The sequence below is a fragment of the Halichoerus grypus genome, chromosome 2 (genome assembly GCF_964656455.1).
Source record: "Halichoerus grypus chromosome 2, mHalGry1.hap1.1, whole genome shotgun sequence".
Taxonomy (NCBI): Eukaryota; Metazoa; Chordata; class Mammalia; order Carnivora; family Phocidae; genus Halichoerus; species Halichoerus grypus.
The window spans coordinates 123896004-123967891 of NC_135713.1; the positions used below are offsets into that span (position 1 = coordinate 123896004).

The window sequence follows — 71888 nt, forward strand, 5'->3', positions numbered from 1 at the left end:
CGCCACAGGACACCTGATCCCATTTTTACAGTAAGTCAATGACATAGGGAAAGTGCGGGGGGGGGGGGGGGCGCGGGAGGGGAGCTTGCTCACTCTAGATTAAAAGAATAAAGAGACCAGATGTGATGGGTGGACTTCATGTGGATCCTGATTAAAACAAAATTACTGTCCAAGGGCATGCCTGACCTTCAGGGAAATCTGATTTTGCCTGGGTGTTAGGTGATACCAAGGAATCACGGTTTATTTTGTTAGGTGAAATAATAGCATTATGGTTTATACAAGAAAACGACCATATTTTCTAGAGATATTTACTGAAGGATGTAGGGGTAAAGGGACATGCTGTCTGGGATTTTAAATTTTAAAGCTTTTAAATGCTTTAGCAAAGAAAAGAGAAATGGAGAATTATATGAAGTAACTGATGTAAAATCTTGATAATTGTTAAATCTGAGTGCATAAGGGTTCAATGTACTATTCACTTTATTTTTAGATATGCTTAAATTTGTTCATGTTCAAAAATTCATGTGAGGGGCGCCTGGGTGGCTCAGCTGGTTAAGCGGCTGCCTTCGGCTCAGGTCATGATCTCAGGGTCCTAGGATCGAGTCCCACATCGGGCTCCCTCCTCAGCGGGGAGCCTGCTTCTCCCTCTTCCTCTGGCCCTCCTCATAGCTCATGCTCGTGCTCTCTCTCTCTAATAAGTAAATAAAATCTTTAAAAAATTAAATCAAAAAATAAAAAAATAAAAATTCATGTGAAAAAATTGAAGCACTGAGCTAAAAATCTCTGGTAATAAAATGTCTAAAAGTTCCCAAATCTATAATATAGGAAAGAGTTATAAAAACACAATGCAGGGGCACCTGGGTGGCTCAGATGGCTAAGCGTCTGCCTTCAAATCAGGTCATGATCCCAGGGTCCTGGGATCGAGCCCTGCATCGGGCTCCCTGCTCAGCGGGGAGTCTGCTTCTCCCCCTCCCTGTGCTTCTCCCCCTGCTCATTCTCTCTCTCTCTCTCTCTCTGTCTCTATCTCTGTGTCTCGAATGAATAAATAAAAAAATCTTAAAAAAAAACACAATGCAGGGTGCCTGGCTGGCTCAGTTGGAAGAACATGCAACTCTTGATCTCAGGGTTTTGAGTTTGAGCCCCAGGTTCGGTGTGGAGATTACTTAAAAAATAAAATCTTTAAAAAAAAAGGGGGGGGGGCGGTTTGCCTTTTCCTCCAAAAAAATTTCTAAGAAGTACCAATTCTGCATCTCCCAGCAGCCACAGAATCTGGGCGGCTCTTGTCTCTCTTCATACGGAGGGTGTACTTCATATCCACAGGGCAAACTGGCAGTACCGGTCTCTCCCCAGCCGACAGATCCAGCCAAGAACTGGCTTCAGAGAGCTCAGCCTCCTTGTCCTGTTTCCATATGGTTTTTCTGATTGGGGCCAGGGTTGGGTGGGGAGGGAAAGTTTGCTTGTTGTAACATACAGATTTTTCTGGTCTCTGAAACGAGGTGGGTTACAAAGATGAGCCCTGTTAAATCCTGCCACCATAATGCTTCAAGGGATTAACACACCTTCCTTGGACAGATATATATTTATATATATTCTTTAAATCTATATTCTAATCTTATTAATAAGTACATTCCATGGGGCGCCTGGGTGGCTCAGTTAGTTAAGCATCTGCCTCCGGCTCAGGTCATGATCTCAGGGTCCTGGGATCCAGCCCCGCTTCAGGCTCCCTGCTGGGCAGGGATCTGCCTCTCCCTCTCCCTCTGCCCCTCCCCCTGCTCATGCCCTCCCTCTCTCTCTCTCTGTCTCAAATAAATAAATAAAATCTTTAAAAAATTAAATTAAGCTCTCAAATAAATAAATCTTTTTAAAAGTAAAATAAGTTAAAAAAAAATACATTCCTGGGGCGCCTGGGTGGCTCAGTCATTGGGCGTCTGCCTTTGGCTCGGGTCATGATCCCAGGGTCCTGGGATCGAGCCCTACATCGGGCTCTCTGCTTGGTGGGAAGCCTGCTTCTCCCTCTCCCACTCCCCCTGCTTGTGTTCCCTCTCTCGCTGTGTCTCTCTCTGTCAAATAAATAAATAAAATCTTAAAAAAAAAAATACATTCCTGAGGCGCCTGGGGGACTCAGTGGGCTGAGTGTCTGACTCTTGGTTCCGGCTCAGATCATGATCTCATGGTCGTGCGATCGAGCCCCACATCAGGCTCTGCACTCAGTGCAGAGTCTGCTTCAGATTCTGTCTCCCTCTCCCTCTCTAAAATAAATAAATAAAATCTTTAAAAAATAATAATAAGTACATTCCTGAGTTCCTTCAAAGAACACTGGTATTGTAATTTTTAAGTAATAGATTACTTTATATTCCATTTTACCCCTATCGGTGACACACAGAATAAATAGAGCTCATTATGGGATAAAAACTCAGTAGCTTCTAACTTAGTGGCTACAGACCCTCAGTTCAGGAGTCACAAACTGCAAATGATTTTAAAGAATGACCCTTAATTCCTCCTTAACGCAGAAAGTCAAATAATTATCTGGCAAGTTGGTCACTGTGACAGTGAAACCTTATATTGCCCTAAGGTGCCAGAGGCCATTGTTAAGACACTTGTCCTCTCCTTCAATCCCTCTCTGAAGAGGATAAAACAAGACAGCTTACCCATTTTCGGTGACTTTTGTCATCTAACTACTTAGCTAAAATAGCAGCTACAATCCAAATCAACTTCAGCATCGTAAGAATTATTATAGATGGTTAAAACCATTTACCTACAGAGTTCACCATTCTTCTTCTACCTTCTAATTATTCTCCAACACAATGCATTGATTGGTAAAGTCACCATCATCACTTGAATTTCTGGGTTATAAAATGTGTGCATACTCCCCCATCCCAATTTCTGGGCTTTAAGAATGCTATTTCTCTCTTTGAATATCATTAATATAATTCCCTGAGTTGGTTTACTTTATGTAAAAAAAAAAATACAGGAAGAATTTTTTTCATTAGAAATAATGAAAAATCCTCAGGCTCAAGTTTAAATCATTTTGTAATTAAGCACTAATTGTACAAAAGACTGTTCAAAAGGGGAGCTTAAATTGACAACTGAATTTGTTCATGTGAACTGCCTTCCACATACATGATGGCAAGATGTGCATCGGGTTTGACGTGCATCGGGTTTGACATCCATTTTGGAAGCAATCACACAGAAGCAGCTGCTTTTTCAATAAACTTGGCCAGTTTCACATCTCTCTTGGTCAGTCCACCACAGTCGTGTGACGTTAGGGTTATCTGCACCTAAGAAACACAGAAGCGGTTTTTCAAACCTGGAGCTGCAATTCATGGTTCTCATCTTGGGTGGTTTGGAAATCAATCTATTATTCAACATTCACATTTCAGAATTGGGGAGATTAAATGATTTACAAAATACTACATTATGAATAAGCACAGCATTTCCAAAACTGAATAAACTCCGGGGGCACAGTCTGCTTCGGGCTGGGCCCAGCAGCCGCCCAGGGATAAAAAGGTCCTCTCATGTGAAGGGCAATTCAGCTGCCAGAATCTGAAATCTTTTCTCTCAAAAAAAAAAAAAAAAAAGAGAGCCCAAGAGAGACTAAGGTTCCATTTTAACTCCCATTACTTTAATTACACGACTATTTTCAGGCCACTGAGAAAGACCAAGCTATCAAATGTAGTATCTTAGCAACTACGTTCAGAAAAGCCCATTTCCAAATTAGAGAAGTGGGACAGGGGTGGGGTGGGGTGGAGGAACAGACTGTGGCTTCTTGAAAAATCAATTAAAAAGTACAAGCAAAATTATGAACAAAGAGAGGCAAGTAGGAAGGAAAAGTTTATCATGGTACCTGCATATTCTGAATTATTCCAATAAATCACAAGTACATCAAGAAATGTTCTCCTTTTTGAAAGAGAATTTTTAAAAAGAAAACAGAACCACATAGAAATCTAGATGATATTTCAAATGGCATGACCATAAAGGCAAGGACATTTGGGATGGAGCGGGGAGACCATGATTCTTCTTACTGAGCCCCCTTAAAAACTACTTAAAATCTTTTTAGCCTGCTCTTTGTCTTAAGAAGGCCAGTTCCCACTTAGAATGTAGAATTTAATAAACAGTTATTTTTAAAGCACAGTTCTTGAGCATAATTATTTCAGTAAGTTAAATAAGGCCATCTCTCTCTTATTTGCTACCATTACTTTCAAAAATTTATCTTAGGAGGGTATAAAATTTATCTGCATGGCTCATTTTCAAGTTTAATTCAGGAGCTTAATTTGGCCCAACTAGCTCATATTAGTTTCAGTAGAAGACAAGCATGAAAATAAAGAATTTGGTCACTGCTGTCTTGAGCGGATTGGAAAATTTGTTACTAATTTGCAGTAATACCCAGGGATCCTCAGTGAAAGAATAAGAGAATGCTTTCCTAAGCACAATGACACTTGACACATCCCTGCATAGGATAACAAGGAAGAATGGAGTTTCTTAAACTCCATAGCTAAGGTGATCCCCAAATAAGGCAATTTAGTTACCTTGTTGTACACATTGAACCATTCCGGGTGATGATTCATCTTCTCTGCTTGCAGGGCGACTCGGGACATAAAGCCAAATGCCTGCATAAGATGAAGCTGAAACTGATTAGTGGCATTGCCATCTACTCTGGACCTGGGGGGCGGCGGGGGGGGGAGGGGAGAGAGAGACCAGAACAATCCAGCCAGATAAAGACAAGGCTAGGATCCTTAGGGAAACCTGGAGAAATCAAATATGAAAAGGATTGCTCTCCACAGAGCTGGGGTAACAGTGTAGCAGGACCGTGACCTGCTGCTCAATGGTGAAAAACAATCAGGCTCAAATAAACAAACCAGGAAATTGGTCTCACCCAGTGACCTGTCTGGACTGTTTAATTGTCCTCAGGACAAGACTCGCCAAAATAGCACAGGAGTAATTTCCCTCCAACCAAGTGCCCTGGATCTCACTACCTGGCCCCAAATCTTAGGGGCTACTTTTCTTGCATCACCACCCCTTTTGTGTTTGGTCGCTGGGTTGCTAACTAAGTCATCAATCCCAAGACTATGGAAAAATATCTTACTGAACAACTTCCCCATCCTAGCTCCCAGACAGGACAGGAAGGGATAAAAGACTTTTTTGACATCTAGAGTGAAACAGGGATGTCTGGGTTGCCTGCTCTGGGTCTCCTTGCTATTGCCCAGCAATGCCACGTGGAACAGAAAGCGCTCCTCCCCCGGGCAGGGGGTGGCGGACTCAGGCACACGCGTAAGTGCGGACCTGTAGGGCTCAGTCTTCATTCCATAGGGAAAGTGCAAACCTAATTTTGCTAAGCAGAGGCAAACTTGTCCTGAGAGGATGAAAAGCTTTTTTTCTTTTGCTTGCTTTCCAATTTTTATGAAGGTAATTGCAAACAATAGGAGGGTCTGTCTCTAATGTGTCCAGAAGACAGAAATACTTGGTAAGACTCTAAGGTAATGGTACATTAACTACAAATTTACAGTGGAATTCACAGGCCAGTACCCACTGTAGCCATATAAATAAATATTTAACTTCATTACCCCCATCCAGAAAAACCGATGTGATGGTAGTTGAGCTATGTTTTTTGGATCACCAAATTAGAGCACATTTCCAAGTTAAGAGTGAGAAGTAGGGAAGATGCCATTTTAAACCATTCTATGTTATTCATAATGGTTTTTATGTCAGAATGATTTTATTCAGGATAAAAACTCCCATTTTGGTCTTTAATTAAAGGCCTGAAGGTTTTTCCCTATCAGGAAAAGGAGGAACATTCAAGCAAAATCCATTTAACCATGTATGGAATTATCAGTGGAAAACAATATTCACTCTCCCCTTCCTCTTCTCATCTCATAATCTGATTCTCTAGATTGTGTCAAATGTGAAATTCAGAGTTAAACTGCATTAAATGATGTATAATGAGAATTTTTTAGTCTATTTTGCCTATAATGCCTTATTCTTGTTTAGCTTCAAAACTACCAAAAAAGTTAATCACAATCCCTGAGAAATAGTAATACAGTCATTAAGGGCATAGGCTTTTGAGCCAGGGAGGCCTGAATTCAAATTCCCAATGTACAACCTGTCATGCGAGCCTGTTCTCTGATCAGTAAACTGAGGATAATAATAAAAAGTTCATGTAGTCATCCTAATAAAAAATGAGATAAGGATATAAAAGCACTTAGCACAGCACTTGGCACTGGGTAAGAGATCAGTAATGGCCGATACGACGACCACATACCGCTCTGGCGAGACTGCATATGATAACCCTCACAGAATGTAAGATAGGTGAAAAGCCCTCCCACAGCCTTAAGAATCTAAGATCCCAGTAGCTGTCTCCCAGAAGAATGGTGCTTTCCTATTCCGCATGCCATAAACAGAGACTCAAACCCACACACCAGACAAACAGATCACATACTGCAGGGTAACACCCTGATGCATACTGCCTAGGGAAAACACAATAATGACAAGATATTAGGTGGGCAAAGTCAGTCCCTACCCAAGTTCTTAAGCCCTGTGGCCACAATTTCTTTGAACTATGCTATCCTAAAGGTCCAAAGTGATGCTTAGCATCCCTTACTATTTCCCAAGAACCGAGTGGATCAAGGGGATGATTTGAACACAGTCAGAAGTACTCCTCAAATCTTTGATTACCAGCATGCTATCAGCATGGTAGGAAAATCTACTCTATCACAGATACGGCTTAAAAGAAAACACCCCTTGGGGTGCCTGGGTGGCTCAGTCGATTAAGCATCCAACTCTTGATCTCAGCTCAGGTCTCAATCTCTCGGTCCTGAGTTCAAGCCCTGCAATGGGCTCCACACTGGGCATGGAGCCTACATAGAGAGAGAGAGAACACCCACATTCTAAGAGTTACATTGATCAAAGAAAAACCTTGGGGCGCCTGGATGACTCAGTCAGTTAAACATCTGCCTTCTGCTCAGGTCATGATCCCAGGGTCCTGGGATGAAGCCCCACATGGGCTCTCTGCTCTCTGCTCTTGAGCCTGCCTCTCCTCTCCCTCTGCCTCCCACTCTGCCTACTTGGGTACTCACTCTCTCTCTCTCAAATAAATAAAATCTTAAAAAAAAAAAAAAAAACCTGCTAAGATATCTATATACAGTGTAAAAAGAAAAACAAAGGACACTTCCAAAGATCCTCCAAATTTATGTATTCCTTAGCTTTACATATTTCCCTTCAACTGTCACCTAATATTTGCATTTAATAAAATATCATAAGCTTGATAAACCATTTACACAGGATCTACTCCTAATTCTTCCCAAGGGAAGGAACACTTGCTCCTGCTCTGGGAGCAAGGAGACAATTTCATAATCCTTCTTCCATATAACAGAACCAAATAATCCCCAAAATATTTATTTTTAAATCTGCAAATTAAAAACATTCACAACAGTACACATTCAAATTAAAGTAAAAGGATTTCTGCAAGAAAGTGAAATGAGTGGATAGGAGAGGAAAAAAAGCAAAACCTCAAAAGGGAAGTTTGATTATCTGTCATTCATAAAGAAGGAATATGACTGAACAGCAAAACGGGCAGATGGTGAAAAGCATCTGTCCCTTCTTTCTAAGATTTCTTTTTTACAGCCCTAGCTAGTTTTTCCCAGGATGCCAGTTGGAACCTACAGGCTTTGAGCTAGGTAAGAGTCCAGGCTTTCTAAAACTATTCCATCAATGAAAACTGCAAAGAGTGTGAGGCAGAATGCACACCACTAACAATACAGTGAGAAGCTGAGAGGACAGGACTAAAAAAATGGACAAAATGAAGTAGAAGTCAGCAAGAATTTGTAACAATTAGAAAATAAGTACATATCACTTCTCGGCCTTTTGGCTAAGATCAAGTGTAGAAAATAAGTACAGAACACAAAGGAGATCTAACAGATAACTTTTGTGAATAAGACAACAACAAACAAACAAACACAGAAAGAAATGAGAGATGTAATTCAAAAAATTTTTCCAGAAATAAAATATTTAAATTTATAGATTCGAAGAATTCAACCATTTCTAGACATCCTAATGAAGTTAATGAATTTGAAGATTAAAAAATCCTTTGGCATCTAGCCAAAAAGATCAATTCACCTATAAGGATGAAAATAATCTGGCTGACTTCAAACTTCCACATACCAGCCCTGAACAAAAGAAGTCAGAGGAGCAATGCCTATAAAGACTTTAGGAAATCAAAATGCAAAGAATTTTATACCCAGCTAAACTGTTGTTCAAAATTAATACAAGAGACCTAATTTTTTTTTTTTTTTTAAAGATTTTATTTATTTATTTGACACAGAGAGAGAGAGAGGAATCACAAGCAGGCAGAGTGGCAGGGAGCGGCAGAGGGAGAAGCAGGCTTCCCGCGGAGCAGGGAGCCCGATGTGGGACTCGATCCCAGGACTCTGGGATCGTGACCTGAGCCGAAGGCAGACGCTTAACGACTGAGCCACCCAGGCGCCCCAAGAGACCTAATTTTTAAAAGACATTAACTCAGGGAATAACTCCCCTTCACCCTTTCTGAGGAAACTTTTATTAAAGGATGAAATACAAGTAACTAGAGACGGATGGAGAAACAATATAAAATTTATCAGCAGTGAGCAACTAATTCACTCACGTCTAGGAATAAATTTAAAACAATTGTGGGGATTGTAGTCACAGAATGGAATGTCAATGTTATAAACTATTAAAAGATGTGGAAGAAATGGGGAAGGTAGATTAAAGTTTAAAAATTCTAAAAGCTGCAAGATCAGAAGCATATTTCAAAGTATAAAACTAAGCACTAGAAACAAAAAATAAAATGTAACAAAACTGCCTGGTGTAGGGAAAGTAAGAGAAAGTAGAAGTTTAATTTTGATATTGCTTAGTGGGGAGACCACTATCTAAAGAAATGCTATCTAAAGAAACAGAGGATTAAGTTTGCTATGTAAAATTATAGGTATAACAGTATCCACAAGAAGAACAAAAATAATAACAGAAACACTCACAATTAGATTCAAGGAAAGCACAAGTAAAATAAAGCAAACAAAACACAATCCAGGGCACCTGGGTGGTTCAGTCAGTTAAGCATCTGCCTTCAGCTCAGGTCATGAACCCAGCGTCCTGGGATGGAGTCCCGCATCAGGGTCCCTGCTCAGCGGGGAGTCTGCCTCTCCCTCTGCCCCTACACCTCCCCCTGCTCGTGTCCTCTCTCTCTCTCTCTCTCTAAGTGAATAAATTTTAAAAATCTTAAAAAAAAAAAAAAAACACAATCCATATCATAATTTAAATTAAGGGAGGAAAAAAAGTATATTGGTTCTGTCATGTTTTACAAGACCAAACATCTTTCCAATCAATAAATGTAAAGAGCCATAACCCAACTGATTAAAAGAAGAGAAAACTTGGGGTGCCTGGCTGGCCCAGTTGGTAGAGCATGCAACTCTTGATCTCAGGGTTGTGAGTTTGAGCCCCGTGTTGGGTGTGGAGATTACTTAAATAAATAAAACTTTAAAGAAAAAAAAAAAAAGAAGAGGAAGCTTTACATGGATCACAAAGCAAAACTCAACTCAAGTTGGAAATAAAAGGACACAGGCAAATGTAAAAAAAAAAATTTTTTTTTAACTTATAAAAGTACATCCATAATGAAGATTGAATAATTTTGAGTACCTATACTACAAGTAACACAGCATCAAAATCAATGAGGCAGAAATGACAGGAAATACAAGACAAATAGAAACATCCATAGTGGAAACTTTAATTTCCATTTCTTAACCCATGGCACAGTAACCAAACAAAATCAAGGATATGGACTACTTAAATATATCATTTAAAAGGTAGATCCAATTAATATACTTTAAACTCTAAACAATGAGAATATATCTTTTAAAGTGTCTACTCAACATTCACAGAAACTGAACACATATTGGCCCACAAAGAAAATCTCAATCAATTCCAAAAAGTAGAAATAGTGCTGACAACATTCTTGGTTAAAATTAAAAACAAAACGAGAAGGCAAAAGTAGCCAAAATAAAGTACTACCTGGAAATGTTTTTAAATCCTTCTTTTAAAGTCTTGATTCACAGAAGAAATCAAAACCGAAACTGAATAGAAATTAATCATGTATGTACTACATACAGGACACATGTAAAGCAATAATCAGAGTAAACACTCTTAAATACTTAAATTAAGAAAGTGAAAGAAGGGGCACCTGGGTGGCTCAGTCGTTAAGCATCTGCCTTCGGCTCAGGTCATGGTCCCAGGGTCCTGGGATCGAGCCCCGCATCGGGCTCCCTGCTCCGCAGGAAGCCTGCTTCTCCCTCTCCCACTCCCCCTGCTTGTGTTCCCTCTCTCGCTGTGTCTCCCTCTGTCAAATAAATAAATAAAATCTTAAAAAAAAAAAAAAAGAACGTGAAAGAAAATAAGTAAATAAAATAAACTTAGGGAGGAGAACAAGAATGAATATAAAGAGAACAGCAGATATAAATGAACAGGAAAGAAAAAAATGGCAGAACTGATAAATCCAAAAGCTGAAACAATTATGTAATAGAAAATTGGTTACTTCATTTAAAGACAAACAAAAGACAGGGAGAAAAGGTACAGATAAACAAAACAGGAAATGAGAATAGTGAAGTAACTACAGATAAAGGAAATTTCAAAACATAAAAACAAATTTTAAATAAATGCAAGTATTTATATAAATAAATTTCAAAACATAGGTAAAATAGTTCTCTAATAAAAATTATCCAAAAAATTTATCAAAACTGACCCCAGAAGAGAAAAACATATAAACAGGACTGACACCAAAAAGTAACAGTTCCTAGTCATTTCACAGAGAAATTCTACAAAACCTTGAAGGCAGAGTTAACTCTAATACTAATTAAACTGCTCCAGAGCACAGAAAAAGAGGGACATTTCCAAATTATTTAAACTACTAACACTCCCCAAGTTCCCACAAAGATAGCATGTAACAATGAAAGTATAGGTTGATTTCATATTAAGTGAAATCTTAATAAACAAAACCTACCAATACACTAAAAGAGCAAAGCACCATGAGCAAATGGGATTCATTTTAAGAATGCAAGGAACGTTCAATATAAGGAATATATTGATATAACTCACCATATCAATAAATCAAGAGAAAAATCATATAATGACTTCCATAAATTCTGAAAAGATATTTGATAAATTCAGTATCTCTTATGTATTAAAACTCTTAATAAAATAAGAATATATGGGCCTCTCTTTTTTGTGGTTATCAACTGTTTTCTTTATTTATAACAAGTAATGAGTACAAAAAATGCTTTATATTTGGAGGGTAAAATAGGAGCATGTAACCACAGCGTCAAAATATACATACCCAAATTGGCCACATGGATAATCATCACTGTTTGTTCATAAAAGCAGCAGTTAGGAAGAACCCAAGTTGGACCCCTCTTTAAATAGAATATATTCTCAGTCCAAAAGGTAATATTATTCTTAAAAGGGAAACACTAGACGATTCCCATTAAAGTCAAGAATAACCCTCCCCCCAAAAAAAAGCCTTTTATACAAACAATAACTAATTAGAAAATATATTGGAAGAAAAGATTCCCTCTAAAGTGGCACCAAAAATTAACTAGTAAACTTGGCAAGAAATATATGAATTCTATAGGCAGAAGACTTGAAACCACTATGAAATAATGGGTAGATCTTACTACATTAAAATTTTTCTCTCTATGGCAATAAAAACCAACAAATAAAACTAAAAGACAAACAACAAGCTGGATTTGCAGTACATATTTCCTTGGCATATAAAGAACTCCTACAAATTAATAAGAAAAAGATCAACCACCCAATTTTTTTAAATGGGCAAAGGACATAATAGGTAACAAATGGAAGCAAATGGTTCTTAAACACTAAAACTGCTAAGACTCATACACGGTAAGAGAAGCACAAATTAATACTAACTTTTATATCAACTATATCTCAGTAAAGCTGCAGGGAGTGGGAAACTAAGTTAAACCTATCAGTTTGGTAAAGATCAAAAAGTCTGATAATACTCTGTTGATGAGGATGCAGGAGAAAAGGCACTCACACACTGCTGGTGAACATTACCTGATACATCATCACTCTGGAAGAGAATTTGACAATATCCATCAAAATTAAAAATGCCTGTGCCAGGGGCACCTGGGTGGCTCAGTTGGATAAGCGTCTGCCTTCGGCTCAGGTCATGATCTCAGGGTCCTGGGATGGAGCACTGTGTTGGGCTCCCTGCTCGGTGGGGAGTCTGCTTCTCCCTCTGCCCCTCCCTGGCTCGTGCTCTCTCTCTCTCTCTCTCTCTCTGAAATAAAGAAATAAACTCTTTAAAAAAAAATGTCTGTGCCTTTCAGCTAAATAATCTCACTTCTAGGAATTAGTCCTGCAAGCACATTTATGCATGAATTACAAGACTGGTCATTGCAGGGGCACCAGGGTGGCACAGTCGGTTGAGCCTCCGACTCTTGGTTTTGGCTCTGGTAGTGATCTCGAAGTCATGAGGTCGAGCCCCATCTGGGGTTCCACACTCAGCACAGAGTCTACCTGGGATTCTCTGCCTCTCCCTCTCCCTCTGCTCCTCCCCCTGGCTCTCTCTCATGGTCTCCCTCTAAAATTAAAAAATCGTTAGAAAAATGGTCAATGCAGCACAACCTGTAAGAGCCACAGATCTGAAAAAGCCAAAGGTCCATCAGTAGGGAATTGATCAAATACAGGATGGTCCATTTACACACAGGAATACTATGTAGCCATTAAGAAGAATGAAGAAACTATCTGCTGACATGGAAAAACCTCCAAGATACATTACTAAATGAAAAACAAATGCATAACAATAGTCTGTGAATTGTACAAAAGGAGAGGAAACTACATGCGTTAATATCTCTGCAACCACGCATAAGAGATTGGTAACCGTGAATGACAGTGGGTGGAGAGGGGAAACTGGGTGGTTGGGAATCAGGGACCACAAAAGACTTACTATACTCTTTGGTGCCTCTGAATCTGTGCCACAAAAATACCTGTTCTACTTTTAAAAATTAGTTTGGGGAAAAAAATGAAGATGCCATGCAAATGAAGATTTCACTCTAAAGGGAGCTGAGATACTACAATGTATATAACCTGGTTCATATTAAAATATTTTGGCTCATGTTAACTTCTTAACATATGCCTACCTGTTTAGGTGGGTTTTTAGTGCCAATTTACAGCATAGTTTGTCTATGAGCCATGTTCTGTTGAGCCACGGCCATTTCAAACAAACATATGGCCAACAGATAACATATAATGGCTGATAATAGTTTCAGCCTTTCCTCTATTGCAAATTACAAACATTTTATGAACAAGTCAATGAATGCATGATGAAGTATGACTTTTTAAGTCACTCTGCCATGTTAAGGAATGTAAGCATTACAATCATGGTAAATGGGGTCAATGAAGTTTGTCATTTGGAAATCTCCAAACCATCAGCAATTAAAAGATTTTTCCATGAACCCCAAATCAAGTATTCCTAGGGAACTTTAATTTTTCTTAAAGTTCCTTTTGTTTCATTTTATTCCATGAAAATATGAAAGACTATCAGATGCACGAAACCAAAACAAAACCCTGTATCAATCTGTGAAATGTTTAACAGCACCCTGAATTTAAAATGCAGCTTCAGTCCAAATACCGTGTATGATTTATTAAAGTTCTAAGACTTAACTTCTAGCACATATTTACAATACGAATCTTTCATTACTCAGAGCAATTCTCTTTGATATAAGTTCTTTAAATCTGCTGCCTTTTATATTTTGATTATAGACTATTTTAATTATGCACTAAAAAAGAACATATCTCCCACTAAGAAAATGAGCACCAGCGACTCCAAAGTAATTTCCCCAGTACAATCTCCATTAAGCCTCTAAATACTTCCTTTACTAATTCAATGAATTAGAACTCTATTGTTTATGAATCACCTTTATGTTTGTAGGCCTATAACTCTTCTTTTATAAAACACAATTGCTATGGAAGGAAATGATATTTACGTCTGATTAGAAATGAAAACACTATTACATAAATCAGTTTGGGCATTTCTTCACGTCTTGAAACATGATCGGCAATTTAGTCTAATTGGTGATCAAGGAAACTATCTTGTGATCAATTAAAGTAATTACCAGATTCCGGCAATACAACCTACCTTAATTTCAGCTAGAGCCTGCACTTCTTCAACTTCAATTAAAAATAATGAAAATTATTAAGCAAAATGCACGGCAAGATCATTGCCAAGCACGCACATGTCATAGGACAGGACCTTCCCGTGGTGTTGGTGACTGATCAATCACACAAACACCGCTTGGTGCACCAAGGAAAGGCATTCTTTGCCCCAGAATATTACATGACTCACCATGACTCTCCCGTGGAAAACATGGTTAACTGTTCTAGCCACCACACAGGGAACACTGGATACTAATTTGCCGGCAACAGAGGAATACTCTCGACTAGCAACATGAGAACTGTGAGGAACAGACCCAACCAAAGATGTATTTGATCAGTGCTTTTTTTCTCCAAAGTGTCACACGTGTTTTGAGCACACTGGTCAACTGCAGAAACGTTAGGGTCAGAGACAGAGATTGAAATATCCTAGCGCTGCTATTCACTAGCTATCTGATCTCAGAGAGATCACAACATTTGAAATGATCCTGAGTTTCCTATTATGTAAAAATGTAAAAATGGGGTATGTGCCAGGCATTCCGTCGGGAGCTCAGTTAATGCTAGTGGTTATTATCATCACCAACACTTTAATTCTATTTAATGCCTGAGGCCTGGAGAGGAAGAATTCCTCTCCAAACCTAGCAGAAGAACCATTCAAGACCAAAGAAATTCACCCTAGCAAGGACAAGAAAATCAGAAACATACTTAAAACTGTTTCTCTACGTGGGTATCCTCACAGAAAGATTTCCAGTGGAAATGGCAACTGGACGGTGAGCATCTAAGCCAAGCAGGTGACTCACGTGTCCCTGAAGAGCCAGACTAAAGACCTTACCTGAGGATCACCCCCTAGGCAGTCCAGTATGTGTGTCTGGGGACAGGCCACTCATCTACCTGCCTTCTACTTGATCCACTGCAGAGTGCAACATCCCCAATAACTCAGGCCAAGAATATCCGGCTCTGATCTTAAAACTGGCTTCCCCAAGGCACTTGAGACAATGCCCACAAGGAACTAAGCAAGCAGCTGGTCCTACTGTGCCCTAGGCTAAATTAGCGCCCCTTCAGCTGGACGTAGTAAGTACACTACCTGTGAGGTAGCATGCTCACTTCGACACATTGCCTTCAAAAGCTGTGCTCACAGGACCATAACATTCCAGAGCCTTACAAAAAAGAAGTTCTTAAGTCACCATTTTTAGCAATTACCGTAATATCCCAAACAGCCATATGGAAAAATAAGATAGCTTTTAGCTAATTACATGGTACTACCTTCAACATATACTGTTAAATGAAGCAAGGGGCAAAACGGATTCCTTTTGCAGAACGAGGATTTATAACTACATTAGTAAATTCCTCCTGAATTCCCAGGAAGACTACTCTTTGACAGAGGTCTACTAGTATCCACTCTCATCCAGGCAGCAGAGTTGAACCAACATCAACACCTCTGCCCACAATTTTACCTAAGAGCCCATCATTTCTGTTCCATGGTTAGGAAAAGTCCTATAACGAGACAGATATCACATATCTGATGTGTGCCCAAGAAGCACTGTGGATGGTCACAAGCTGAGAATAACTTCTCCCTGAAAAGACATGACTCATTTCCGAATTCCTCTGCACGTGAGTTTAAATTACATTTCCCCCTATCATCAGCAGCTACTATGGGGCATACCAACAGCTCCGTCTGATGAGCTCCTTCTAACATTTCTCACGATCCTTCAGTTTTGCTCTCTTGGATTCAGCACGTTTCACCAGTTTCCTCCCCGTCGTTTCCCTCTAAAGCTGAGTGAAACACGGGTTTCAGCATCATCCCAACAGGAATCCACCAGGGAAGCCATTTACTCGGAGTTCCCTAACGTCAAGTAGCTTCTGATGCCTCCCTGTTCCCTGCGGCTGTTCATGACCGCCAGTCAGCTGCTTGGGAAACATCCCGTTGGAGGTTGTCTTTCCCAATCAGCTGATAATCCCCGTTTGTTAGCTTTCAGGAGTCTCCGGAGGTGAGAGGTATGGCAAAGACTCCCAAAGTTTTTTGTTTTGCTTTAGCAAGTTAGAACTTATGAATTAAATTCTTAAAGAATGAGAATTTATGAAAGGCAAAGGAATTAGAATAGCTAAAACAGTTTTTGAAAAGAACAAAGTTGGAGGATTCATGGTACCTGATTTAAATCTTACTGTACGGGCATAGTAATCAAAACAGTGTGGTATTATCAAAAGAAGAGATACATAGATCAGTGGAACAGAATGGTCTAGAAACAGTCCCACACATATATGACCAACTAATATTTGACAACAGTACAAAGACAATTAAATGGAGAAAGGACATCTTTTAACAAATGATGCTGGAGCAACTGGGCATCCATATGCAAAATATATACATACACACATATACCTTTAACTACACATCTTACTATGTATAAAAATTAACTCAAAATGGTCATAGACCTAACTGTAAAACCTTAAATTGTAAAATTCCTAGGAGAAAATATATGCTCTAAAAAAATAAAGTCTGTTAAAAGAACACAGAAAAAAAAAGGAATGAGAATTTATGCTCCTTGGCATTGTCATCATTATAGAATTTATAAAAATTCACATTTATATAGAAAAATACCCTTAGGCTTCAACTTTATGCATCCAAACCACTAAAATATATGGAATATCTGGCCAAATACATTTTTAGAAATCAAATAATAGGCAAAATGGCAGTCTAACTCCCGACCTTTTCTTCTTTATAATCAGCTGGCTCCTTTTAAGAGATGCAACTACTAGTATTTACACTGTGATTCCAGTATATATCTGACATGAAATTATTCTGCCCTATTATCGTACCTAAGTTTAAAAAGACAGAGAGAAGGCAGAAAAGCTTCTGCTCCAATTGGAGTATTTTAAATTAAACTGCAAGGCAAGATGCTCCAACAATAACCAAAAGGGTTGAAGGAAGAGAACAAGGGCTCAGAGCAGAAAGAACACCCACTCCCCAAGCATGGGGTGGGGAGAGAGGGGACTCAAAAAAAATATTCTAAAGAAACAAAGCAATACGTAATTTGGCCTAACTGTACAAAAAATACATTTTCTATTTTCTACAAGCAGTACACATTTTGTAAAACAGAGTCTCATCTCACTTCGCATCACAAAATATCTGAATGTAAAAAAGGTCTGTCACAACAGCAACAAATTCATAGTCTTTACTTATTTCTAAATGGGATCAATCCTCCTTTTAAGAGATTTTCAGTAGAGTTTTGGCAACATTTGCCAATATCTTCTGTGAGAAAAATACATCACCCAAAAATATTCCAGCCCGATCAGACATCCTGATAATTCAGCAGAGGACCTCCAGTGATAGACGGCTGCAATGCATCACTGCAAGCCAACAGCCTGCCAGACCCCCTTCTCAGAAAACAGTGCCAATGCAGAAGCAGCCCGCTGAGGAAAGAGACCATCTCTTAAGTCATCTGTATTTATTTGTTTCAAAGTGCACCCATAGGTTGTGAACTTAGAAAGGTCCCTGATCCTGTCAGAGTCTTCAGACACTGAGCTAAAGCAAACCACAAATATATTCAGAATTTATCCTCAACCTGTTATGAAGAGGCTTAAGGAGAGACCTTTCTACGTTTAACAGATTGAAACTAGGGATTTTTTCCTTTCTGTGTTTTAAACCCTATTACTAAAGAATTAAAGAAAAATCTCCGGGCTGGAGACACACAGAGAGTAAAACAGACTTAGCACTTACCCTGCTTTTGGTATCAAAAGACTCAGAAGGTCTGGTGGATGGTGTCATCTCATCCTGAAAGGTTCTAATCCCAGCTCTATCTCATTCTATGGCCTTGAGCAAATCCTAAACCTCGCTCACCTCGCCTAGTCCCTGGAAATCAGAGGCTCTACTACTTAACTTCACTGTGCGAGGAGATCTCACGAAAACACGCAGAGCGCTTTGCACAGAAAACACGCTACTGTAGAACACTGATAAAGGCCCCAATCTGCTAGAATCCTACACAAAGTAATTTTATGCCATTTTTTTAATCTAGAAAATTTGCTCCATATCGCCAAAGAAACTTAGTTACATCCTGGACACAAATGAAAAAATTTAAGTGTCTGTGATAAAAACTCACGAGTAAGGCAAATAATTCAGGAAACAGTGATGAACAGAAGAAACATTTCAAAGAACAAATGCTTACTTAGGTCAATTCTTTCTGCCATACTCCTATATAAATTACCTTAGCTTCAGCTGTTGATCAAGTTGGGTTTTTTGGGTTTGGGGTTTCTTTGTTGTTGTTTTTTTTTAATCATTCATAATATCCTGAGAGGGGGAAAAAAAAAAACGGTTTGTTTTCCTGGATGCATCTAAAGGGGCAAGTTTATTTTCCCTCTTGAGAGCAGGCTCCCACTCGGTTCCAGCACAGAGCTGCGACCTTCTCTGTGCACGGGAGGGCTAAGGGCTTACAGGGAGCACACAGCGAAGCTCCATCTCTGTACCGAGCCCTGCGCAGCTCGCCTGCAATCCCCACCAGAGGAAAAGAACGCAACTGGCTCTAAAACACCCCGGGACAAAGAAAACAGATAGATACTGATGGAGTGGGAGTGCTCTGCCATCAGATGCAATTCCTAAAGAGAAATTCTTCCCTTTTGTTTTTAAAAGTTTATGATTTCATACCTTATGCAAATCATACTTTATATATTAGGCAATAATATTTTAGAAATACTCAAGTCAAATTAAAGGCTTCGATAGTCTTGCCAAAAGCACTGTGATTTTCCTATAAAAAAATTATTCCAATTTGTTGATCTTACATAGGATGAAACATACTGTAACAATCTTCATAATTTATGTCCTGTTGGGACACAATGATTTAAAGTAACATAATACAGAGCCGCATCATGGCTAATCTAAACCACCTGACCAGATAAACACCAGCTTCCCTTCTCTCTTCAGCAAGGGCATTTCTGTTTATTGTCATATCATTTCCTCATTCTAGGACCATGCAGAATAAATGCAGCCAACCTGCATTTCAGTGGGAGGCTGAGCTGGCCTTTCCCACGTCGGGAGGTTTGTGCGTACACAGGTACCAGTACAATGTCAAGGGCTTACAAGACAGAACACAACCCAGGAATTCCACCCTCAAAATCATTTACAGCGAAGCAAGTATGGATTCATCCAGTACAATCTGGACCAGGTGTGGTGTTATAAACCACAATCTTTGGGTTTTTATGTGTTTTTTTTTAATGTCACTGAAGAGGTAATTCTTTCAAACAAATTATGGGGCTTACTATGAGCCAAATTTTTAAAAATGCTTCAATCATGCCTCTCGCTATGTTCACAGGCACTCATGATCTGATTAACTAAACTGAAACTGCCCAAATGAACCAATGTCTTTTTGGGGTGAGGAATCTTGGTGGAAGAGAAAGACAAAGAACCCCCACGGCACTGACCGTGTCCATTTCTGGTGCAAATTTCAGATTGTGAGGTTTCTCCAGGGTCCAAATCTCTTCAACCCTTCTCACATATGCAAACCTTACTGGGCAGAGTGAGGTTTTCAGGGGGACTTAAGGGAAGGGTTTAGAGTTTCAGTCGTCAAAGAAAAAGTGCAGGAACACATGTGCATTCGGCAGATAACAATTCACTGAAAATATTTTAAAACAAAACAAAACGCCTGTCTGACCAAATTTTTATAAACTTGGTTGGGGAAGAGGAAAACAAACAATTGTTTAAGGATGGTTTCAAATACTGCTCTCTGCTATTACTGAAAATTTTCAAAGCTTCTCATGCTCCACTGGAAACAGCTCTGCTTCACAAGCTGTTCTTGTCAGTCCTGCCAAAGAAATGGTCTGATACACTTTATTGCAAGTTTATCAATTTGCTTACCCAGGCAAATATATATAATTATCTCTGCCTATCAAGACCGAGGTACAATAGGATTCCTCCACTGAAAGCAGGGAGATGATTAAAATACAACGGGATGAGATGGGTTAGCAGACATGAGGCACGTGCATTCCCTACCCCAGCTCCACTGCAACATCCTAACCCAGTCCCACCAGTCCCAGAATGCTCAGAGCCTGAGCCAACCTGACCAGCAACGTTTTTCACGGAGATGAATCCCCACATGGGGATCGGGAATGGGGGATTGGACACAGCAAGGAGATACATTTGTGTCACAACCTGGAGCCCTCTGATTTGTGAAATTAAATGGAAAATATACTTTGTGAAATCAAACAGAAAGTATCCTTTTTCAGACAACAGACATTCAGTAACTTGGGTTTGAATTTAACACTGCATATTTGTAAAAATTTAAGATGACAGATGATAAACCTGCAATATCACTAGTGACATTATAAGTTAGCGCTATCAACAGTGGGTTCTGGTAAAAAGTGGGTCTTTTGCCCAAAAGCACTCACACCTCGGACTAAAAGCCCACTTGCTTATTCTTGTTTTCATTATGTTTGCACTGTATGTACATCTCCCCACACTTCCCAAACCACTTCAAAATCAGCTCATGTTGCTCTGAAGTCATGAGGATTTAGGTCACTATGGGTTTCCCCAGCCTCATGCACAGATAGGGTTCTCTGATGACGCAGAGCCTTGTCGATGAACTATAATGTGACTGTCCCCAAGCCCTGACTTCTCACAATCCTGTACCTTCATTTTTTTATTAATCTGTATACCACAGAGTTATCCAAGCAATGACATTTTTAGATCTCTACCCTAAGGAAACTCTCACATCTGTATGCAAGGAGACACAAGGATGCTTGCTATAGAACTGACAGTAATAATGAGCAATGCCAAGAATCTAAATGTCCATCAATAGGGGAATGGATAAACTTGGTTAATTTATTCACAATTTTATTTGATTTTCAGAGGAATAGAAGATTTAAAAACAATCTACTAGGGATGCCTGGGTGGCTCCGTCGTTTAAGCATCTGCCCTCGGCTCAGGTCGTGATCCCGGGGTCCTGGGATCAAGTCCTGAATCTGGCTCCCTGCTCAGCGGGGAGCCTCCTTCTCCCTCTGCCCGCCGCTTCCCCTGCTTGTGCACTCTCGCTCTCTGACAAATAAATAAATAAAATCTTTTTTAAAAATTAAAATAAATAAAATAAAATAAAAACAATCTACTATATGAGAAGCAGTGCAATGGATGGAAAGAATATTTGTCTAGGAATCTAAAACCCGGGCTCTGTCCCCAAACCTTGAGCAAGCTACATGAGCTGGCTGGGTTAAGACTCATTTGGGCGCCGGAGGTGATGTGAATCAGCCACATAGCACAGGGCCTTCACACAAACAGCAATGCTGGATTCAAAAGAATAGCAGCTAATAATTACAGCAGGTTGATCGTTCCTATTCTACAGAGGAGAGTACTGAGGCTCCAAGAGGGTGAGTCACATGCCCAGAGTCACACATCTCACAAAAGGTGAGGCTGGCATTCAAATCCAAGTACATCCAACTCCAAAGCCTTCATGTGTATGTTTAGGACAAATCCCTGAGGTCAGGTTATACTTTTCCCATTTCTCTCCTCTACCTAAAAGCTAATTATAGCAAAAATAAGCTTCCTGCACTTTTTATTTTCAAAGTTTAACTACAAGAGAAAAATTAAACATAACAAAAACTTTAGAAAAAGGAAAAACTATTATAAATTTTTTTCCTGTGCCCCTTCCCCCTCAACTGTCATGATACTGTGTACCCTGAACCTCCTCATAACATTCAAACAACCTACTCATTTTTCAGTTACTTCCATTGTCTTCTTTACTTGTTTTTAGAAGCCAAACAATCTCAGAAAGAATGGGTAACCTCTTTGAGAAACTATTTCAGGCACATGGTTCAAGCATGTAGGAGAGAGACATAGATACCAAATAGGTTTTTTTAAGCCAGGCCTTCTGAACATTAAGACTCTTTGAATTCTCTACCAATATATTATGGAGTTTTAGGGGCAAAACTAGAAGAGCAACTGTATAATTTGAGGTCTATGGAATGAATGAGAAGTCTTTCTTTAAATCCTTTTTTCAACACCCAGTGACAACATTAGATAACATGATAAAGTCCTCTTTAGCTGAGCACCTATTAAAGTAACCAATTAGCTCAGGTACTGTGCCGACACCATGACAACTGAACCTGTAAAAACAAACACTCCACCCACCAAACCTGAAACGACAGGGACGATGTCACCAAGTCCTCCAACATGCAAGGAGTGTGCACTGTGGAAAGATCCCCAGAACTTCTCTGGGACCCAAGTTCTTATCCTCAAATACTTCTTCCAGCCACACACGTGCCTGGGGCGTGCCACCCAGCCTCCCGCCTCAGCTCCCCTATTAGTTCAGGAGAGGACCACTCAGTGATGGGCTGTGGGAGGAGGCATCAGCATGCGTAACTGCTGTCACGTATTTCTGTCTTTAGTGCTTAGAGAAAAGAGTACAGATCTCAAATGATCTGCGTCTTAGGCTTTCAAAATTATGATAGACCATCATAATGACGTCAAAGTCTCCATTACTCTCTGGGTCAGCCTAATCTTGCTCACACACCAAGGGTAAACTTGGGGCACATGCCTGCCCTGGTGTTCGGAGATGTATTCTTCATTGAAACCTTGAGAATTATAAGCAGTTACAAATCCAAATACAAAAAAATATGCTGAGCTGTGAATATGGAGAGTGGGCAAGAGGTGAGAAGTAAATTCGGGGTGGTTCTGAAAGACATGTACCATCCAGAGAGCCATGTTTCACAAGACCAACAGGGTTACCTGGCCCAGATCCCCAAGGCTCAGAAAAGCGTGCCTTGCAATTTTTAGTTTGATTTCATTTTCTTTACAAAAGAGATGTTCTGCTTTAACTTTAAATCCTTCTGAGCCCATGCAGAATGTTATGGAAAAGTGCCTGAATCGTCCTGTGATACAGAAAGTCCAGAAACTGAGAAGGGAAACGTGTGCTTGAGGTACAAGCCTAGCACTCCCACCTTGGATACTTACTCCTCCTTCCCATCCTTGGCTTCCCCACCAAGGATGGCAGGGTTCCTCCCACTGGGTGATGTGACAACCAGAATACAAAGGTAAGTGCTATGTTCCCTGATGATTAAAAAAAAAAAAAAAGATTCTTCTCAGAGCAAAGAACTGGAGTCTCCTAAGCCAGCAATCATACTATTTAAGAAGTGAGGGTTTGTTTTTTCATGTTACTTAGGGAAGAATCTAGAGTTCTTTGTCTGGCATAAATGACCTACGTGGGACCTCAGAAGTGTTTTTACAATATCTAGTAAAGCTTTAAGGTAGTTAAGTATCCAATTTATCTTTCAGTTTCATATATTGGGAGAGTAGACCCCAAGTCACAATTATCTGCCCCATCCTTTCCAGAAAGAGCACCTGTGAACGTTCTTATGTGTTTCATCTATTGCCTTCCTTAGATGCAGTGAAGGTTTTGGACCTGGAGATCTACACGTGGTGGATGCGGCACAGGATTTTAGCAGTCTCTGCTTTTTGGCACAGACTGAGGTGAGACACTCCGCATTACTCTTTCTCCTGACTGCCTCACATTTCAGCGAAAACTCCCCTCAAAGATGATGAAGATTCCTATGACTCAGCGGATGACCCACACACATTACATGGGCATAATGGGTTATGGATATAAAGTTCTAAAAATTCCACAATCTCAGAAAAAAAAATTGAAGAGAAGAAAATCAATGACTGTATTAACATAAGCTTATAATAGAGTTAGAAATCCTGTCTGGCCACTGTCTGTATGTACACCACTTTCTAAGAAGGCAGAGCAACAGTGACCAATGACAGAGAAGGTTCTAGGTTGGTGTTTTCTCTTGAAATTCAATACTATTCAGCACTTTCTTTAAATATATGTCCTTTAAACAGTAAATATGGTCAGGTATATTTCAAATATGGTGGTTTTTTAAAGACTAAAAACACTTTAAGAATGGATTTAACTTGAGACACCTGGGAGGCTCAGTCAGTTGCGCGTCCGACTCTTTTTTTTTTTAAGATTTTTTTATTTATTCATTAGACAGAAAGAGAGAGAGAGAGAGCACAAGCAGGGGGAGCAGCAGACAGAGGTAGAGGGAGAAGCATACTCCCCCCAGAGCAGGGAGCCTGACGCGGGGCTCGATCCCAGAACCCCGGGATCACGACGCGAACTGAAGACAGACGCCCAACCGACCAAGCCACCCAGGTGCCCCTGCGTGGCCGACTCTTGATTTCGGCTCAGGTCATGATCTCAGGGCTGTGAGATCGAGCCCCGCATTGGGCTCTGCACTGGGCATCGAGCCTCCTTAAGATTCTCCCTCTCTCTCCCTCTTCCCTCCCCACTCCCTCTATTAAAAAAAAAAAAAAAAAAAAAGGATTTAACTTAAGAAAAATCTGCTCACAACTGACAATAGAGATAAAGGTTACATTAATATAACTAGTATTTACATTCCCTTTAAGTAAAGCCATTGTCTTTTACAAGTATAGATAGGCCCTACTTCATTGGAAAGCTTAAAAAATTAGAGGTAAACAGATTTTTTTCTGATGCAGCACCTTTCTGTTGCCACTTGTAAGTTTATGAGTAATGAGTAAGTTTGGTTCCATCAAAGCAAATGGGAAATGGTTTGGGTTTTAATGCGATAATTTAAAACCTGTTAATAAATTCCTTTAATAGCATTCTAAATATACATATTAAAAGTAATTAAACTTTCTAAACCTAATGCTTGAATTTCAGACAGCATTCAAGCATTCCTAACTTCACAACCTGCTAACTAACTCTATGCCCTCCCCTTGCCCAGCACCACCTCAGCACCAGCCCCCCAGCCTCTACTAGCACAAAATTAAGTCAGAGGTTCATTTCCATTAGCCAAACGCCAATCCAAACTCCAGCGCCATGCTCCCCAACTGCCCCACCCAACACACAAAACCACCACGTGACCGTCTCTGCTCCAAAGGGCGGGGGCTTTGCAAAAGGGTGATGCCACTCAACCGGGAAAATCAGCGGTAAAACTTACGGCGCCACTGAGAGCCACATCATATTACAGAGGCAAAGCGGTTAGTCAGTGAAAAAGCTACCTCAGGGTATCTCTGCTGCCACTTCTCAGTGAGAAAATCTCTTCTAAGAGCTACTCAAAGCATCATGAGAGGGGAGGCTCACAGAGCCACAGCTGGGTTCCCGTCTGGTACCCAAGGTCGGTGGCGATCGGGCCAGAGCCTGAGATATGCGTGACGATAAATACTGCAAGGCAGCAACATGGTAGGCGCGGAGGCTACAGAACTGCAGACCAAGGAGCAGAAGCTCGAGCCCCCACGCTCAACAAAGCTAAAACGTTTCCTCGTGTGAGAAACAGAACCACCACTAACAATTTTCGGAAATAATGTTCGAGTCTTGGCTCAATTGGATAATTTTGTTCTGCACCAAAGACAATTCCATTCAAATTCCCAAAGTCTACGGGCAGATCTGTACTAATTTCAAGACATAGTTTCCTTCCAAGCCCAAAGAAATGAAAGGCAGAAACCAGCAAAAGAAAAAAAAATAATAATAACAACATATATAAGATGGTTTGCCATTTTATGAAAAACAAATGAAGAATTACAGTCACATCACACTGATAAACTGAGAGGCTGCCAGTGGTTTTCAGGGCAGATGTAACATTTTAACAAATGTGATTGTTTGTGAACAAAATAATTCTGATCAAAAACTTAATTGCAGCCAAAGTGAGCCCTGGGCTGTGTCACCATAATCCATTCTGACAGGAAGCAGTGAGTGGAGATTCCTACTGTGAACGGAGCATATGTGAAAGGTCAGCTCTGGCCTGGAACTTCAAAACCGTTAACGTGTAAAACAGTGTGCATTAGAGCCCGGAACGGCTAACCACTGGATTAGCGGATGTCCGCTGTGTGGGTCTGATGTGCTTTTGGCAGGTAATGGTTAATTTGTAAATAGGCAATGTATTGTAACTTTCTTCTGTGCCTCTTCCCAACACTGGTCAGCAGAGCCCATTCTTAATTACAGACCCAGGGTATTAAATATTAGATATATGACATGGGCTCGTTGTAACGAAGTTTTGTATTTTGAAAGTTAAACTTAGTTTTTTAATAATTTGGTGAAGGAAAAGTAGCATGTAGCTAAAAAAAATAAATGTCTGCTGATATAATGAACAAAAAAATGTTTCATGTAAAATCTATTTGTTCATCCAATAGCAACTACATTGTAACAGCCAAAATTTGCCAAGTGAGGATTTCATTACTAGAAATCTAAACTTTACTCATATACTATCATCTGAAAAAACAATTATACAATGCTGTTTTGCATGGCCTAAAACAAAATTCTAAATAGAAATGCAGTTCGTACCACAGTTTTCATTTCTCAACATGAGATGTTACTTATGAAAGAACCAAGCTAAACATGCCTTATAAGCCAATGCATACCAAAGTAATTTATACATATTCTGAGCTATAAAGTTGGCCCATTTGACTTTAAATTAGCCATTTCTCCCATATCTAAACCACTTACAGTAACACAGCATTAATGAGTGATAAAAGCTGCACTGTGCGCTTCAATTCAGTGATTATTTTAGGATTTAACTCATTTCTGAGTTGAGGAAAAATACTTATCTTTGAAAATAAAGTCTTCTAAAATAAGCTTTATTTCTGTTCAAAATCAGCCTTCTAAGTTGTGTCTTTGGTGGCTGGACAGATGCAGCTGCTGGGCCCTCTGTAAGCTAAATCCAGGGATCTTAAAAGAGGCTCCATGGCAAGGTGGCCGCATGGCCAGCACTCTCATGATTCCTATCTCCTTCAGAACATCAACTGACACATTTAAAAAAAAACACACACATGCTTCTAAAGGCAATGGAAGATGGCGGGGGGTGGGGGGGGACTAATTGTGGCCAGCAGAATTTCTCCTGCTTCTACTTTCCATACAGGATCTGAAGCCTTTAACGTATCAGGAAGATTCGGCATCTCCTAAACATTCTGCCCCTGAAAGTCCTGGATATTCGCATACACCAATCTGCTGCTCTGTCCCCAGCACCCCCTGGATTCTAGGCCTGCGACGCTGTCCCTGCCCACCCACCCCCAGGAGCTTACGGTGTGGCGGGGGAGGACAGAAAGGCCAAGCGTGAAGACCTGATAAGGAAAGGAGGTAGAGCAGTAAGCAACGAGAAAGGCTGTGTGAGAGACTGGTGCTGGGCACACCCCTCTTCTGTCTTCACCCCTCTTTTCCACGGACATCTGAGTAGACACTGCACTGGCAATCCAGATTCACAAGGGGGGCGCCCAAGTCACCCCAGGAGCTGAATTTATCATAGGTATACACATAGGAAAGAGACGTCATGATTCACCAAAAAAATATTTTACAAGGCTCCAAACTCTTCATTACGGTATTTTTTTTATACTGTTAAGTGACTAATTACACCAGGTAACACACTCAATGTATAATTTTACCCTCACTCAGAATCATTTCTTCTACTCACCACAACCTTTTCAGCCCAATTATTCTTGGCTCCCCTTCCTCTTCGTCGGTGAGGCTTAGGCTCAAAGAAGCTTACAAAGGTCCCCCCAGAAAGATGATCAACAAAGCAGAAATGCCTCCACACTGAGTTCCAACCTAACATGGGCAGGCCCACCCAGGGTTATGAACCCCATGCTGAGGTCCTGCATGCTGCTCTACCCACAGGGTCAACACTTAGGATTCTCTCTCTCTCCCAGGACCAAGATGACTGCTCAGAAATGTTGCTTATTTCTTAATTGGCTTGTATTTGTTTACATATTAAAATACTAAATGTCCGGGGGCGCCTGGGTGGCTCAGTCGTTAAGCGTCTGCCTTCGGCTCAGGTCATGATCCCAGGGTCCTGGGATCGAGCCCCACATCGGGCTCCCTGCTCCGCGGGAAGCCTGCTTCTCCCTCTCCCACTCCCCCTGCTTGTGTTCCCTCTCTCTCTGTCAAATAAATAAATAAAATTTAAAAAAAAAAAAAATACTAAATGTCCAGAAAACTGAACTTCTACTTTAATTCAGTTCTGGAGGGATGCCTGGGTGGTTCAGTCGGTTAAGCGTCTGCCTTCGGCTCAGGTCATGATCCCAGGGTCCTGGGATCGAGTCCCGCGTCGGGTTCCCTGCTCAGTGGGGAGCCTGCTTCTCCCTCTGCCTGCCGCTCCCCCTGCTTGTGCTCTCTCTCTCTCTCTGACAAATAAATAAATCTTTAAAAATAATAATAATAATAATAATAATAATTCAGCCCCGGACTGTGAGTTAGTTTTCACAAATACAAAGAAATATGTTACCAGTTTCTTTTTAAGGACCCACATTCAAATGGGAGGACACCGAAGAAATTAATCATTCAATTCGTATTTATAGGAGCAGATTCTCTGTAACTTGTAAATTATTTTGATTTACAGTGAATCATTATTGTATCCATAAATGCTGGAAAGTTGGTGAACAACATGATATAATGACACCCCCAAATAATTTTAGAACTGCAGGTGCACAAATCATAACATGTGGGAGATGACTCAAAGGATAATGGGGACTAAAACAGTTTAGGAAGGGTCACAGGAAGGAGGGAAAGGGGTGAGGGCACACACCCCAATTTTCCAAGACGTCTGTAAAACCAAACTACTCATTTATAGGCAGACACAGTGGAGCAGTCAGGCATGGGCAGCAGAGTCAACAGCTACGCTCAAACAAGCGAAGGCAAAATGCTCCATAATTTACAACAACCCAATCACAATGCTCATTCTTTTGAGGTTAAATGCTACTGACATAAGCTACACCTGAATCCAATCAATGCAGAGACGTTGAGAAGATTCACACGAAAGGACTAAATTTGTCACAAATGGGTTGGTTTCCGATCTTAATGTAGCCAAGTTGCTTTACTCTGACCTCCATTGAACAAATCAACTTAATGGGCACTAGGAGTGCTATAAAACTTAACAATGGAGTGATTTTTAACTTTTAAAATATAGTTATGAAGCAAAATGTTGGATAGCTTCTACAATACTGGAAATCAAATTAAATCTAGATGTTTTTTAACAGTCTTGACAGATATAATCCTAGTTACCATGTAAATTTATGGTAAGCTGCTGTGATATTAGCCACAGGTGCTACTTTTAATATATGAGCCGCATCTGGCTGGGAATAGAATTTCTCAGAGGACTGAAAATGACCTCACTATCAGACAATGGAAGGGAAAAAAACAAGACCACTGTGGCATATAAAAAGCTGAAGATGTGGTCCACAACTAAATATTTCACATAAAATTCATTTTAACTCTGCAGTTATAGGTTAAAGGATATTATGCTTTCAATATTTAAGAGGCGTAGATATATTTCAGCCAAATAACCAAAAGATTAAGAATGTAAGACAGTTATGAATGCCCTGGCTACATACATAATGCTGGTTTTCCAACCTTTGATCAGTGTCAGAAAAATGATGCACCAAGACTTGAAAAGAAAATTTTTTCATAGTTCCCGAGAACACAACATGATTAGACACCACCAAGCATACTAAACCAAGATGTAACAATTACTGATCTCTATGCAGCAGCAACTCTCCGGCGCCTGGCCAACATCACTGGGTGTGTTTTTAAACTTCTTTGGAGTCATTCATCATGCCCAAGAAAACACTCTCATCAAGTGAAATTTTTGAAAAATCCATTCTGAGTTTAAAACCTGCCAATATCACCTATAGACAAATACAGGGAGAAAACACAAGTTTCTCTTATCTATCCAACTCAAAAATTAAAAGACGAATATGTATAAAACATGGAATTGTTTCCTTTTAAGAAACCCTTCCTGAACCATTTGAAAGCCACCATTTGCCAGAGAACTGGCAAGTGTGGAAATGTGATAAAGGATTTACAAAGATTTAATTTCCTATGAAATAACTCTTCCTGAATTAAACAAGCCTTCTTTATCTGAAAATAATCGCTAAAAGAGGAATATTTCTATGAAAATATTCCCTACATCATTGCACTAAGCTGTGAGAATGGTAGCTACAAAGCCCTATAACATAACATTTTCCTTCTGACCTTCTCAAGTAACTTGAAAGGGCTTGATTTTTTAGCTTCAGGAGATCAATTCAATCTACGTGATGATTTCTATTTTCTTTTTTTTTTTAACAAGTAACTGGATCTAAGCCTGATCTGCAAGGGCATCGAGACCCTGAGTATCTTTAACAAGAACCCGGTATGACTCCCTGATGTTTTTGTGACCGACTGGCAGCAGGAATATGGATCATTTAGGAAAGGTAGGCTCACAAAGCCTCATCTGTGAGATGGTTAGTTACTGCAGAAAGGTACTGGTTGAACTAAATATGGCCTTTCTGTGCAATGGAATATTATATAAATATCCCACCATTAAAACTCATGAAATAAAATATTTTACTGACAAAGAAAAATGTTCACTATACATGAAGGGAAAAAAGCAAGTGAGCAAAATACATCCATGACATGACCCCAAATATATATGCATACACACATATCTATATACTCACAAAATACAGAATAACGCATACTGCTTTTTAAGCAGGCAGAAGGATTACAGGTACACTTTGCTTCTTTGTACTTTTTTTGCTTTCCAAATTATAAAACACACTATGCCATCAGAAAAAAATGTTGTATTTTACTAACAAGCTAAACATACCACACGAATGTAACAGGGAGCCATCGTTCCCAGAAGAGTGAGAGAGGCCTGGCTGATGTCTGTGGGGTACACAAGTCATGCATACATGTTAAACCCTTCAAGTGAAACCTTGCAGTTTTAAATAAATAGGAAGATGGAAGCAACTTGTTCTCCAGCTTACATAGCAGAAACCCACTTTAAGACATTCAGAATTACAATGGCCCGCTCTTCTACACATCTGTATCCACAGCTATACGGTCAGGGGCTCAGAAAGCTGGCGTCTCTCAGTGCAGGACAAGTTTATGCTCTCTACACAGAGTTCTAATTTGCCAGCAAAGTTTGCTAATTAGCTGCTCTCTGCAGACCTTCTATCTGGAAGTGACTTCCCTCTCCAGGTACAAGCTGACTTCCAATCTGTAGTCGACTTAGGGCCAGTAAGTGAATGATCAAGTACTATAAATGAATGCTATCAGGCAAAGGCATGGGGAACCATAGAGCAATTTATAGGCCAAAATCCAAACCGTACCTGGCTTCTCTTTTCTTCAAAATATACAAAGAACATGTAGCCTCCTTTAGGCCCTCCAAAATAGACATTTTATCTTAAACAAAGAAACAGATTCAACTTTGAACTCAACAGCAGAGTTGGTCATTCAAAGGTCTAAGACATTCCGAAACAGAAAGGCAATCCACATCCTGAATTATTCCACAAACCTTCAAAATACAGATTCGGGTTAGACAAGAACTTTGGCCTTAGGGCAGGAAGCCTGGCCTGGGAGGGAGACAGCTGCCTCCTTCCTCTGAGCAGGGTCCTTAACTTCCCTGTTTCCACCATGACCAAACTGGGTTACAACACCTAACCCTGTAAGAAGCTTCAATGAAACAAGCTACATTAAAAGAAAAAAAGAAAGGAAGAAACAAGCTACATTATCTTCCAGGTCCCTAACAGAGAGCCACTGTCACCTACTAGATGCTCAAACACTCCTTAGTTTATAAAAATTTTTGTGACTCTCCAAACATTAAGAGTTACCTACATAGAGGGGTGCCTGGGTGGTTCCGTCATAATCTCAGGGTCCTCGAGCCCCGCCTCCACACTCAGTGGGGGAGTCTGCTTTTTCCTCTCTTTCTGCCCCTCCCCCTGCTCATGCTCTCTCTCTCTCAAGTAAATAAATAAAATCTTTAAAAAAAAAAAAAGCTATCTATATACAGAATGACCTTAAAGCAGCATTTTTCATTTAATCAAAATTTGTAAAAATAATTCCTGAAAAATGTACCCAAAAAATTTATAAATTTTTCTACCTAGAGCACCAGGAAGTTATTATTTTTTTAAGAAGTCAGCCAAGAGTGCTAGACCAGTGGACAGAGAAAAAGAAAAAAGAAAAAAAAGAGGATCTGGGATTAAAAGGATTGTCTTGAAACAGAAATGAGTGCCTAATCAATATTAGTAAACAGGCCTATGGCAGTCTCCCAGCATGACACTTTGTGGAAGCTTGGAAGAATCTGCCATGGGCTCTCAGGACATCGAAATTCACAAAAGACAAAAGCTGTGCGTGGCTGAAGCTGTGGAGCCAAAATTCCAAGCGCTAACCTCAGTCTCTCATTATTGGAGGCAATTTACTACAGATGCCCATTTATGGGCATGCCCATCTATAAGTGGCCCATTTCCTTCTCCGATACTTCAAAACTGCAAGCTGAACAAAGACACAATCAATGCTGTTCTTCTGGGAAGTGTACCATGGCATTCCAGATCATCCCACCGTATACAACTACTTAGCTGCCGAAAACACCAGTCACCATTAGGAATCATCTGTGTCCAAGAGTAAGGAAATGAGAGAGGGGAAAAGTCCCTGGTGAGAAAGGATTTTCGGTGATAACCTGTAGGAGACAAAGAGATGAAAAATACAACTCCCTGGGGCTAAGGGCACTGGCTAGGATCACCTATGGTGAAGCCAATCAAGGGACCTCGTGTATTCAAAATACATGTAGGTCTATCTAAATTAAAACAAACAAATACACAAACAAAACACCTCAGTAACAGTGGGCGGAGTACTGTGAGAGCACAGTGGACTCTCTGCCCTCAAAGGGCTCGTATCTTAGGTGGGGAGAGACAAAGGGGGGTCGCTACATCTCCCTGCTGCACGATCTAATCTGAATTTAGTCACATCCTAATTCTGCCACCGGTTCATTGTTAATATGGGCAAACCACTTCACCCCTAGGCCTTGGTGGCCTCATCCCTTCTAGCTCTGATGGGCATCAATTCAACATCAAAAAAAGGCTGAAAGGACACCACAAACAAGATAACCCAGGGGCTAAATTCAAAATGGAACAGACTAGTGTCTGTGGCTACAAAGGTCTGTGTAAGGCGCATGAGCTCCACGTCCTGTCCAGGCTGGCCCCCACCACCAGATCATCCAAGCCATCCTCGCCATGGTCATTGGTGATATGCACAGTGCTAAAGCAGTGGTCATCCTTTGGTATTACTTGGACTCTTGGCAGAACTGATTCCTCTCTCCCTTTTTTTTTTTTTTTCCTCTCTCCCTTTTAAAACACCATCTTCAGGATTCTGTGATACGATACGGGCCTGTCTTCCTATTTCACTGTTAAGTCTTCTCCAGTCTTCTGCTAGCTCCTGCTCTTCCTTCCAACCCCTGACTGGACTGAATCCCGAGCTCTCTTCTCTCCTCACATCACACTTTCTGCCTGAATGGTCTCTTCTATTACCTTGGCTTTTCTCCACACATACCTAAGACTCCCCAGTTACCCACAACCCAGACCTCTACTCTAAGTCCCTAACTCAGACATAAAACTATCTTCTTCAAGTTGACACTTGGATGTCTCCCAGCAACTCACACTTAACGATGTTCAAACCAGAAATCTTGATGCCAGCACCCCCATCATGTTCCCCTCCCCTACTTCCCCAGCTTAATAAATGCCACTCTGACCACCCAGTGCCTCTGGAAGTCATTTTTAACACCCCCTTCTCTTCTTCCTCATCACCCATCACCACTCCCCCCTAGTCAGAGAATCTTAGGTGTTCCCTTTATAAAAGTAACGTGTGGCACCACTGGTCCCTGCTCCAAAGCACAGCTCCACCCCCTCTAGCTCTGTGCTTGCCCTCGGCCGCTGCCCGGGTCCATAATCCCCTGCTGGGTCCACCCGGATGAACGCACAAGCTCCTTCCAGCTCTCCCTCTATGGCCTTTGCTCCTCTCCCCCTTCCACTCCATCCTCTAAGTCCTCTAACTGGCCTTGTTAAGAAAAGGCATCAGTCCTTCACCCGCCCCCACCTACTTCCGCTGTATAATCCTTCCCCCTCCACCCCTTTGAAAGTCTCACGACAGCCCTCCATTTCCCATACCTCGCACTCTCCCCTCTAATCGTCTTTCCGCCATCTTTGCTTGCCACTGTCATGGTGTCTGTGCACGTCCTCACAGATGCATTCAAGGGTGTCGGCAATGCCAAAAAGAGAGGCACACGCCACTTTCTTACTAGACTGTGCTCCAAAGTCATTGTCACGTTTCTGACTGTGAAGATGAAGCATAGTTATGTTTGTGAATTTGAGGTCACGGATAACCACGTCAATCAGAAAATTGTGAACTTCAGGGGCAGGTCAAATCAGTGAGGAGTGATCAGCCCTAGATCCGATGTGCAACTCAAAGATCTAGAAAAACGGCTGAATAGGGGCTCCTGAGTGACTCAGTCAATTAAGCCTCTAACTCTTGATCTCAGCTCAGGTCTGGATCTCAGGGCCCTGAGTTCAAGCCCAGTGCTAGGATCCACGCTGGGTGTGGAGCCTGCTTTAAAAAAAAAAAAAAGAAAGAAAAGAAAAAGGCTGAATAACCTACCTTCATCCTTTTGATTTCATTGTACTGACAACTTCAGCTGGCATCATGGACCACCGAGAATCAAGAAGTAAACACAGGAGGGAAAATCCTGGGATTCTTTTCCCAGGAATGTAATACATATGTGCAAATAAAATGCCTCAAGGGACAAAGGGGGGGGGCAGTGTAAGAAAGTGCATCAGCTTCTCAGTTCCTTAGAGAGAACTTCCATGATGGCTCTCCTCAAACTGAATTAGGTCTTAACCATTATTCTTTCTTCTAACACTCTTTTCTACTGGAGAGGCAGCATCCATTCCGGCAAATGGTTGGGGACTGCCTGAGGTCAAATTCCAACTCCACTGCTTACTAGCTGTGGAGCTTTGGGCAAGTCACTTAATCTAAACCTCAGTTTCCAATCTGTAAAATGAGGAAAATAGTCTCTACTTCACAGGGTTTTGTGAAGATTAAGTGAATAAATACATATAACATCCTTACAAAATAGTGCCTGGCCCAAGGTTTAAGTGTTCATTAGGCATTAGCTACTAGGATTTTCTTTCATGGCACTTACCATAATTTGCAATTATATAGTCATTGCTTTGTTTATGCTCTCTCTCCATTCCTGTATCTAGTGAGCTCCATGAAAATGGGGACAACATCGGGGCACCTGGGTGGCTCAGTCGTTAAGCGTCTGCCTTCGGCTCAGGTCATGATCCCAGGGTCCTGGGATCGAGCCCCGCATCAGGCTCCCTGCTCAGCCGGGAGCCTGCTTCTCCCTCTCCCACTCCCCCTGCTTGTGTTCCATCTCTAGCTGTCTGTGTGTGTCAAATAAATAAATAAAATCTTTAAAAAAAAAAAAAAGAAAATGGGGACAATATCTACTTTGCTCATCACTGCACCCCCAGGGTCTAGCATAGTGCCTAGCCTAAGTGCACAGTAATAGCTTATTAGTGCTGAGTGCGTAAGCGTCAGGAAAAACTTTCTGGAAGTGGGTGAGATGTGGACATATTGACAAAAGATAGGTGGGATGGAACAAAGAAGGTGAAGAACGGCTTAAATAAAGGTAGAAAAGAAATGAACCAAGATGCTGGGAGTCTTGGCTTCAGCTCCAGCATGGCCACTGTTTCGTGCTCCGTCTATCTGAACCTCAGTTTCCCCACTTCTTCAGTGAGGGGGATGACTAAGTGACCTCTTAGTTCTACTCTCTAACAGACTAAAGAGGCCTCTGGCAGAGAACTAATGAGAGGTAGGGTTAAGGGCCAGCCTGTGGGCAGCTCTGAAAACCTCTGAGAAGGGGCGCCTGGGTGGCTCAGTCAGTATCTGACTCTTGGTTTCAGCTCAGGTCATGATCTCAGGGTCGTGAGATCGAGCCCCGAGTCAGGCTCTGCGCTCAGCAGGGAGTCTGCTTTGGATTCTCTCTCCCTCTGCCCATCGCCGCACCCCCCCCCCCCCGCCCATGCACACCCTGGCAAGCTCTCTCTCTCTCTCCCTCTCTCTGTCTCTCTCTGAAATAAATAAATCTTAAAAAAAGAAAAGAAAACCTCTGGGATGACGATGTCTTGTAAGATAAAATAGGAAGGAAATGAGATTTTCTGAGCAGAGACCAACTTGGTCACAACAAAGCAGCACGGAGACCAATGCATGCAGGGAGGTGAAAGGCTGTAAGAAAGCTTGTACAGGAACTCAAGGGGGAGACAAGGTGAACCCACACTAGAGCACAGTCTTGGGGAAAGACACTGAGGTTTTAGTAACTGATAACCAAGGTAATTCTTCAGTTTTAGGTCTAAGTGCTCAAGAGAATGGTGGTACTGCTGAGAGAAACAAGCAAGTTGGAGGAAAGAAAGATGTTTGTTTTCAGCTACTCTAAACTTGAGACGCTAAACCCAGGAGAGAGAGCCCCACAAGGACCCACCTTTCCAATCTTTAGTCCATCTCACTGAACCACACTTAGGGCCCTCATTTCCCCAACACATTACAAATAAATAAGATGTGCCCCGCCCCCCCAACCCGTTCTTGACCTATGTCCTTCCTTAGCTCCTTCACTCAAACAACCTATCAGACTTTTATTTGTTACCTATTGACCACCTTTCTCCAATTCCCTCTTCCCCCACCATCTCTGGTAACCACAAGTCTGATCTCTTTTAAGTCCTTTTGTTTTTCAGATTCCACATGTAAGTGAGATCATACAGTATTTGTCTTTCTTTGACTTATTTCACTTAGCATAACGTCCTCAAACGGTAGGATTTCCTCATTTCTTATGACTGAGTAATATTGCACTGTAATATATACCACATACATACCACATCTTCTTTTTTTTTATGTTTTTTAATTCCAGTATAGTAAACATATGGTGCTATGTCAGCTTCAGATTTACAATACAGTGATTCAACAATTCTAGGGGCACCTGGGTGGCTCAGTCGGTTAAGTGACCGACTCTTGGTTTCGGCTCAGGTCATGATCTCAGGGTCGTGAGATGGAGCCCTGTGTCAGGCTCCACACTCGGCAAGGAGTCTGCTCAAGAGTCTCTCCCTCTGCCCCTCCCCCTGCTCGTTGTGCATGCTCTCTCTCTCCCTCTCTAAAATAAATAAAATATTTTTAAAAAATTTTCTATACATCACTCAGTGTTCATCACAGTAAGTGTACTCTTAATCCCCTTCACCTATTTCACCCATCCCCCACCCCTCTGGTAACCATCTGTTTGTTCTCTAGAGTTAAGAGTCTGTTTTTTAGTTTGTCTTTCTCTTTTTTTCCTTTGTTCATTTGTTTTGTTTCTTAAATTCCACATATGAGTGAAATCATGATATTTGTCTTTCTCCGACTGACTTATTTCGCTTAGTGTTATACTCCCTAGTGCCATCCATGTTGTTGCAAATGGCAAGATTATGGCTGAATAAGATCCCATTGTGTGTGTGTATATATATATATTTTTTTTAATTTTATTTTATTATGTTATGTTAGTCACCATACATCATTAGTTTTTGATGTAGTCAACACCCAGTGCTCCATGCAGTATGTGCCTTTCTTAATAAAACAATATTTTTGAAATATATATTTGTACTACATCTTCTTTATCCGTTCTATCAGTGCAACTCAGGCTGCTTCCATAACGTGGCTATTTTAAATAATACTGCAATAAACATAAGGGTGCAGATATCCTTTCTTTTTTTTTTTTTTTTAAGATTTTATTTATTTGACAGAGAGAGAGAGACAGCGAGAGAGGGAACACAAGCAGGGGGAGTGGGAGAGGGAGAAGCAGGCTTCCCGCCAAGCAAGGAGCCCAACGTGGGACTCGATCCCAGAACCCTGAGATCATGTCCTGAGCTGAACGCAGACGCTTAACAACTGAGCCACCCAGGAGCCCTGTTGTTGTTTTCTAAGTAAGCTCTACACCCAATGTAGGGCTTCAACTCACAACCCTGAGATCAAGAGTCACATGCTCTACCAACTGAGCCAGCCAGGTGCCCCTAATGTTGTTGGTCTTTTGATAGGGATTGCATTAAATCTATAGGTTGCTTTGTGTAGTATGGACATTTTAACAATACTTGTTCTCCTGACCCATGGGCATGGAATATCTTTCCATTCGTTGGTGTCATCTTCAATTTCTTTCATCAGTGTTTTATAGTTTATAGAATATAGGTCTTTTACCTCCTTGACTAAGTTTATTCCTAGATATTTTATTATTTTGGGTGTAAATGCACATGGGATTGTTTTCTTAATCTTTCTGTTGCTTCATTATAGTGTACAGAAATGCAACAGATTTCTGTATGTACACTGATTTTGTATCCTATGACCTTACTAAGTTCATTTATCAGTTCTAGTAGTTTTTTGGTAGAATCTTCAGGGTTTCCTATATATAATATAGGCCACAATTTCCATACCTATTCACTCATCAATCGACACATAGGTTGCTTCCATGTCTTAGTTATTGTAAAAAATGGTGCTTGAATATAGGAGTGCAGATACCTTTTTGAATTACTGTTTTCATTTCCTTTGGATATATTCCCACAATATATATGTCACTGGAACATATGGTAGTTTTATTTTTAATTATTTGAGGATCCTCCATACTGTTTTCTAAGGTGGCTACACCAACCTGTCAGACATTTAAGAACCAACTCAAAACCCCCCTTCTCCAGGCAGCCATGCTAGAGTACACCTTCAGTTTACTAGTACTTCACATTTTAGTGCCTCATCAACATGAAAATTTTAAAAATCAACTATCTTGTACAATTGAGATGTACCACCTCCCCAACAAAACTGGCTGGCTCAGTCAGTAAAGCATGTGACTCTTGATCTCAGGGTTGTGAGTTCGATCCCCACGTTGAGTATAGAGATTACTTAAAAATAAAATCTGGGGCACCTGGGTGGCACAGTCGGTTGAATGTCTGACTTTTGGTTTCAGCTCAGGTTGTGATCTCAGCGTCATGAGACTGAGCCCCGCATCAGGGTCTGCGCTGAGTGCAGAGTCTACTTAAGACTCTCTCTCCCTTTCCCTCTGCCCCTCCCCTCTGTGTTCTCTCTCTCTAAAATAAATAAGTAAATCTTTCAAAAATTAATAAAATAAAATCTTTTAAAAAAACAAAAAACAAAAAACTGGAAGGTCTTCTGGGCAGAAATGGAATCATGTATTTTTTTTACATTGTTCTCCTTCCATGCTCAGAGTGGAGCTAGTCCCTCAGTGGTGGCCAGCTCAAAGACCTCGCTACGTTCACTGATCCCACCAGAGGTAGGCTCTGTGGCTCTCAGTGTGAGCCCAGCCCTGACTGGATCTGCTCCAGGTGCCTGGTATGTGTCCACAGCCAGGGCTGCAATGATGAGGACAGGGCATTTGAAATCAGTTTGATGAATGATATGGTAGAAGGCCACAATCCTGCCTTGCTGGTTGAGAGCACAGAAGCAAACAGATTCATTAGTGGCGTTGGCTGTTTTGATAGGACTGATTTTAACGATACAATTAAATGAACCCTGATTGCTCAAGAGTGATACCCGGGTTACTCTTGAACAAGTACAGCTTTGTTTGTTTTAGCTCGTGAATAGTGCCTTTCTCAGGGAAGTGTTGTCAAACCCATTTAAGGTGGAAAGTAATCCAACAGGTAGTCCTTGGAAAAAAGATATCTCCTAGAAAAAAATAAACGTAAAAACAAAAACAACTTTCTGTGTCACAGTAGGATCTAAACATGTTGCTGTAGGAATCGGAGATGTGAGTGTGACACCCACTGTGACATGACCCAGTGTGACCACAAGCAATCCCACGGTCTCGGTCTGGTTCAGGGTCCTTCTGTGAAATGCAGTGAATTAGTTAAAACAGTCCATTCCAGCCTGGATCAGAAGGGCAATATGATGGTAAATTATCTGCAAAATGGGGGAGACGATGTACCATTCTGTTTTGTTTGCAAGGATATAGGGCAAAGAGCAGAACACAAAGAGCTCCAAGCCATGGAAGAAGCCCCTCCTCTACCTGTCCACACTGGGGGGCTGAATCCCTCCTGGGGGCAGAGGGCACGTGGTCACCCCCCCACACCCCACCCCACCACAGAAACAGTAGTTCACCACTCTATTTGCTGCTAGGGAGAGATGACCAGCTGCTGAGGCCGCTCCTTCACGTACCCAAGATCCGTATTTTGAAAGAGCTGAATGTAAGTTTCTATGTCACAGCCCTAATGCTCCAAAACTCTGACAAAACTCTTGCTTTGCAAACCTGCACAGTTTTCAATGGCTGCAAAGCAAAGGGCTGGGACGCTCAAGAAAAACAGAACAGAAAAGAGCAAGCCCAAAATACACTGAAGTTATTATCTGAGGTCTCCTTTAAATTATTTTCTGTAATTACTGAGCCGGCAGTCCATTGTTATTAATTCATATTCAGCCTATTTAAGCGGTCCCAGCGATGCAGGCGGAAAACAAATGCCTCGGTAATTTCCTAACTTTTGAGTGTTATTTTCTTGTCAGTTAAATTTAAAGCAATCCATTTCTGACCACATTATACCAAGTTAATCTCATCTAAAGTGCTTCACAAACCCTAACGGCTACGCTAAGGTTTTGTACTAATGAAAGCAATTTACATAAATGAAATTTATGTCAATGCATTTCATGAAAAATTTTTTATTTTATAATAACTATAGTACTTATATGATAACATCTGTTGATATTCACAGTCTAAACCTGGCAAAGATTTAAACCCACAACATTTTCCATGCATCATGTACATTATCTGTGAAAAGCAATAAAAAAAGCAATGAATGCATTAATCATACCAATATCATCTGCAATGCATAAATCTGAAATACCTTTCACGTCAGCTCAAACTGCTTTTTATTTTTTACACACCTGATTTTACGCCATCTGTAAAAGGGCAAGACAAAGACTGCCGAGGAAATTATATTTCTTGGCTGTTTGACTTTCACAAAATACTCAGGCTACGTTCTGTAAACAGAAGATTTACTATACGACTAAGAAAAAGCGATGCAGTTAAAAGTCCATTTTTATGAAAGGCCGGGGTAACGGCCACAGCGTTTTCACACTGCACCATGGCGTCGTATTTGCATTTTTGACACCTGTTTTACATTTCCTCTTGTCTGTCCATTCCATGTATTTTCACAAATACACATCAGGTCTAAACCCATTTTATGAGATAAACAGCAAAAGCAAGAGGCCAAATGATACCATTTTAGTCTCTAGTTTCCCTACCCTGAAGGACACCAACACCGCTGTCCCAGCCACCGCCTGACAGCACAAGCATCATCTGCCCACGGCTCCCTGGAGCCCCAGGAAAAACTGCAAAGCGAACACCAGCATGAATACACCACACAAATACTTTTTAAAAAAGATTTTATTATTTATTTGAGAGAGAGAGAGAGAAAGAGCTAGAGAGCACAAGCAGGGGGAGCGGCAGGCAGAGAAGCAGGCCCCCCGCTGAGCAGGGAGCCCGATGCGGGGCTCGATCCCAGGACCCTGGGATCATGACCTGAGCCAAAGGCAGACGCTTAACCGACTGAGCCTCCCAGGCGCCCCACCACACAGATATTTTAATTAGCCCCTCAAATGTTTGCTCCGATGTGTTGCTCTCCATTCCAGTGACAACAAAGGACGCTTCTGAGGTTTCGAGTCAGCAGCGGCTACAGAGCCCATCAGCGGGCACAAGTGAGGCTGAAGCCACCATGTGTGATAAGCATACAGGTTTTCACTTGACCTGACAGGAGCCTATACGGTAACAGCAAAGGACACTTTCTAAGCTACATGATGAATCAGCCTTGGGAACATCCTCCTGGGAGTGTTCCCCTACCTTCGACAGAGTACGTTTCCACTTTCAAGAGCGCTCAGATGTGACATTTCTATTATTGCATTACTGACTCATAACTCTGATGTGCACCGAGTTTTGGCTTACAACAAGGAACAACGAAACCCGACTTAATTCTTTCACAACGAGAACTGTTGAGAGCCGTCTCCCACTGAGGACTGTTAAGATTTTCATTAACAGTTGTCTTTCTTCTGGTATCATCAAGCTTTTGACTTCACTAAGTGTTTCAAAATGTTAACCATAAGCCTATTATCAAAGTCCTCAATAAAACATTTTTATAAAGTAAGTCAGCAACAGTAACTTTCAACAGCCCTACAGCAGGAGCTCCGGGACACAGGCAGGGAAATACTTCACAAAGCCCGAAGTCACACACGGTGCTACCGCCGCTGGACGCACGAGACGGGGCTCCTCGGCACCAGCACCCTCACGGCCCCGGCCGCTCGGAGGGCAGCAGTTACAGCAGCCCCGACGTGATGAACAAGAGGCCGGACAAACGAACCTCGGGCCTGGCCTGCAAGCTCTACCCGTGATCCGCTATGCAGCTGCAAAGGGCCATTCTTGCAGGTCAAAACGGGCCGTGGGCCAGTTCATATGATTCACCCTTAGAAAATCGAATGCCTTGAGGGCCGGTCCGCCGGAGACGGCCCAGACACGGTAGAGGAGCTCCTCTGGGAAAGCAGGGAATCCCAGGTCTTTCTCACAAAGCTGCGTCCCTTTCTCCTGAGTCAGAAGTGTTCTCCATTACCAACTGGAAACTCCTTGTATCCTCCTCCTGGAATTCTTCATTCACCCAAAAGATACCAAACCAGGTGTGGTGTCCCGCCGCGGCTGCCGACCTATTCCTGATGCTCACTTCTCTCCATGCTGAATAGGGAGGCTCCAGCATCCCCAAGGGAGAGGATGGGGGAGCCCTCCCCCGGGGCTGTGGCTCCTGCCCTGGAGGGCTCCACCTGCTGGCATCTGGAATAGCTGTTTCCTGGGTTCCAAAGCTTCACCTTCTGCACCTCCTTCCAAACCGTCAAACTGCATCAGATTTTGCAAGCTTCCCACCTGACTCCACAAATGACAATACCTAACAAAATTTACCTTTATGGGACATTCCCACCCGACGTCTTGTTCTTTTGACGCAGGCGCCCTGCAGTTGCCAAACACCTAAGCATCAGTTTGTCACTGAGAGACCTCTCCCTCCCTAAGTCTACATGAAAAGAAGAAAAGCAAAACTCCTTACAAACACCAAGCCCACCCTGTGTGAGTCCAAGCGCTCTGAGCATAGATACTTGCAACTTCAAGTCCTGGCAGCACGATGCTCTGACGGCTCAAGGAGGCTTGCCATGCCCGTCACACTGCCCTGCAACCCTCAACACGCTGTGGCTCAGCGCAGTCCTCCCCCAGGGAGATTCAGTGGCTCCCGGCCAAAGAAACCTCTGGCCCTGGCAGCTACCAACACCGTTAGAACTCCCTGGGAATTCTGCTCTTATAGTCTCTAAATATTTGCACCCATCTGAGCTATCAAATGAATGTGGACTATTTGGAACTAACCATATCCTAGAATAAAACCACTAAGAAAAAAAAGAAGTTGCAATGTATTCTGTTGGCTACTTATTATTATAGTAAAACCTAGAATAACCCAAAGCTTTGAGAAATAGGTTTTTCACCCAAGGTCATAAAACTTTTTTTTTTTTCCTTTTTAAGATTTTATTTGAGAAAGACTTTGGAAAAAAAAGAGAGAGAGAGAGAGAGAAGGAGGAGGGGTAATGGGAGAGGGATAAGCAGGCTCCCCACTGAGCAGGGAGCCCGCCTCAGGGGTCAATCCCAGGACCCTGAGATCATGACCTGAGCCGAAGGCAGACGCTTAATCCACTGAGCCGCCCAAGCACCCACTAAAAATGTTTCTAAAAGGTACGGTTCAGGGGCGCCCGGGTGTCTCAGTCGTTAAGAGTCTGCCTTCAGCCCAGGTCATGATCCCAGGGTCCTGGGATCGAGCCCCACATCGGGCTCCCTGCTCAGCGGGAAGCCTGCTTCTCTCTCTCCCACTCCCCCTGCTTGTGTTCCCTCTCTCGCTGTGTCTCTCTCTGTCAAATAAATAAATAAAATCTTAAAAAAAAAAAAAGATACGGTTCATTTCCTATAGTAATAAGAGAAACGAATTCTAAAGCAAACTTGTGACACCATTCCACACACTCTACATTAGCAAACCATTTAAAAACTGTTAACACCCAACAAGTGTGACCTTCCTCCTGAAGATTTATTGTAAGTAAAAAGACTATGTAGAGAACTGAAAAATGTTCATAACCTATTAAGAAGATAAAAAAGAATATAATTTTTACCTCTATGTTCAGCTGAGACTTTTTAAAATATACGCTACCATCCAGTGTGGGCTGAACTCTGCTAAGGGAGACAGTGGCTCCCTCCAGATTCCGGAGCGGAGGCCAGGAGGGGTGCTGCCACCGCCGGGAGCACATGGGGCACAGGGGTGGCGCCTGGCTGGCTCAGTCAGTTAAGCGTCTGCCTTCGGCTCAGGTCATGATCCCAGGGTCCTGGGATCAAGCCCCGCATCGGGCTCTGTGCTTAGCTGGGAACCTGCTTCTCCCTCTCCCACTCCCCCTGCTTGTGTTCCCTCTCTCGCTGTGTCTCTGTCAAATAAATAAAAAATAAAATCTTTAAAAAAAAAAAAAAAATCCCCAGTGACACTGAAAACTGCCCAGAAACTGACCACAATCCCCTAATTAGTGGATTGTCTTGGCCTCCAAGAGGACTATTCCACTCTTTTTCCAATCTTCCCAGATCTCCAACATTCCTCCCTCCCACTCCTGCTCATTCTCAATTGATAACCTCACTAAAAAAATAGAAATCATCAAAGAGAATTACCTGTACTTCCCAAGAGCAGGGTAGCAAGCAACGTTCATCTACATTTATACATTCTGCCTTCTTTCCTCAGACAGTGGACACACCAGGTGCCCTGCGCCCCAACCTGCCCATTCCATCTTGTGCCTCTTGCCAACCAGGCCTGTACTCTCACAATCATCCCCCTGACAATCCTCAACCCAGTATCTCCAGCCTGAGCTCCGACCTCACATACCCAAGTGCTGACCTGATAACACCACCTGGGTGACTAACAAGTGTCTCATACTTGCCACGTCCGAAACAGGATTCTCAACTCCCTACCCTGCCCCATCTTCCTTAACTCAGGAAATGACACCAACAGTACTGCCCTTGACCCTCTAGCTCAAACCAAAACCTTGGGATCATCCTTGACTCTCCGCTTCCCCCATACCCAATCTAACAGAAAGCCTTGTTTGCTCTCTCTTCGAAATATATGAGGAATCCTACATTTCTCTCCACTCCGCTGCTAGCTCCATAATCCCCCATCATCTCTTACCTAGCCTGCCACAACGGCATCCTAGCTAGTGGGCCTGGTTCTGCTCTGGCCCTCCTACTGTCTAGTCACAGCACATCAGCCAGGACAGTCTTTCTAGAACATAACCAAATCATGGCACGTCTGTTCTTGAAAGCCCCGCAGCTTTGTACCCAGAATAAAATCTAAACTCCTCACCAGATGGACAAGGCTCCAGGGCTCTGGGCTCTCCCTCTCCTCAGCCCCATCTCCTATCAGTCTCTCCTTCCTGCTCACTCCAGAACACTGGCCTCCTGGCTCTTCCTCAGTCAGATCAAGATCATTCCTGCTTCAGAAATTCTGTACCTGCTTTTCTCTCCTTCGGGAATGCTCTCCCTTTGGGTCTTCACATGCTGAGCTCCTTCGCATGATTCAGGCCTCGGATGTGCCGTCCCTAAAGAGGGCCTGCGAGACCACCCCATCTTAAACAGCCTCCATTCCAATATCCCACTTTTCTGCGTCACACTTATCTCTACCTGAAGTTACACTATTTACTCATTTGCTTCTTGTCTGTCTTCTCCACTAGAACGGAGCTACCTGAGCTTAAAATTGTGCCCAGCACAGTGAAGATGCTTAATAAATATTTGTTGAGTTAATAAATACTACTTTTACAATAAAAGTCAAGCTGATTTTTAAAAGTGTAACTGCATGAACAATTGCTACATTGTGAATAAACTCTATCTGTGGAGAAAGACTAGAAAAGAATAAACGCCAGATGAAAGAAGTTGCAATGAGAATTTTTCTTAATTTACAACATCCTATTCTAGCATTTCCTGTTATTGTTTTACAATAAAAACCAGGATCTTTTCTGTCCTAAATAAAAGGTTAGTGAGGATCTATCAGTGCAAAAGGGTCACGACTCTACGGTTGTGCAAAAGAGAAAGGTAACTCTGACAACTGGGAGCACGCACACCAAGGCCCTGGGGTTACACACGAACATCAACAGCAGACAAGTCCACTCCGTGAGCAGGATGGATTCAAACAAAAACAAGACCAAGCTGCAAGATTATGTGAACACAGACAAAACATGAACACTGTCCACACCACAAAGTACCGAACATCCCCCTCTCCCAGCTAATGAGCGAGTGTTGCTTCTTTGCCAATTTCAGCTTTGGCCCCACTTTAGTCTACCCTCCCTACTGGTAAGATTGATTAAAATACTGAATCACAGACCTGCCCATTTTCTGACAGCATCCAATCCAGACCAAACCATCTTTCCAACACCTCCCTGAGACGCCCCACAGTTCCCTGGGATGTGCAGCCTCCCTCGCTGCAACAAGCAATTCAGCCCCAACCTGCTCCACTAAATCCAGGTGTGTTCCTGGTGATGCTGGGTGGGTGGGCACTGACAGGTGTTACAACATCAGATGCAATTACAGGCCACTGTACATGCAGAAGTCCTAAGAGACCCAGCTGGAAAACTGACCCCAGGATATAATCTCAGGGCTGCTTCTCTGAATACATTCCCTGACATTGGCTGATTTTCTTGTCATCTGCCTCTTTCTCCTAAAAGCTGAGTGAAGGAAATAGAAAAAAAAAAAAGCCAAATTAATAAAATGTCCCAATGCATAATATTACAATTAATCATGGATGCCCTGCACAGCTTCCCTTCCCTCCCACTTCTGAAAGTCACCCCAAGCACAGGGTTAGCATGGGCTGGATGACTGACTCTTGGGCAGGGCCTGAGGCAACACTACTCAAGTACTTTAAGCCACATGTTCAAGCCCAATAAATTAGCCCAGGCTTAAAGAAGTCAGGCTGTACACATGTAAGAATTTTAATAAGCCTGGAAAATGCTACCTAGAGCTTATGCACGAGCTTACTGTACCAATGGGATTCCGGGCCACCAGCCACGGAGTGCTAAGCCCCTGACAAGAGCTGTCGAGCACATGGGGCAGCAGGGACAGGGAGTCGGCTTGGTCTAGGTCTCCTCAGAAGCTGGAGACTCAAAGCAGAAGGCTGGCAGCCAGACGGATGGAGAGCAGAATAGGGCAGGCAGCTCAGTGGAGCCAACGGCATTTACTAGGAAAACATGTCGAAGGTTTGTTTGGTGGAAATCTGGTCCTCACACACCCTTCCAGAAACTAGCAAACACCGTAATCAATGTCTGCCTTTATCAAATGCCTGTTTGTACCCAGAACTGTGTTAGGTACAATAGAGAGTTATTTAAGCAAACATGGTCTCTGCCTTCTAGATGCTGACACCTAATATAAATAAAAACAATAAATCTGTCCAGAGGATTACCAAACTCACTGAACAAACATGAAATAGTCAAAAGCACTGACCTTATATAAATGCAGTGGGGTAAGAGCTGAAGGGTAAGTCATGGGAGATGACTCTCTAAACAGGGCGGGGCCCTAATGGACCAGTTACCTTGTTAAGGCTGAGTCTTGGCGGGGGTGGAGGGAGGGGAGCTTTTAAGAAAAGCTACAAGGGCAGGCTCTTGGGCTGGGGGAAAACGAGCTAATCAGAGAAGAGGCTGAAGCTTGGGGCTTGATTTAAAGACTGAAATACATGTACGGGGAGAAAGAAAACTTGACAAGCGTCCAAGAAAAGTAGGGGAAATCAGTTGAGCAGGTGTATGTTTCTCAACTGCTTTTACTCAGGCCCTCTTCTGATACACATAAAAAACTCATACGCCCTTTTAATGTTATTTAAAATTTGAAAGGAAACTAAATATCCTAACCCACACCAAACCAGGGGGTTCAGAATCTGATTTTCCAAATGACAAAACCCACTCCCTTCCCCTACAGCTGAGACTCACCCGGCTGGATGGGAGCATCTGTCAACAAGGACAGAGCAGCAGTCACTGACTTCTTAAGGGTCCACATGGGACCAGACAACCAGCAGGATTAAAGAGCTGCAGCTTAAGGTGACACAGACAGACCATGGCACTGGCAAGAATATGTCATAATTACCTGATTAAAATTTTTGAAAGAAAACTCTTTGTAGAGGGCGTCTCTCTCATGTGATTCCGACCATCCTGCTGCTTTCAGGTCAGGGATAACTTGGTTCCTCTCCTCTGCTGTCAAATGGCGAGCATCTGCTGCCTGCGGAAAGGACACATGTAATATCTGAAAGGTAGACGTTCCATTAAACTCAAACGCATAGCCCTTTACCTTACGGACAGATGCAGAAAAATACCTTAAGGGCAACAATCTGTGACCATTTTGGGTTCCTCTGTTCTCAAAAAAGAGACAAAAATAAGGCTAGCTCCATACAAAAGAAGCTGCTTCCATGCCACGGCGTCTCACACGCCTTCCTGCTGCCTCACACTTCACAGCTCTGTCTCTGGGTGATCACAGACACAGCCATCAGCCATTACTGCTGGTCATCTTACCAATGACCGTATTGCCAACCAATACCTCCGACCTTACCTACTTGCAGGGCTACTGAAGGCTCAGGTGAGAGAGGGACTGTCACCCAGAAAGACAAAACATATTATAAGGGCTCCTCATCAAACGGCAACTGGGAGCTGAGCTGGATCTTCCACCGTGAAACCACAACTCATTCCCACTTCAGAAATCCTGAAACCCTTTATCACTGACATTGATGTAAGTAAGAGGACAGAGTAAGTAAAATTATTTTAAGACAATTTATTCTGGGGCGCCTGGCTGGCTCAGTGGGTTAAGCATCTGCCTTCAGCTCAGGTCTTGATCTCAGGGTCCTGGGATCGAGCCCCACGTGGGGCTCCCTGCTCAGTGGGGAGTCTGCTTCTCCCTCTCCATCTGCCTCTCCCCGCACCTCTGCTGGTGCGTGCACGCTCTCTAATAAATAAATAAAATTTTTTCTTTTAAAGATTTTCTTTGTCAGAGAGAGAGAGAGAGCGCGCACAAGCAGGGGGAGCGGCAGGCAGAGGGAGAAGCAAGCTTCCCGCTGAGCAGAGAGCCTGATGTGGGACTCGATCCCAGGACCCTGGGATCATGACCTGAGCTGAGGGCGGCTGCTTAACCGACTGAGCCACCCAGGTGTCTCTAAATAAATAAAATCTTAAAAAAAAAAAAAAGCAACAAAAAAACAACTTATTCTAAGAGGAAAAAAGGTTGCTTATGAACCAGTTTTCTTGTTTCTCTTCCTTGCTAGGTCAGCCACCCTTCCCCCCAACTAACACAAGAAAAAAATGAAAAAAAAAAACCTCTTAATTAAATAAAAACATTTGAAGACCTGTTATCAAAACCGCTTAAACTACTAAGACTCAAAACACCTATTCGTTACTTTTACAGTGACCCACTATAAGAAATAATCTAAAATTCTTTTTTTTTTTTTAAAGATTTTATTTATTTGACAGAGAGAGACACAGCGAGAGAGAGAACACAAGCAGGGGGAGTGGGAGAGGGAGAAGCAGGCTCCCCGCCGAGCAGGGATGCGGGGCTCGATCCCAGGACCCTGCGATCATGACCCGAGCCGAAGGCAGACGCTTAACGACTCAGCCACCCGGGTGCCCCCTAAAATTCTCATTAGCCACTTAAATATGCTAAGTCAACTCAGAAAAGTATGGAAAAGAAATTAAATTATCTGTGTCCACTCTGAGTAGCTGCCAAGAAAACTCTTAGCCATGCTGTGGGCAATGCAGCAGTCACCTGGAGTGCGTGGAACACGCCCGCTGAGTTGTTTTCCTCCATATTCTCTGCCATGCACATCCCCAGTGAGGGCAATGGTATGCTCACCACAGGTGTCTGCCCAAGAACAGGGACCGTGTCCAGGACTGTGAAATGGAACCACTTCACTTACCTAACACAAATGGTCCCCTTGGAGACACACCTTCTGCAGAACCCTTTATAATGCGCTTAATTTTTTTTCTGCGGGAGATGGGGACAGGGACAGGTAAAAGCATAGGATTTGGAAAGAACAAACTTGATCCAAGGCCTCACTTGGTTACTTTCTGCTGTGGAGATGCTGAACAAATCACTTAGCTTCTCTCAATACCAGTATCCTCATGTCTATGGTGGGGGTATCACCACATCTACCTGTGGAGACTTTTTTTTTTTTTTAAAGATTTTATTTATTTATTTGACAAAGAGAGACACAGCGAGAGAGGGAACACAAGCAGGGGGAGTGGGAGAGGGAGAAGCAGGCTTCCCGCCGAGCAGGGAGCCCGATGCGGGGCTCCATCCCAGGACCCTGGGATCATGACCTGAGCCGAAGGCAGTCGCTTAAGGACTGAGCCACCCAGGCGCCCCGAGACTTCTTTTTTTTTTTTAAGATTTTATTTATTTGAGAGAGAGAAAGAGAGCAGAAGCAGGGGGAGTGGGAGAGCTCGGAGAGGGAGAAGCAGACTGCCTGCTGAGCAGGGAGCCCAAGGACCCTGGGATCATCACCTGAGCGGAAGGCAGACACTTACCTGACTGAGCCACTCAGGCGCCCTGAGATTTTTTTGAAAGAGTTAAGTTAAAGAGATCTTGAATGTGAAGGCACTGGCAGAGAGCCTGGCACGTGGCAGCCACTCAAATCATGTCTGTTTATTCATTCCTCTGAACCCCGTAGTATTACTCAAACATCAGCACCTTGGGCACAGGTACACCTAGGGACACGCTTAGGTGACAGTAAGCACTCAACTCGTGTTCTCACCTTAATGGCCACGTGCTCACCTTCCTCCATCACCGACCTATTTTAAATGTACCCTATTAAAGACTTTCAAACTTTCAAAACAAGCAACTTAAGATGAAATGGGAAGTTTAATGCAACATTTCCCCACTAGGTGGTGCTGCGTGCTAAAACTTTCCCTCAACTTAATTTATCCCACTATATTAATTTCTAAGGCCAGAAAACTGACGGAACGCCCCGCGGAAGAGGGAAGAAGTATAGATTTGTCACTCCCAAAAAAGATAATTTATTAATAATTCCTCCAAAAACATCCCAGCAAAACAAGTGAGTTAACTCAGCGCTGAGCCAGCGGGTTTCCGGTGAGTGCGCCGTGCGGGAGCCGGTCCCTGCCCTCGGCGAGCGCGGTCTAGCGGCACAGCGCCTTTAGTCACTTCAAGGGACCCTTAGCATCAGAGAGCTTTACAGCTACTTTTCGTGCTTTCTTTAAACAAAACTCGTCCTCGGTTTTTTTTCCGGCGGGCAGTCTCGTAGACACGACGGGATGTGTAAGCCAGGAAAAACCGATGGTGCTGCGGGCCCCTTGTCTCCGGCCAGGCGTCGGGCAGGTGCCCGGCGCCCGAACGCGGCTCCCCAAGGTCCGAGGCCGGAGGCCGGGCCCGCTTCGGGGCCGTCCCGGGTCCTTCCCCCCAGCCCCCCAGCAAGCGCCGCGGGGCCTCACCCTCCTCCCGCACCGCGGGCCCCGGCACTCACCGTGGCCGAGAAGCTCGGGCCCCGGCCCCGCAGCGTCGCCAACAGGAGCCGCGGCGTCCCCCGCCCCCCTAGCGCCGCCGCCATGGCCGCCGACCGAGGGCTGCCCGGCGCGCTGCCTGCCCGCCGCCCGCAGGCGTCCACCGGGCCGGCCGGGAGCCGGGAGTGGTGCGGGCGGCCCCCACTCGCGGGCCAAGCGGTCCTGCAGCCGCCCGCGCAGCCCGCCCCGGAAGGTCCCGGGAGTTTCAGGGCCGCCGACCGCGCTGGCAGCAGGCGGGCGGCCGCCGCAGGACCCCGCAGGACCCCGCGCGCCCCCGCAGGCCCCCGCGCTCCCAGCTCCGGCTCCGCGGCCGTTGCGTCGTGTCGGCCCCGGGGCCGCTTTCCCGGCAGAGCCGGGTGATGGGCCGGCCGGCGAGCGCGCTCAGGCGTGACCCCCGGCTCGGCTTTTCGGTGTCCGAGCCCCGGCTCCCGCACACTCGCGGACAGTCGGTGCCGGGCTCCCTCCTGGGCGATGGGGCCAAGAGCCCGAGCCGCCGGGAGGACTTCGCGGGCGGGGACGGGAGGAGATGGGCTCCGGGTGGGTGCTTGTGGGACCACTCCCGTCCCTGCTCGCGGAGGACAGAGAACCATAGGGGTTCGGACCGGGGCTTGTAAGGCAGGGAGCCGTGGGTGCCGATGGAAGCTCTGCTGGGCCCGCCTAGCTGCTGAGGCCTTGGGCACGCTGGTTCATCTGTGCTGGCCCCGACAGGACAGTCTGGAAACCCGGCTCTTCATGCTCTCTCTAAAGAGTAGCGCACGATGCGCGCTCCGGGGATGGATGTAGGCAGATACACAGGAATTTTTTTTTTTTTTTTTTTTTTCTGGAGAAGAGGGATAGTCTTTTATGGATGTATTTACTAATATTTTATTCTTCCTCTTTTTTCTTGCCTTTTTTTTGAGATGTAGTGTCACATACCGAAAAATTCACCCTTTAAAGCGTACAGTTTACTGGTTTTTAGTATATTCACTTGTACCTTTTTTTACTAGTTTAAACAAATTAATATAACCAATTTTTCATAGGGTTTATCCACATACCCGAGAATTTTTTTTTAATATGAGAGTCCATTTAAGTTCAAATTAGCAGTTGCTAGCAGTTAATTTCATTTCCCATATGGAGTTGGGGAAAAAAAGCTTTTTTTGCCTTCAGATATGCTAAAATTGAGACATGGCTCAATATACATCCTCAGCGTTTGCCCACTTGACAAAAACTCAAAGGAGGACTCTCGCAGCAGACCCTGATCAAATGTCACTGATCTCAAAGGCATCCATCTAAGACATTCTTGTTTCCTTTGCCTGATGCCTCAAGTGGGCAGAGACTGGAGATGGAATTTCCAGGGGCGCCTGGGTGGCTCAGTCGTTAAGTGTCTGCCTCGGCTCAGGCCATGATCCCAGGGTCCTGGGATCGAGCCCCACATCGGGCTCCCTCTCCCACTCCCCCTGCTTGTGTTGCCTCTCGCGCTGTGTCTATGTCAAATAATAAATTATAATAAAAAAATAAAAAGTTTCCAGTACTTAATCAGGTGTATACAATCATGAAGAATACTCTGCAAACTTGATTAAAGCGAGAACTGCAAAATGGTCGGTGTGAGGTAACAAGAGACTCCTCGTCTTCCTTCCCGAAATCCACTGCAGGAAACCGGCATCCCAGCTGTAGTTAGGAAAAGCAGCAGCAGTAGCATGCTAGTAGGGCCCAGGGGAAGCGATGTTCACCAGTAGGGGCTGTGGATACTTTGCCTTCACATGTAGGTCTCCAGTTAGTAGGATTTAAGTTCCTTAGCAAAGATTTATTGAGCAAGTCGTCTACGGTGGACACTCTTGGGAAAGGGAGGCTCCTGCTCACAGTCTTTTAAGCCCTGCTTGCTCATGTAAGAATGGGACTTGGGCCTAGAACACCTCTTACGGTCGTTATAAAGAGCCCATACAGTCTGTTCCAGTCTTATCTTGTGTGGGAATATCCTTCCCTGATCCAGACTCAGTATGTACTCCTGTATTCTGCTTAAGCACGGAAGTCAAAAAGCCCTGGGGCATACCCCCCGCACCTTCAGTATTACAGACTCCACGGGGGGACGGGACCTGTGCTAAGACACTAGAGGGGCACTCTGGCCATTGGCTGCTGGGGAGGATCCACTAGCCATGGGGGACCAATGCACACTCCTGGAGCTGATCTTGCTGTCTCTTCTGTGAGTACAAATGCTGTTCCATTCAGTGCATGACTGTTTTGTTTTCCTTGGCAACTGATACTAAGCAGGAGTGGGCAGAAGTGTTTGGACTTCTGTCCCTGATGACTGGCACTCTGATGATCTTTGCTGTCTTCCACTGAGCTGAATCCCCGCCCTCCCCATCCCTGGCACTGGTACCAGTGCATAGACACTGGTTCTGCAGTACAGACACCATGCTTGGCTTGGGGTGGTTTTAGCTGCTCTTGGACCTTCCTGCCTGCCTCCTACTTCCCATTCCCTCAGCACCAGTGCTTTCCAACTGATCCTCTCTACACTTAAACCTCCCCTCTAGGGAACTGCCCTGCTCCACTTTCCCTCCAAGGGAACCCCAGGTAGCTTGTCTCAGCTAAGTATTAGAAGCAAAGCCATGGATCTGTTGGCCGTCCTAGGAGCCTTTCCTCATCCTCCACACTAGAGTAGGGACCCATGACATATCAAAGGCATGAATATGCCTGTATCTTTGATAAGATAACTTCTCATCTGGGAGTGTGCCCCCCCAGGAAATGAGACTATATACAACAATAAATTAAAAAAAAAAAAAAAGTAAGTAATGCTGAACCTACTCAAAGACCTATTATGTAGTCATGGTTAGGAAATCTGTCGGCAACAGTGAAATATTTATCATTTGTTAAGCAAAACAAAACAAAACAAAATTAAGGTGCTAAATGATACCTGTTAGGACTCTAACTATGGGAAAGAAAGGGGAAAAACAAGAGGGAAATGCATTATGATTGTCTCTCACCTCATGGCACAGAGGCTCCTCCAATCAGCATGCTTAGGATGGAACCTGGGTCCCACCACTGGAAACTGCATGACCCAGAGCAAGTTATTTGGGGCCTCGTTTATTACCCTTCTCTAAAACAAGGATATTTAATACTAGTGTCAATCTCAGAGCTACTGTACCAATAAATAAAACGGAAGGTAAAGAACTTAAAATAGTACCTGGAACACACACAGTTATACTCAAGTGTTATTGTTATAAAAGATGGAATCACTGTAAGTTTTTCTTCTATTTTAAGTACACACACACATATATGTAAAGGTTCAAATCCTAGCTTCATCAACGTACTGTGTGCGTAACCTGGGCAAGTTACTTAAGCTCTCTCCATGCCTCAGTTTGCTCATTTGTAAAGTGAAAATAGTAATAGTCCCATTCTGAACCAGCATCCCTTCCTGTCAGTGACCACCCCAGCCAGAGCTGTCCACAACATAAAGTTGTAAACTCCTGCCCAACATAACATTCTGAGAGGGTGACTCAACTAAGGTTCTATTTCCATAGAATTTAAGGTGCATTATGAAATGAACTACTCTATCTGAAATACTGGAAACAATCACTTTATATTAAAGGTTACTTCTCATTATGTGGTCAGATGTCTTATATCTGAGTTTAAGGGATCTTTTAGAAACAGCTTTTTAAAAAGTTGGTATAAAGGGGCGCCTGGGTGGCTCAGTCGTTAAGTGTCTACCTTGGGCTCAGGTCATGGTCCCAGGGCCCTGGGATCGAGCCCCACATCGGGCTCCCTGCTCAGCGGGGAGCCTGCTTCTCCCTCTCCCACTCCCCTTGCTTGTGTTCCCTCTCTCGCTGTGTCTCTCCTCTGTCAAATAAATAAATAAAATCTTAAAAAAAAAAAAGTTGGTATAAATTACATGTTGTCTCTTTTCTACCTGTGTCCTAAACTAGACTAGAATCAACTTGTGGGCAAGAACAGTGTTACATATTTCTTTTGGCTCTCACTGAAACTAGCACAGTGCTTAGAACATTTTAAGGTTGAATCAGTGCATGCTGGTTAGGTAATTGTGACTAAAGTTTGAGTTATGCTTTAGCCTAGAACTGATAATAAATAAGCTCTAGTTTGATGATAATATTTACTTCTCCTAACATCTGCCCTATCCAGAAATGACTTAAACCACTTCAAATTCCTCCGGTGAAATTAAAGATCACAAACACCAAAGTACTTGACTCTTTTATTTTCCCATCAGTTACTCAGAAGGTCACACTTGCCAATTCTAGTTCTTCTTCCACAACAGAACACTTTCCTACTTACAGGCTCTGAGAGAAAAACTGCAAATGAACAGAAACCAACCTTCTTAAACATATATAAGGAATCAAGACTTTTCTAAAACCATAATGTGAAAAGTCCTACTTCTTCCTTCTATGAAGCCAACTGTCACTCTATCCACTATTCCACCTGAACACGCTCCCATTTGAAACTGGATCACTCCCTTAAAATATTGGATTAGTAAAAACAAGAATGGTGAGTTCTATTGAATATTTTTGCATTTGCTTTTTGTGGTACTAATTAAAACACCAATTTATAATTTTTTAACACATTCAACAGTTCAACAAATGCATGATTCTTTTAATCTGACTGAAGCTGTAAGTCTACACTTGACTGGAGAACATGTAAGAAAGTGCAGCATTAATTTCTGAAATTCCTCATTCCGACTTCTCCTTTCAGTCCATCACTATTCCGCATGTTCCTGCTCTTGTCCTGGAATTAGCCACCGAATGCTCTCAGTTCGAATGGTAGCATACATAATAAAACTAATCAAAAAGAATAAGGAAAATACAAGCAGCCAGTCCACACTTTTTATCAGAGTGCTGGGAAGAGGGCCTATTTGGTCAGCTTGAGTTACCACCACATTTTTCTTGGCTTCTATACCTGAAAGAGAAATCAGCTGTTTCAAATCAGATAAAAAACACATCCGCTAAAGATCTTTCTGAAGTATTCTGCATGGTATGCAAAAAGATATGCAGTCTTAAAATAAACACCACACTAGTATATCTGGGATGGGTTTCACTTGCCTGTTAGTGTAATTTGTAACTTGCCTTTCTCCCACCACATCAAAGGAACAGGAACCCATTCAGCTGTTCAGAGCCTAAACACTAGAATTTCTGTGAATTCCTCAGAAGGGTCTTCGGGCATGGTTAAGAGTTGTCTTTTGTTCTCTTTGAGACCAAAATTCAACAAGTAACTGGTAAAGCTACTCTCAGGAGTCTACAGAATGTTTTCACAGGTGAAGGAACGCTAAATTCAAAATGCTTTTAAATAATTTACTGAAAAAATTGTTAGAACTAACCACCACTGAGATCAGAGATTACCAAAGATGCTGTGACTCCTCAATTTCTTTTAGGTTCTAAGTTTTCTTAGAGTGTTGAGCAAAATGGCTCCCTCTCTCCATATCAACCTGATTGACAATCAGGGCTCTGGTACTGTAAGACTTGAATAGCTAACTATCTGGTAACAACCCTTTCATTCCTATGAGGTAACTCAGCTCTTTGTTCTTTACTGTGAGATATAAGTAATTAGATGCAACTTAATATATGTGGAAGGTATGTTATAGCTTATTTTTATTTCCAGTGAATATACTTCAGGAAGAAGTGGGGTGCTCATAATTAAGGCATTAAAGCTTTTGTGGAGCAAACTTTTCCAAAGAAGAAAATTTCTTCAATATTCAGTGTTCAAACTTTTACAGAATAAAAAATAAGGCCACATGTTTTGGCAAATATTAAGGAATTAAAATAGCACCTGCATATGAATGAATAAATGGCACAGCACACAGCAACAAAAAGAAGACACAACCCTATGCACCAACACAGGTGACTCCCACAAACACAATGGTGACTGAAATAAGCCAGACACAGGGGAATCCATTAGGTATGTCTCCATTAATAGAAAGTTCAAAACAGGGAACACTAGTCCATGGTGTTAGGAGTCAAGGTGGTGGTTACCCTTGCAGGCAGGAGCAACAGTGCTGAGCGGATGGGCTGGTAACGTTCTCTCTGGGTCGGAGTGCTGGTTACCCAAGGCATTCATTGTGTGAAAATTAATCACTCAGAACACCAATATAATGCACACATTTGTGTAACTATTACACTTTAGTGAAAAATGTATATAAAAAGTTATCTACAGGTGTATGGTATGTGAATTATAGAATAATAAAGCTGGTTTTTTAAAGGTATCGATAATCATTAAAATTACCTATTCATGTTAAACTTGCCACTGACTGAGAGACTTTTAACAGAACCACAGTAGTTCACTAGAAAAGACGGTTTACATCTGAAAGCCAGTCTTGACTCCTTCACTTAAGGAGAGCAGAGAGAAACCCACAGAAGGCATATACCTCCAGCAATAAAATCCTTTCTACGGCATATGATTTCTACATACCTGTCTGGTTAAAAATGAAGACTTTCAGTGTTTCCAATGTTCGGTCTGTATGATTAAATCTAGCCATTGGTTTAGCTCCTTGAAATAATAAGATGTTAGGAACAGCTACAGTGCCGAACCTGGTAGAAAGGCTATGACAGAAAGCAGTCAGTCAGACAACCTGAACTAACAGTGGGTTTCCTCACACAGTTACCATATCAGAATGGATGGCAATAAATGAGAAAGCATCATTTTCCTGTGACCTACAGAGGTTTCTAATATTCAAACTATATGCTTATAGCTATTTCTGACCTTTTTCCTTATGGGTTGAGATTGGGGGCATTCCTGTTCTGCTGAGTTGCTTTCTATTACAACAAGGAACTACCCCAACACAGTTATTCCACTTTTTTTTTTTTTATTTGAGAGAGCGAGAATGAGAGAGGGAGAGAGAGAGAGTACATGAGAGGGGGGAGGGTCAGAGGGAGAAGCAGGCTCCCCGCTGAGCAGGGAGCCCCATGCGGGACTCAATCCCGGGACCACAGGATCATGACCTGAGCCGAAGGCAGTCGCCCAACCAACTGAGCCACCCAGGCGCCCCTCCACTTTTTTTTAAAGTAAACTCTACCCCCAACGTGGGGCCGGAACTCACCACTGCAAGATCAAGGGTCGCATGCTCTACCGACTGAGCCAGCCAGGCATCCCCTAGTTATTCCGCTATTTAAGTTGCAAACTGCCAAAAGAAATCAGATCAGAAAATTCTAATTCATGGACAAAACACACTGTGTCAATTTACTTGACAGAAGAAATTTCAAACTCTCCAGAATGCCCATCTCCATCCCTCATACAAGATTCAGTTTAGGTTAAGCAATTAGTTTGGTAAGTCGGCACATGAGGATCTACGGTCTAGCAGACACACCAGGAAGTTCACAACTGGGGCAGGAGGTAACACGATCTGAGAGGGACTGGTTCACCTTTACATAATACAGAGTCATGCTATAAGCTCTGGAGTCAAAACATACGGGTTCAAGCCTCAGGTCTGTCACTGAACCAGCTGTGTGAGCTTCGGGCGGACTATTTAACCTCTTTAAGCCTCAGTTTCCCTGTGAGTAAAATGATAGTACTGGATAATCAGGATTTTTGTCTTTTGTAAACATGCTGCCACTTAGGGGCGCCTGGGTGGCTCAGTCGTTAAGCGTCTGCCTTCGGCTCAGGTCATGATCCCAGGGTCCTGGGATCGAGCCCCGCATCGGGCTCCCTGCTCAGTGGGAAGCCTGCTTCTCCCTCTCCCACTCCCCCTCCTTGTGTTCCTGCTGTCGCTATATCTCTCTCTCTGTCAAATAAATAAATAAAATCTTAAAAAAAAAAAAAAAACATGCCACTTAAATATGAACATATGAGGCAAACACATGTCGCAGGCCATATAACAAGAACAAGTATCCTCCACTCTCCACAGTTAAGGCACCAGAGCAGGCACTGAGACGGATGCATGGAGAAGACTGACCAAAGCAGATAATAAAAGCCTGCAGGGAATGGAAGCCCAAACCCAGAGTACTAAGCTGGTGCTGGGAGCCAGCCCTGCCGGCTTGGGGGCAGGGGAAGGCCCAGTCAAAGTCTGACACTAACCTAGACTGTCCTTCCCATCAGTCTGCTCCCTTGGGCCAGTCCATGTAGATATTTCCCTGAAGCCCTTGTGAGAATTACTAATTTGCTGCGATTTCTTTCTCCCTAAACAAGTTTAGGTAAACATTGGCAGTTACATTACCCACACTGAAGATGAGTGGCGTGCAAAGTTTTACTCAAAATTTTTACTCGAGGGGCGCCTGGGTGGCTCAGTGGGTTAAGCGTTCAACTCTTGGTTTCGGCTGAGGTTGTAATCTCAGGTTGGGGGGATCAAGCCCCACATCGGGCTTGGCGCTCAGCGGGGAGTCTGCTTCTCTCCCTCTCTCTCTCCCCCTCTCCCTGCTCACTTGGTCCCTCCCTCCCTCTCTCTCTCAAATAAATAAATACATCTTTAAAAAAATTTTTTTTTACTCAAAAAAGTTTTACTCAACTTCACTTTTACCAATTTGACCATCTTCCAGACTCTCGAAACTGATTCACACACAACCTCCTGTGCCCGGCTAAAGGGCACGTGACGTAGGGGAGGAGGGTCACGCTTTATAACCCAGACACAGTCACAGCACTGGGGAAATACAGAACATGTGAACAAAGCTCTTTATAACGTAGCAGTCCACTCTGCAGAGAACAGTCCCTCCTCTCCAGCGGCCTCCAGAAAGTGAGGCCTCAGCTCCCTGAGGAGTGTGACCACCCTCACCACTCACCCTTGTCTATCCCTCCCGCTAGTCCAGCTTCCATGGTCATACCTATCTCCCTCAGCTTCGAACTTAACTGACGACAACCTCCAAATAACTGCAAGCATTATCCAGAAGGATGACACGTAAGCTCTACTCAGGGAACGTACCTGCTGTGCTGAGATGCATCCAGTGCCAAAAAATGAAGAGCTGGAAATGCCCGGGGCAGAGAATTAAAATGAGGGGCCAAACTGGCAGAAAATCGGCACCACGGGGTGTAAAACAGGACTAGTGTGCAGTCACTACCATTTGGGTTTAGAAAATCCATAAGGTCCTGTGGTAAAAGAAACAAGTGTTAAAGTCAGCAGGAAATGTTCATGTACATTCTTCTCGAAGGATGCCCAAGAAACTGGAAACACAGCTGCCTCCAAGAAGAGGAGGCAGGAACACAGACAGGAGAGAGACTATAGGGTATCCCCTTAAGAACCTTTTGGGTTTTGAACCATAGGAATGCATGAATCAGCAGAAAAGTATTATCAAATAACAAATCATAAACTTTCCCATAATCTTTCTTGATAGTACTACAGAGCAATTTTAGTATTTTTCATAATGCATTAATTCAAATATTAAGTACCCACAAGGCACAGGCCATCGTCCCGACCTCTGACCTGTGCCTCTCACACACTAATGGCATTATTAAAGCACTGAGATCTCAGGCCCCAATCATCAACTCAGCAGATCCAAATCTGTAAGCAGCTGAATCAATGTATTCGGCCAAAGGCTAGTTCAGTTCAAGGGTGCACCATCCGTGCCACCACCCTAACTCAGGCTGCTGAAACTGCTCTCTCCTGGCCAAGTGTGTGACCTCCAGAGCTGAGGTACAGTGTTCACCAGGCACTGAGGGGAGGGGGTGAGGCCAGCGCTGACCCCTGCACATGGAGGGGCTACGGATGCTCAATGTACCACATACCCTCATTTAAAATAAGCAGTCACGGTGTGCAGAGCTAGGATTTCTTCTCGTAGTACATAAGCAGCCTGAACTCATCCTGCTACCTGGCTTAACAATCCCACAGAAACAGTCAGTCATTATCTCAGTGTTCTCTTCAGAATTATCATTTATCCAATGGACTGGAAAAGCATGGCTGGGTTGGGGACAACTGTCTCAGCTCTCACTCCAGAGAAAACACTGGAGTCAAGCTCTTTGAAGGAAAGAAATTTTTCATTAATATAAAATGCTTCCCAGGGGTATCACCACTCTAAACAATGCTAAATCACAATCTTAGTAATTCAGATATTTTTAACTTGCCTCTGTAATAAATACCTCATTTGGAAGAAGAAAAATGCTAAGATTCTGAGGCCAAGTGCCCATCTGTCCACTGGGATTTTTTTTTTTAAGATTTATTTATTTACTTGAGACAGAGGGCATGAGTGGGGGGAGGGGCAGAGGGAGAGAATCTCCAGCAGACACCGTGCTGAGCGCAGAGCCGGACGTGGGGCTCCATCTCACGACCCTGAGATCATGGCCTGAGCCGAAACCAAGAGTCCCACGGAACCTACGGAGCCCCCCAGGCGGCCCTGTCCCCCGGGATTTTCACCATGAGGCTTGGTGCAGAGAGGACCCCGAGGGGGACCAGGCTCAAGCCGCCTAAAAAGCATAATCGATACTGGTTCTATCGCCTCCTCTCCCTACAAACATCATAGAGAGCCAAGTCGGTTTTCAGTGATGCAGCCATTAGATGCTGTCCCACTTGGAAAAGGACAAAGATTCTGACCCTCCATTTGAAAGCTGGCAGAGTATTAAATCGTGAAATCAATATGCGGAAACAGAGCAAAGCACTAAACCATTCTTTCTTACCTGTGACATATTTAAAATTTTCAGAGTGAAGTTTTCTAGTCCCGTCACATTTCTCTCCTCGCAGTTCACCTTGGGGGACTTCAGACTCTCCGTGTTATTGGCGTCCTCGGGTGGCGCCGGGTCGGATTCGGCCACTTCCGGCTCTGAGTAATACTCGTCCTCTCTGTCCTGGAAGCTGGCCCCCCCGCCGTCCAGAGAAAAGAGGTGCTCTCGGAGACTGCACCGCGAGTCCTCCTCCCCTCGGGCCCCGCAGGTGCCGCCGCTGGGCTCGGGGCTCAGCTTGTCCTCGGTCTCGCCGGGGATCACGGACAGCAGCACCACGTGGTCGCCATCGGCGTCCAGCCCCAGCACAGCGCCGGCCTCTCCCGCGGGCTTGTAGTGGCCCGCGGGGCCGCGCGAGGGCTCCTCCTCGCTCGCGGACACAGCTCCCGCCTGCAGAGCGTGAGCACGCTGCTCCTCCGACTGCAAGTGACCGCTCTCCTCTGCAACTAAAACATGCCAGCATGTTCACGCTCCTAAGTCCCTTCCAAGTACATGAACCCAAAAAGGAATTACAGTTCCCCTACAGAGGAAAAAGGTACCCTTCCCATGAAGCTATCAGAGGGCCACCCACCATTCTCCAGATCATGAAGGAGGTCACCAGGAGGTACCAGATTAATGAATGTCAAATACAATGTGGACCAATCTGTATCTTCACGTGATACCTGCTTTCTTGCCATGTGGATTATAAGCAAAAACATTCCAGTGCAGACATCCAATGAGGAAAACAACACAAACACCTTAACAATTTCATTTGTTTGATGAGAATATCCAACAAAATAATGATGCTTTTATAGAAGATTCTACTATAGCAAAGCATCCTTGCACACATTATAACAGCCCTGTGAGCCCAGCAGGACAAAGGTTACCAATCCCTCTTAACGGAGGACCAAGCTGAGGCACAGAGAGGCAGTGGAATGCCCAACAGCACACAAGCTAGTAAGCAGCAGAGCCAGGTCTCTGAGTGAAGTCTTCTGGCTGCTACTCAGATCGGGCCTTACCCTCCCCATGATACCTCGGGGGTTGCTGTGCCTCCTGGCCTGAGAACACTGCCCCACCCATACAGCATATCCAGCCTGAGGTGGCCTCTCCTGCCTGCAGCCCTTGGGAGTGCCAGGAGGTGCACCCCACAGGGCCGGGGCAGCAGCAGGGCAAAGGAGGACGTTCCTCCCACTCTGGAGCCACTAGATAGGGCTTGGGCAAAATGCTCTGAGAAGGGAAGACTCTGGGGAAGTCTCATACATCCAGGGAGGAATCTCCACTCACCTCTGTAACAGTGACTCCTGCCTCCAACTCCCATTAACTCAACCAGAGCAGCCAGACTCAGTGCCAGGCACTGACCAGGGAGAACCAAGGAGCCCAGCTATACTCAGACAAGCTCGCCATGTGGCTGGAAAACCCTCAGCCATGCCAACAGCATGTCACCGAAGTGTGAAAAACCAACTGGCTTTCAAGTTGGGGAGGGGTCTGGGAGCTTCCTAAGGTATGCACCTTTGTATAAGGTCTCAAAGAATATCCCCAAAGAGATGCACAGATTCATTCAGCAATTCAAAAACCTTCTCTGAGAATTCTGCTTCTGGGTAAGCTGGAGTAAGAGGGACCAGATTTACCCTCCCTAGTGAAACAACCCAAAAACGGCCAAAAATGTGAACCAGTTTCAGGAGACTAGTTAGCAGGCAACGAAGGATAGGGATCCCTGAGAAACAGGAAGAGAAATAAACAGGAGGGCCCTACAAGTGCTCCAGCTTACCACCTGAGGGAATGCTTCCCCGGGGGCTCAGGGAGGCGGAAGGAAGCAGGCAGAGTCCAGCACTCCTCAAGTTGAGGAGACGGTACTAAGGGTACAGAGAGACCAAGAAAGCTAGAGTCTGAGGGACAGAATAGTACAGATGGGCAAGCTGCAGTGAGAGGACTCCAGAGACCTGCCGAGTAACCCCCATCGAGTACACTGGTCAGCATTTACATGTGAGTAAGTTCCCAAAGCTAGGCAAAGAACCGCCCAAAAGGATCAGAGACAACAGTACCCAACCCTCACACAGAGCTGGGAAGCGTACCTGTTCCCACCCGCTAGACTGGAAAACCTCACAATTCACAGAGCACTGGGGAGAGTACACAAAAGTAGTGGGGCAAAATTAATCCTACAGTAAATACAGCTCTGCTCTCGTCTAGCAAACCTTAAAAGCCAGGATCAAACCATGCTCAGCTAACTTAACTGTACCCTAGAACAAACTCATGAATATTTAGAGGAATACTAAAATATCCAGCACTCAACAAGGTCGAATTTATGTCTGGCATCCAATCAAAAGTTACCAGGCATGCAAAAAAGCAGGAAAATATGATCAATAATGAGAACAGTAATTAACCAATTAAAACTGACCCACAACTTGCAGATGTCAGAACTAGGAGATAAGGATATTAAAACAGTAATTATAATTCCATTACATATGTTCAGAAAGTTAAGCAGACAAAGGGACATAAGATATAAAAGACCTGCATCAAAATGCAAATCAAAACCACACAGATCTCACCTCACACCTGTCAGATTAGCTATTATCAAAAAGACAACGAGTGCTGGTGAGGACGTGGAAAGAAAAGGAAACCCTTGTGCACTCTTGGAAGGAATGTAAATTACTACAGCTATTGTGGAAAACAGTATGGAGGTTCCTCAAAAAATTAAAACTGTAATTACCATATGATCCAGCAATTCCATTTCTGGGTGGAACAAAAACACTAATTTGAAAAAATATATGCACCCCATGTTCACTGCAGCCTTATTTACAAAAGCCATGGAAGCAACCTAAGCGTCTACCAAAGGATGAATGGAAAAGAACATAGAATCACACAATATTATTATTATTCAGTCACAAAAAGAGGAAACCTTGCTATTAGCAACAACATGGATGGACCATTACGCTACATGCGATAAATCTCAGAAAGACAAATACCATATGCTCTCACTTACATGTGGAATCTTTAAAAATAAATAAATAAATAAATAGCTTATAGATGCAGAGAACAGACTGATGGTTGCCAGAGGTGATGGTGGGGGGAGGGGATGAAATGGGTGAAATGGTCAGAAAGTACAAATTTCCAGTTACAAAATAATTCATGGGAATGTAAGGTACTGCATGGTGACTCTAGTTAATAATACTGCCTTGCATATTTGAAAGTTGCTGAGAGTAAACTAAAAGTTCTTTCTCATCATGAGAAAAAAGATTTAACTAGGCATGGTCTCAGATGTTAACTAGACTTACTATGGTGATCATTTTGCAATTATACACAAAGATTAAATCATTATGTTGTACACCTGCAACTAACATAATGTTTATGTCAATTATAATATAATTTTTTATAATTTTTTTTAAAAGACCCAAATTGTACTCTGGCAACAAAAACTACAACGTCTGAAATGAAAACTGCACTGGGTGGGATTAACAGCAAATTAGGCATTGCAGAAGAAAAGACTAGTGAATTTGAAAGCATAGCAACAGAACCTATCCAAAATCAAACATACAATGAAAACAAGAATCCAAAGAAACGAAGAGAATCAGTGAGCTATGGGACAGTTTCAAGTGGCCTAACATACAGATCATGAGAATACCCAGAAGGGGGGGGGGTGTGTGTGGACAGAAAAAGTATTTGAATTAATAATAACCAAAAACTGCACAAACTTGATAAAAATCATAAATGCACAGATCTAAGAAGTTCAGCAAACCCCAAGCTCAATGAACTACACCAAGATATTATCATAATCAAATTGCTCAAAACCAGTGACAAAGACAAAAATCTTAAAAGCAGCCAGAGAAAAAAGACATGCTACGTACAGAGGAAGAAAGATAAAGATGACAGCAGATTCCTTGTTGGGAACAATGCAAGCAAGATGAGTAGCAACATTAAAGTACTTGAAAGGAAAAAACTATAAACCTAAAATTCTATACCCAGGAAAATATCTTTCAAAAATGAAGGGAAGGAGTGCCTGCGTGGCTCAGACGGTTAAGCGTCTGCCTTCGGCTCAGGTTATGACCTCAGTGTCCTGGGATCGTCATGTCTCACATCAGACTCCCTGCTCAGCAGGGAGTCGGCTTCTCCCTCTCCCTCTACCCCTACCCCCTGGCTCATGCTCTCTCTGTCTCCCTCTCAAATAAATAAAATCTTTTTTAAAAAAGAAAAAAAGAAGGGAAAATAAATACCTTTTCAGAAATATTAAAAGCTAAAAGAATTCATCACCAACAAACACCCAGAACAAGAATTTTAAAGGAACTCCTTCAGGCCGAAGAAAAATGATACCGGATGGAAATATGGATCAACACAGAAGAATGGAGAGCACAAGAAACAGTAAGTACACTGATAAATATACACAATCTTTCTGAAAGTGTAGCTATGAAAGGGACAAGAAAGCCAGGGTAGGTGATAAGGGGCCAAAGGAGGTTTCTGTTTCGGCTTTTAGGACAGAGGAGAAGTTTAAGGATATATCAAGTTGATGGGAACGTGGGCGAGAAGGGCACGAGAACAACAGAGGTTAGACAGGGCAGCCAGAGGCTACACGTCTGGAGAACAAAGGATGCCGAGTATGGGGGCCAACCCTCCTCCCAAATGCCCCAGCTCCACAGACATCTGCTCTCTCAGAATCTAACCAACATCTTAGCTCTCACAAGTACATAGAAAATGCCAAGATCCCGAAAGAACCTCAGGAGAAAAAAATCAGGGCAGAAATGAGAACCTGGCTCTCTCTGATCACCCTCATAAAAATGGATAGATGTCCCCTGCAAAAAATCAAAAGGGAGTCTGAGTGAAGCACAGAGCTGGTATTTTCAGTTCAGGAGGCTTATTTTTCCCTCCTGTGAAAGAGTTAAGTAGACAGTACACAGTAGGAACCAAAACATTCTTATGCCCTCAGGTACCAGTGTTTTCACTCAAGTATTGGGAAGAGAGGAAACTGTGAAGTATCCCACACCAAGACAGAAATGACGTACTGTGTGAGAGTCGCTGAACCCTTGCAGCGTCATGTGCCTTTTAAGAGACTGCTTCTTAACCTCAACACGCTGACTACAGTGTGAGCCACGCAAAAACGACAATCACTGCATCACTGGCAGCAAGGAAGATATCTGGAGATCGCTGCCAGGGAGCCCTGGCCTAGGTCAGATCCTTCACACCCTTCCAGTTTTGCTCAGAAGGTTCTCTACCAGCCGCAGGTTTTTCACAATGGCTTCTGTGGCAGCGATTCCAGGCCCCACATGGTGTGGCCGCTGTCCACACTCTGAACGAGTTCCACCAGACATCGCGGTCCCTGAACACTCGCGATCTCCTCCACCTACCTCAGTGTTGTCCTGAGGGCTGTTTCTCTGCCAGGAAAGCCCTCCACTGGCTCCCTTCCTGGCTAATCTGACTCAACGTTCAGATCTTACCCTAAACTTCACCTCTGTAAGGTGAACTTCACCCTGCCTGACCCTCAGACCAGAGGGGTCTCCCATAACAGCATGCAGTAATACCCTGGGACTCTCCTTGAAGCATTTTCCACTGTTGGAATTTACTTAATTATTTGTAGTCATTTAATGCCTGTCCTCCCCAGCAGATAGGACGGTGGGCCTGTTTCTCTATCTGGCTCACCACTGTACCTCAAGTGCCCAGCAGAGCATATGACGTGTGATGGGCGCTAAGCAAAAATCTGCTAGTTGACTGCCTAGTGAAGACAGGCATGGGGGTGCTGAAGCCAGGAGGGGGTTCCTGTGCCTTGACACCTGGATAGCACTGCTACGTCCAGTTGCGCATCTGCCAGTGGGGTCCACTACAGACCAAAAAGCCTTGGATTTTCAGCCACCCTAAAAAGGACCCAGGTGGTGAAAGTCCCTCTGTCCTCACCCCATCACGGCCTCGCCATGATGACCAATGGCCCACCGATGGCTGGTGTTATCCTCAGGTCTGCGTGCACATGGCCCAGACTGCTAGGGGGGCTCCCATCACACTGACTACAACAGTAAGTCAGTGCCCTGAATCAACAAGATTCTGCCTGGAAACAGCACACTCAACATGGGCAATGTGAGGAAAGATGCGTAAAGGGGCCCCCGACACGTGTGCTGGATGTCAGAGAAACCAAAAGCAATGGTAAGGAACTTCAGGGCCAGTAACGGCCGAGAGCGAGCCAGTTACCACTCAAAGACCTTAAGAGTTCAGAAGCAGCAACAGTCACAGAACCTTGGAACAGTGTGCTCACGCTTCTAGAAGCTGTGACTGGAAGGACAAAGCCAACCCAGGATAACCCCTAAGGGAGGAAGCTGAGAGGATCAATATCCTGACCTCACGCTCCCTTCATTCCAACCCACAGGAAGCCAGAAGGCAAGACGGCCAGTCGTCACGCCATACAGGACAGCCACTCGGGGCACAGCGCAGGGTAGACAAGGCTAGAGAACGATCTGGGGAACAAACAAAAGCTATCCAGCACATGCTGGCCCCTCTCTGAAGCTGGTGGTTAAGCGTAGTGACAGAAATGTAGTACAGAGGTTTGACCGTGAAGTAGGCAGGCATGAGCTTGAATCATGGCTCCTCAACTTCTGGCTGTTGGAGACCTTGGCAGAACACTTACTGACACTGAGTCTCGGTTTACTCATCTGTAAAACGGGAACCAGAGCAACAGCTACTTCATAAACATTTGAAGATTAAATAAGATGATGCTCATAAAGCACAAAGCACAGGACCTGGCACATAACCAGTCCTCTCATCAACGATAATTGTGTTACTATTCTTCCCCCTTCCTCCTGCTCGGCCACCCAGCTGCCCTGCCTCCTTCCAGGACACCTCACGCAAAGCAAAGACCTGCCTGCCCCTGTAGTGAATGACAAGCAAGGCCGAAAGGTCTAGACTTCAACAAACTGTGAGGAGTGGGGTGACACAGCACTGAGGATAAGGCCCCACTCGTGGCCCGAGCCCTGCGTCCAGGGTGGCTGCCTCCCCGCCTGAGGATGCCCCAAGAGCATGCCACGGCAAGCGGCGGGTTACCCGGGGAGTCTCGTCAGTTTTCTCATCTGTCCTTCGTGCAGGCAACCTGAGCAAGAGCGGCCTTCTTTAAAAAGTGACCCATCGAGGTGCCAAATAAAGCGTGGGCTCTGCAGGCAGAAAGACAGGCTCTGCCATGACCCGAAGGGCAAACTCAGGCTCTCTGAGCTCCGCGCCTCCACCTGTAACGTGGAGATAGTCTTGCAGCCTCTCTCCTACGGTGGGTGCGAGGGCTAACTGAGATAGGGCACAGTTCCTGCCTCCGCGTAAGGGCACCGGAAATGCCGGCTATTCGTGATGATTTTTATCATTCATAATAAAGGGTATGCCTCAGTAGGCGCTAAGACACTGTCACTCCCGCCGGACTGACGCCTGCTGCGGGGGCCCGGACGGGCTCCCCGCCACCGCGGACCACCACTCGGGGCCACCCAGGCGGAAAGAGGTCGGGACGACGCGCGGCCGGTGCCAGGAAGAGCCGAGGGGCGCGCCGCGGGCCCCCGCGCAGGTGAAAGCGCCGCCCGAGCGCACCCCCACCGCGCCCTGCCATTTCTCTCGCCGCCGCCTGCCGCCCCGGGCCACGGCCCCAGCCCCAGCCCGCACTCACCCTCCAGGCCGCGGGCGGGAGGCCCCAGCACCCACAGCAGGACCTGCCACCAGCCGAGGAGCCGCATGGCGCGGGCCTAGAAGCGGCCTGGACCACCACCCAGGCCGCAGGGCAACCGGCGCACGGCGACGCGCGTCGCGCTCCCGGCCTCCCGGAGGCCTGGGGGGGAGGGGAGCCGCGAGCGCGATCCCGTGCCGCCATCTTGGCAGCTGGCAGCGGCCGCGGGCGCCATCTTGGAATCGGGCGGCCTGCCTCTGGCCTTTGGCTTCCGGTCCTTGGGATTCGCGGCCGTTCAGGAGCCGAGAGCCAGACACTTGGGGTCGCCTCGAACTTTCCTGACCGCCAACCCCTTGACGGAGTTCAAGAGGCCAGCGGCCCTCCTTCTTCGCGCGCCAGCCGGTCTGGCTGCTGGCAGCACCCACTGCGCCTGTGTGGCGCTTCATTCCGGGGCCCAAACGGCCCGGAAGCCTCCTCCTTCAAGCGCCCCGAATCTCCTGCCTTACCCCTGTCCCCCTACCTACGGTTGCCAGGTGAAATACAGGGTGCCCAGTTAAATCTGCATTTCACAGAAACCACGAATAGTTTTTTTTCCACTCCAAGAAACAGACGAATTTTCCAACGTAACTTTGTCCTGTAATTGTATTTGCTGCGTCTGGTCACCCTAACCCTACCTCCTGTGCACTCAGGGCGGGCAGTTTTGGGATGGTGGTTGGTGGATTTGCAGGGCAATCTCCCGCTCCCTGATCCACCGCCCAAGACCCGGGCCTGGAGGAGGCTGGGCCACCGCCGGCGAACAGCTCGGGAAGGACCTGGAAGCAGGAAGGCCTGGATGGGGAGGGGAGGTGTGCGGCAGGGCGGGGCTCTGCATTCCGGAGCTGGGCGGGGGCGGGGGAGGGCGGAGGAGGGACCTAAGAGACAATGCTCGGAGGTGGAAAGAAGCACTCTTAGGTCTGCAGTTAAGGGGAAGGGCCTCCTAAAATCAATAAAGCGAGTTTCGAGCGGGGGCCCGGGCTACATCAGTGCAGACAGTGCTGCTGTCAAACTTTAAGAGGTTGGAAACACAGAAATAGATTTCAAACATCTTTACATCAAACCATTGGTAGTTACAGCAACGTAAAGAGGAACCTAGGCTTTTTTTGGCCATGTGGTGAATCCCAAATCCAACATTTATAGGAGTGTATGGTCGGTCAGCAAATTATGTTAACTTCTCTTAAGTTGTTTCTTTTTTTTTTCTTTTTGAGAGAGAGAGAGCAGGAGAGCAGGATGTGAGGCAGAGGGAGAAGCAGGCTCCCCGCTGAGTAGGCCCCCCCCCCTCCTCTCTCCCTCCAGGTTCGATTCAGATCCTGGGACTCCAGGATCATGACCTGAGCCAAAGGCAGATTCTTAACCGACTGAGCCACCCAGGCGCCCCAAGTTCAGTTTCTTCATCTGTAAAGCGGGATGAATTTATACAGAGTTATGTGGATTAAATGAGATGTAAAGTGATGAGCACAGTGCATAATGCACAGTAAGCACATCAGAGTGTTAGCCATTATTATTTGGATCATACAATTCTAGTGGAGTAACCATAGTCCCCTGGTGCCCATCAAAGACTGTTAAACCAGAAAGATGTATCATCAATCTGACCTCATTGATTATTCTTCTCTTCTAAATAAGCCGCCAGGGTTTTGCTATGGTAAGTTCTCAAGTGCCCGTGGGTCCAGGAGACAATGAACAACATGGAGGAAACAGCCCACATTTCTAGAGCGGATCACTACAATCATCATTTGGCTGAACTACCTCCCTTGCCCCCTACCCAGTAATAGCAAACCTTTCCTTTTTTTTTTCTTTCTTTCTTTCCTTTTTTCTTTTTTTTTTAAGATTTTTTTTTTTTTTATTGATTGATTTGACAGAGAGAGACATAGCGAGAGAGGGAACACAAGCAGGGGGAGTGGGAGAGGAAGAAGCAGGCTCTCGGCCAAGCAGGGAGCCCGATGTGGGGCTGGATCCCAGGACCCTGGGATCATGACCTGAGCCGAAGGCAGAGGCTTAACGACTGAGCCACCCAGGCGCCCCTCCTTTTTTCTTTTTTTAAGTAAAACTCACCACCCCGAAATTGAGCAGCATGCTCTACCAACTGAGCAAGCCAGGCGCCCCAAACCTTATCTTCTTTAACTTATTCTCTCCCACACCCTTCA

General features: G+C 43.9%; 2 protein-coding genes across 6 annotated transcripts; both read right to left on the bottom strand.

Annotated features, from left to right (window-relative positions):
• Window positions 1-3009: 3009 nt before the first annotated feature.
• Window positions 3010-52566, bottom strand: PCBD2 (pterin-4 alpha-carbinolamine dehydratase 2). Of its 4 annotated transcripts, XM_036084296.2 has the most exons (4): window positions 51530-52481; window positions 48154-48285; window positions 4524-4604; window positions 3010-3275 (listed from the first exon to the last, which is right to left on the bottom strand). In XM_036084296.2, exons 1-4 carry the CDS (start codon window positions 52154-52156, stop codon window positions 3180-3182), a joined length of 936 nt encoding a protein of 311 aa, XP_035940189.2. In that variant the 5' UTR covers window positions 52157-52481; the 3' UTR covers window positions 3010-3179. The 4 variants fall into 4 exon arrangements, with proteins under 4 accessions (XP_035940189.2, XP_035940191.2, XP_077923622.1 ...); XM_036084298.2 differs by lacking the exon at window positions 48154-48285 and having other exon boundaries at window positions 51530-52501; XM_078067496.1 differs by lacking the exons at window positions 48154-48285; window positions 51530-52481 and adding an exon at window positions 12085-12108.
• Window positions 52567-55736: 3170 nt separating this feature from the next.
• Window positions 55737-70296, bottom strand: TXNDC15 (thioredoxin domain containing 15). Of its 2 annotated transcripts, none has more exons than XM_036084293.2 (5): window positions 69712-70296; window positions 62079-62566; window positions 60394-60557; window positions 57954-58084; window positions 55737-56447 (listed from the first exon to the last, which is right to left on the bottom strand). In XM_036084293.2, exons 1-5 carry the CDS (start codon window positions 69776-69778, stop codon window positions 56251-56253), a joined length of 1047 nt encoding a protein of 348 aa, XP_035940186.1. In that variant the 5' UTR covers window positions 69779-70296; the 3' UTR covers window positions 55737-56250. The 2 variants fall into 2 exon arrangements, with proteins under 2 accessions (XP_035940186.1, XP_035940183.1); XM_036084290.2 differs by lacking the exon at window positions 69712-70296 and adding an exon at window positions 62692-65052.
• Window positions 70297-71888: the final 1592 nt, after the last annotated feature.

Coding starts and splice junctions, on each gene's coding strand:
- PCBD2 (XM_036084296.2), bottom strand. CDS start 52,156: ATGGTTCTCTGTCCTCCGCGAGCAGGGACGGGAGTGGTCCCACAAGCA. Junction 4,605..48,153: donor CTTTCAAAAATTTTAATCAG/GTAATTATGACA, acceptor CATCTTATGCAG/GCATTTGGCTTTATGTCCCG. Junction 3,276..4,523: donor GGTTCAATGTGTACAACAAG/GTAACTAAATTG, acceptor TGTGTTTCTTAG/GTGCAGATAACCCTAACGTC.
- TXNDC15 (XM_036084290.2), bottom strand. CDS start 62,818: ATGTTTTTGCTTATAATCCACATGGCAAGAAAGCAGGTATCACGTGAA. Junction 62,567..62,691: donor CCTTCATGATCTGGAGAATG/GTGGGTGGCCCT, acceptor GGCATGTTTTAG/TTGCAGAGGAGAGCGGTCAC. Junction 60,558..62,078: donor AAATTTTAAATATGTCACAG/GTAAGAAAGAAT, acceptor CTTTTACCACAG/GACCTTATGGATTTTCTAAA.